Here is a 72,089-nt window from a genome sequence, read left to right on the forward strand (position 1 = left end):
TTGTTGGTGATGTGTGATTTGGCTTAGAGAAGAAGCTAAGAAAAAAAAAAGGAGAGAGAAGAGTTGTAGTATTTTTATAAAAAAAATAAAAAATAAAAATTGTGGCTGGCCACACCGTGTGGCCAGCCACATACAAAAATTTGTGATTCTTTTTAATTATTTTTTTGTTTGAAAATATGTTAATTAAATTAGTTATGAACTGGTAATTTATTTATTTATTTTTTTCAATCTATTGTACATTTGTACATGTTTAAAATTCAGTTTTCATCTTGGCTCGTGTTGGATGAGATCAACTCGAACAAAAAAATTGAGTTTACATGTTACTCCTACAGTCTTAATATACATACAAAACTTAAATGTAGTATAAAGATAAAAAAAACAATAAAAAGAAATTCAGGGGACTAATTCTTCACCATAACAAAAAATGAGTAGGGATGACAAACTGGCACTTTATGTGTCGCGTTTTGTTGTAATCCTTGAGTTCATGAAGTAATCATCATAAACACGAACTAACAACTTTCCAAACCTCTTAAGATCCAATCTCACGTTTTGATCATCCAAATAAACCTTCTTAGTAAACTCCCACCCCTTTTTATTCACACTATTAGGGTCACTCAAAACAGGATCATCTTTATCATACTTGTAGTACAATGAACTTTCTCTAGGATGAATTTTGTACCCTATGTACTTTAATCCCATCTTTTTCGCGGGTTCTCCATAATAATTCTCGGATGCCCAATCCGTTCCTAGAGGAATAACTTGAACTAAGACGCGATTTTTCTCTAGGAAGAGAAAATGTGTCATGGCAGCTCCATGAACTCCAATCATAACATCACTACTACTTATTTCTTTGTAAATGATACCTAATTCGGTGTTTCTATTAGGTTTCAATATATGTACGTTGAACCCGATTTTTTTTGCCAATTTTATCAATGCATGCTCGTTAGTTATGCCTCTAGACCCACTTCTAGACAATAAGACCATTCTCGGCTTCTTCTTGAGGTTTACAACTCTTTTTGGGGCATGAAAAGCTCGACTTAGAAGGTTTCGAAAGCCTAAGGTGTTTGCTTTGCTCATTGATGAGTCGATTGTGAGCTCATTGTGGATTTTTAGCCCAACGACGGCTTCTTGAAAGCAATGTGTCTTGGAATTGGAATTGAATATGATAGGAGGATAGTTTGAAAGTTGTGATATAATTTGACTATACTTTGTGTACCACCAAGTATGGTATTCTAGGATAACAAAGACTACTTCTTTGTTGAAATGTTGTGATGTGATGTACAAAGGGATTATACCGTCGTTGAATTCATGGTACACATTGCCTGTATAGCCTCCCGTTGAGAAGAAAATGGCAGGGACGTGGTGTGTGACGTTGCATTTGTGACCGGAGTTAGCCAAGGGTTTGTGTTTTGAGATTAGGTGCAATTGATCAATTGTGTTCATTACACTAGTCTCCCATTTTCGGGTATATGGCTTGATGGTTTCATGTTGTAACTCGTGTTCATCATAATTTGTAGGGATGTCAAGTAGAGGGGCTTTCGGGGTTGTAGATGAGTATAGGAAGATTGAAGAGGATGAAGAGTTTGTTCTAATATCTCCTTTCATGAAACATACATCTGTACGAAAATGGCTTCGATCACAATAAATTGTTCCTGCATTCAAACAAACAACCATATGACTAAACATTAAATTAGAAGTAAAAATTATGAACATATATATGCACCTTATACGTCGAGTAATCCTAACCACTTGTACGATACTTTTTAAACATATACCTATATGCAATATGCACGCACAAGGCTATGCTCTCTAATGAAGCCAAAAAATAGAGGAAATAAACTTACCATTTGATGCAGAAGAAGCAATTGGAGGATCCGAACCCGATATTTCGTACGACAATTTATCTCGTCCTTCTGATTAATCAACAAGAGTGAATAAGAGAAAGGGTCAATTTATCATGCATGAAACATATTAAAAACAGAGCTAATATTCAACATAAAGCTTGGGCACAAACTATTAAAACATAACATCAACTTAATAAAAATAAGCAAATACTTCATACTAGGAAAAAACACTTTATAAATTCCTAGTTGTTCTCGAGTAGTAGAGTACAGTTTTATTTTTACTCTCCAAACTACCACAAATTAAATTTAGGTGTATTCGGGAATCTTATGGACATGCTAACAAAATTTAACTGATATAAATGACTATGATACTATGATACTGAAATAGTAACAAAACATTTGATATGGACTTACGATGTGTACAAGATAACGAAAACGGAAACCCGAAAATCTGAGACACCCAAATGAGGCTGCAAGAGAGGAAAGAGAGGCAGAGTAGTGAATATAGCTTAGACTTTTTTCTCTTGGATGACCTTAATTCTTCCTTCATAATCTTACTTCTAATTGTTTCATCAACTTTCCTTACATTATGAAGATGATCAATATAGTACTTTTGAAAATACACCATCTTATATAAAAAGCAAAATAAAGTGATATTCTGTTTTACTTCTTTCTTATTAAGGAAAACCAAACATCCAGCTCTATAATTCTATGGGTATAAATTAAAGTTATAAGAATCTCCCTCTTTTGAACTCTCAAGAAATGTAATAAAGATAAAACATGTCAAGAACACGATGAGGGTTCATACACGTATCTTTAAATCTCTTTGTAACATCTTAGCTATTTAATTTTAAGGGTACTGAGGTTTAGAAAAGCTCCGAAAAATAAAGGGTATCATAGGAAGAAAATTAAAGATTGCGACGAGGTATAACAATTGTGAAGGGAAGAAAGATATTTAATAGAAAAATGAGAAGTTGCACGAAGTTATAGTAAACCTTGTAATTAAGGAAAGAAAAAAAATTAATGTGTCAAACTTCAACAAAAGGAGGCGTTGGGTAAGAGCGTGTGCTAGTTTTTGCTCTTGTTTGTATTGGTCAAATAGGGGAATTAGGAAGAAGAGTTCTTATCTTGTGGATTTAAAATGCATGGAATTTTTTATTTATTTAATTAATTGTATTAGTTTTTTTTTTTTTTTTTTTTTTTTTTTTTTTTAATAATTTTTTGAAAGAATTTTGTATAATAATTTTGTTAAACATAGCTTTTAGCTAGCTATGTTTCCCAAGGTTACAAGCAAAGGGGATATAGATTTATTGATACTTGTTAAGTTGTTAAAGGAAGAGATCCTCAAAAGTTGTTAAAAAAAGGTGGAGAGAGAAGATGAGAATAAGAGAATGTTAAGTTACTTATAAGTTATAACGTACCTTTACATCATTCTACCTTATCAAGAAAATAGTATGTTTTTTTAATTGAAATATGAAATATATAAGAGGAGAGATAGAAAATGTAATAAAAAAAGAATGTGATTTGTGTCATTGGATTGATGCTAGAGTCTTCTTATTGGTTTTGTGCTCTTATACTACTAGACTATTTCATTATTTTGATAATGTTTATATATCTTTTGTCCAACTTTTCACCCCTAGCCCCCATTTTATCTTGAATTTAAAGTTTGAATTTTTCCGTAAGCCTTATGGGGTCTTTTGTATTCTTATAGATATGTAGAGCCTATTCTCTTTAGCTTAACTTCGGCTAAGTTAATTTCTAATTTCCTTCTCTTATATATAAATAATTTAGTTTAGCTCAGTTTAGTTTAGTTCAGTTCAACTCAGTTTAATGTAGTAAATCAGAACAGACTTGTAGTTCAAAAGTTGTTCTCTTTTATTTGTTAAATGAAAACACTAACGGAAAAGGTTACAAGTAGTGTACATCAAGTAAAATATGAATTTGTTGTCTAATTTGTGTAGAAAATGAACTATAAAGTAAAATATGCAATAGAAATGACATTATTGTCTAATTTATATAATTACCTAAAATCTAACTTACATTCGGGTGTATATAAAATAAGGTAGTCATGCATTATCTGGATCTTAATTACATGGATAGGCTAGAGATTTTACCAAATTGATAAAAAGAGTGTATATATAATAGGTAAACTTTTCTAGTCATTTTTAAAATTTTGGAAGGAGGAATAAAAAAGGGGAAAAAAAAGAGCAGACTTTTTTATCTTATGAACTCATAATTAGGTGGCAGTTGCATGGTCAAATGGATCAATCAATCTAATAATAATATCCTCAACTATACGGCTCTACTTGTACTTGCAAAAATGCAATTGAATGATCAAATGAATTTCATTTCATGTAATAAACTTGTACTTTCACTTTTTTTTTTTTTTTTTTTTTTATTAAACTTGTACTTTCACTTACAATATACGAACGTTGTTCAAAAGCCGAGAGAAAAGGAGGCGGCTAATGTAGAACACTTGATTACAAAGTTAATTTCTTTATCAATCTTTGACTTGCTTAAGCAAGTATTAGCAGTAATCTTAATTAATTAGCTGAAGCAACAACATTAGACGATCAACTAAATTACATTAATAGTGAATAAAGGCCTGTTCACTTCAGCTTAATTTCAGTTCAATTCAGCTCCAATCAGTTTAGTTCAGATCCTAATTTCCTTCTCTCATAAAATATTTATTTCAGCTCTATTCAATCCAATTCAGCTCCAATCAGTTCAGTTCAGCTCAGTTAATATGAACATACCCTAATAAGTTTGGATTCACAATGATTACCAAATAAATGAATCAATAAGGAAAGTTGTGATGCTACTACAGTTATCAACCAGATTACCACATAACAATGTCCTCAGGTATTTCTTTAATTGTTTGTTTTTCATATGTCAAATAAAACGTCCTAAAGGTTTCCGACAAACCACTAGTCTCTTAGGAATTAAATAATTAAGATTAACTTATCATGTAAATAATATGATACCATTTAATGGAGAAAGAAACAATGTAGTTAGCAAACTGATTTTCTTTTGTCAACCGAGTATGTGTTTGAGATATCCTGTCATAAGAATCAGTGGACTAAATGCTTTTATTTTCAAAAATTCAAGTATTAAATTATACTTTTATATAAATACATTAAAATGAATCTTGCTAACGAGCAATCCTGAAATGGTTCAATATATGAGGTGTTGATAAAATGTACCGATTAATTTCAGAGGGAAGGTGATTAATTAAAAATTTATCAAAGTAATACCCTTGAATAACCCCCTAAAGTAAAGGTTTTAACACTGAAATTTAGATTGAGGGAGTACGCCATAATATAACTATATAAGCAACCAAGAAAAAGGGCTCATAGTACAAGTTTATGTTCTCAAAGAGGATAAAGTGATGCTGTACCTGCAAATCAGGTACAAATACCTTTATTCCATATGACTCAGATCAAAATAGTTCCAAGCTTAGTGTGAGGATAGTAATACCATCATATAGATGCTTCAATTCTACAATTGATCATGCCATGTCATTAAAGGCGCATTCCATTAGACTCTCTGTACTTTTATAAACTAACCATTCGAAATTGCAGAAATATGCAGTTTCCAGAACTTCACAAAAGCACTTGAGCTAAGGATCGCTGGATCGGGCATGATCTGTGCTGATTTCCACAATTAATTATTTTTCTTCCTGCCTCTTCCGCTCATTTTGCCTCCGATCTCCATGCTCCATATTGATCCTGAATGTTCTAACCTTGCTACTGCCTGGCTACTTATCCTCTTTACATGTTCAAGTACTTTACCTCACACTCATCACCATTCACCAAGAAGTATATGCATGTGCACAAAAAAATCATGTGTGTATCATGAAAGACAATTGACACTATACTTCCAGCGTTTACAGTTCTGATGTTCCTTTCAAAGTTAAAGCAGTCCAATTACCTATTTGATCATGCTTGCATCCAGATTTCCAGACAGCTGAAATAGGAAGTGTTACTACATAAAAGCAATAGTCCACAACTATGTAGTATTAGAGATGATGAATGGTTCGATCTGCATTTTGGGGAGATTGTCAAACTGATACTGTCTTCAAGTAGTCCAACCACATTTAAATTCTGCTTGTAGTGAGGCTGATAACAATGAAATTAGTCTGCATGAAACTGATATGAAGACTGGTGCAAAAATCATGCATGCTTGAAGAGTTTCATGCTGAGCCAATGGAAGTAGACAGCAACCACAAGGATTGGAAGCGACAATGGGACCAAGAAGCAATAATATCTGTAAAGAAAAGCCAAAAGAATCAGCAATCCAATATTAACAGCACAAACATTATGGAAGACTAAAAAACAAGAGTAAGCATAAAGTAATGAAACAAAAGAAGCATCTAGGCGGGCGAATGCATTGTATTCAGTACACCCCTTAGGTACAGAGTGAGGTATTTGGTGAACCATATGAAATAAAAATTGCATCACAGAGATAAAAGGTGAACCAAAACTGTAAAGAACACTTCTCAGCTACTTGCACCTCGCAATGCCTTTAATTATCTGGATCATGAGACCAGCCACAATTCCATACTGACTTGACATGAAATTTACTCCCAATAAAAGGATGAAGTACTCCATTCATCTCAATAAAAATCACTTCTCACACTATCTTTAGCCAAATGCATTTTTGTCCAGTTAATATAAATTGCTATTCAAACCAAAAGGCTAAAATATACGAGGAATATCTATATATTTCAAATCCATGAACGTAGAGATCTTGCAGGAGATGTGTAACAGAAATTACTTTGTTGATCACATTTGACCCAACCCCCCATCTTACTCTTATAAAAATGGACCATTATCCTCTTTATTAGCATAGCTAGATGAATCAAAGCATGTACAAAAAAATAAAAAATTACCAACCACCAACTCGGGCTTCTTAATAAATGAATGTACCCCCCCCCCCCCCCACACCCCCCCTAATAACCGAGGCCTCTATGATATACAGGGTAACAATGAAGGGACACAAAGAAACTGCCAAAATCACACTTCAATAATAAATTAATCCTCAAGCAGAAGAACCACGAGCAATAATTCAATAGAACTGCTTTCACAGCAGCCGCTTGTATGTAATTAGGGAGAAACCCCTGAAGAAGTAGCCTACTAGCCTTCACCCCCTCCAGCATTTATATTTTCTTATGACCAATAGTGGAAGAATTCCTACTTTCAAGACAACTAAACAAAACACCCTCCTTTTGGTTCATTTATCCTCACTTCAAACAGTACCTCCATGATATTGATGTAACTCAAAATCATCAATTTTGTAACATGAATGACATCTGATTCAAGCAAAGTCGTATTAGATCCTTAATCAATTAATGCAATGTGGTAAAAACCATTGCTAGAACCTACCTCCCCTCTTTGTATCTTCAGTCCACCTACATTTTCGTTTATATATTACGCATTCGTACCTAGCCAATTCAGCCTAAACTAAGATCCCAACTATCAAATTGAATAGTATCAGTTTAAGTACTGCAGAAAACATTGGATATATAGTTCTAATTTAGGAAATTCATAATCATTCTAGATAGATACATTAGTACATAATTTTTTTATTTTTTTTTTTAAAGATTTTTACTACTTAACCACTATATCAAAATACCAATCATGTGCTTTATCAACCAACTTTCCACATTCTAATACCAAAAATCTTCAACGCTTATAAAACATGATTCACAATTTGTGCATAACCCATTATTCAAATTAATCTTCCAACAGTCCCCTTATTCTTGTAATCATATAATTCATAAAATTAAATATATAGTTGAATAAGGTTCAACTTAAACAACATGTAATACACTGAAAACAATCCTAAAATACAAGATGTATAATCATATGCAAATAAATTTAAATAAAAAAAATATTGTAGAAAATAACCTGTCTCTCTGTATAGCAAATATTAAGGGGTTTTGTGATGGCGGCATGAGCTTGGAAATGACAGCACAATAAAGAAAACCCAGAAACGAAATCACGCCAAATGTAAGAAAAAAAGAGCCCCAAATCAACTGAGAATTTGTTAAATTTTTCATAAATCTCAAATCTTTGATTTGATTCTTCATTGATGTGTTCTCCTGAATTAGTATTAAAGATCAAATTGATGGTTTAAGGGATTAATTTCTAATATCGTTGATCAACATTGAATTTTAGGGTTTATTTGGGGATTTATCATGGATAGTTTTTTTTTTTTTGGTGGTGAAATGGGATTCATAATTTTTTTTAGGGAAATTATCAATGATACCCTTGTCGTTTTGACTTTTATTAATGATACCCTTGTCGTTTTGACTTTTATTATCAGTGGTACCTCTATAATTTTACCTTAATTGCTACAATAATCATGACGTTAAACAAACGTTAAGTTTGGCCATTTAACAGGTTTAATGGGGTGGGGAATGTGAAAATACTTAAATGCCCCTATCATTTAATCTCCCTCCAAAAATCTCAAAAGTTTTCCTTCCTTTTATTTCTTTACTAGATTAAATCCCGTGCCATGCACGATCATAATTAAACTTTACGACAAAATTTATAAAGAATGGTGTTAATTCAACAAATTTATCCAAAAAAAAATATTTGTAACAAAATAATAGTCTCTAATTAAAGATATTGATGGTCAAAGTTGTGTCGCAACAAATGTGCAAATTCAACCATAACTCATAAAAAAACGGAGGAGCATAATATAATAAAATGATTTTGTTCGGTTGTTCTTATAAACGTTATGTATATTTGTAAGATTTATACAAAGTATCATACCAAAATTATTATTCCTATTTTTAATTAAAATAAATTTTAAGTCGGAGGAAAAAAAAATTATAATAATATTATGATAATCTTGGATGATGATATATGTCAATACCTTAATTTTAAACTGTGTTAGTATAGTTGTAACTAAAAGATTTATAGTATATAAAATATATGTTAAAAAATAATTAAAAATAAAATAAAATTGAGTATGATTGGATTAAATGTGTTGTCAAAATGGAAATAAGTATTATGGTAGGTTATAAAATGGAAGTTATTAAAATTTGAAAAAAAAAAAAAAAAAAAAAAGGAAAGATAAAAAGGTGGGAAATTTTTTTATAACATCGTGACAAGTGTCACTTTAGGTTCGCTTTTAGTATAGGTTAATTGATTTCCCTCTTTCCTATATAACCTTCACCCCTCTTTTTGTTTTCATCCCTTTCTGATTTTTTATTTCTATTTTAATATATGAAAAGATTAAAAATTTAGCAAGCTAACATGATCATATGTATTTAGCATAATTCAGAGCTAAATCCAATAGCACTTGTAAATTGTACACAAAATCAAACAAATTCCACAAAGGTGCATACATTACCTTAAACCTAACAATTTAAACCAAAATTCTCAAAATTCACTAGAGAAGTAAGCATTAACCTTTAGAATTGCAAAGAACCGCTAAATCTTCAAGGATCTTGCTTCACTCTAGCCTTAGTTAGGGTTCCTCAGAAGAAGAAGAACAGGGGAGCAATTTCAAAGAAGACGAACGATCAAATTTGAAGTATTAAATGGTGTTGGTTGGGCTTGGGGGGTGTTAATGAGTGGGGGGGCATTTTTGTCAATCCAAGTCAGCCCATTAAATCTATCAAATGACCAAACTTAACGTTTGTTTAACGTCATGATTACTGCAGCAATTAAGGTAAAATTATAGGGGTATCACTGATAATGAAAGTTTAATGAAGGGTATCATTGATAAAAGTCAAAACTACGAGTGTATCATTGATAATTTCCCTTATTTTTATTTATTTTTTAAATTAATTATTATTATTATTATTATTATTATTATTATTATTATTATTATTATTATTATTATTATTATTATTATTATTATTATTATTATTATTATTATTATTATTATTATTATTATTATTATTATTATTATTATTATTATTATTATTATTATTATTATTATTATTATTATTATTATTATTAACCATTTTAAAAAAATTGTCAATGTGTATAATTACAACATAGTAAAAAATTTAATTACGTATGAGTTAATGTGAGGAAAAAAAATGTCAACTTAAAAAACAGAGAAAACATTAAGAGCAACATGAATTGAATGAAGCAGAAGTTTTGATTTTGGTTGTCTAAAATCAAGTATTTGATAGGGCAATTTTCCATTTTGCGTTCAAGGATGCTCTCATTACCACAACCTTACAATTACTTGTACTTGTTAGGGAATGTGATGAACCGAGCTTCATCAATTATGGGATTCCATAAACACAAATCACTAGTACACATGTTGATACCACGCACGATAAATGCAAACTATGCCGTTACATGATCCAACGAAATTATTGGAATTGTACATGTTGAACTTGAAATATTTTGATGACATTGGTACCAATTTTAAATTTTATTTTGTGTATAATTTGTTCCTTAGATCAAGATGCAAGATCATATCGCTTTTTTTGAAAAACTTGATTGGATTTTGGTGAATTTAGGGTTTATGATTATATTTCTAATTTTTGCATACTGATTTGAATTTCAAAAGGTATTTCACAGGTAACCGTAATAGTCTTTCAAAGTGATATTATCAATTTATCATAGTGCGTTATAGCCTTATAGGAGTAACATGTAAATTTAAAATGTACATATACTACCTCCATTAATTGTTTTGTGCAACTTTGAAGAGGTTCACAGTTGCCAATGCAAAAAATGGAGGGCATTGATTAAGAGAGAGTAACATGCAATTAATTAAAGGTAGAGGAGAGAGAGAGAGAGAGAATGGTCCCCCCATGTGCTTTGGTGGGGAAATCAGATTTCTTTGGTAGGAAATATGATTCCTTTCCATTTTTTCACCAAAATTTCAAACAATTTGAATTTTAAGGTAGGATTAAAATTCCCTCCACCTTTTTTTTTAAAAAAAAAGCATGCATTCAATTTTTGTCCACCATTTAAACAACCACCATACATCATTTATGAGGTTTATAAAAGAAAGCCCCCATTGTCAAAAAGCTTTGAAAGTTCAAAGCATTAATTACACCAACCAAATGTTTAACCAAATCCATGAAATGTTTACCCCAAAAGTTAGCACCTAATTCCTGAAATTAGCCCATATTAACCCAAAAAATTACAACCTAGATTACATTAGTGCTGCACAAGGATATCCACCATCTTCAAGACTGCTTTGGTTCGTTTTTTTATGTACACAAAAGAGTAGGGCAACTTCATCTTCACAAAAACCTTCATCTGCCACCCCTACAGCATCATCGACAACCTGAAAAAAAAAGGGACCCCACAATGGCAGATTTCGATGAATCTCAGTACTATGATGTTGATGAATTACAGACAGAGGAACACATGGCAGAATTGTACTTTGAAGAGGAAGAACAAATTCAAGACCAAGACACAGAATACTATGACTCTGAAAATGAAAACATGCAGCAAGAAGAAGGGTCTGAAGAAGGGACACTAGAAACGGTTGGGGCAGGTAATGAAGAGACCATCCATCAAGAAACAGAACATGCAACAAACACAATCAACAGAAAACAGCTTACCATGTACCAGAGAAGAGAGATTATTGATGCAATGTTGATGAAGATGCAAGATGGTGCTTTGCCAAGAGGATACAAAATGCAACTTTCAACACAATTCAGAGTGCACAAATCAACAATAACCAGAATATTCACAGACATAAAAAAAACAGATGGCTGAAGGCAATATGATTGATGTCAGGACTAAGAAGTATGGCAGTATAGGTCCAAAGCCAAGGGAATTTACAGATGAATTCCTACAACCAGTCCCTCTTTATTTAAGGCAGACAGAAAGGTCATATGCAGCAGCACTCAAAATTTCTCATGTCACTCTGCACTATTTGAAGAAAAAGGGAAGGCTAAGAAGTAAGAACACACACAACAAGAATTGCAAACCAGCACTGACAGCAGATCACAAGATAAGTAGAATGAAGTGGGTTCTAAGTCATATAAACCCAGTTGAAGGAAATCAGGACCCCACTTTTGAAGACATGAGTTATGCAATTCACGTAGATGAGAAATGGTTCTACTTGAACCCTGACAAAAGGAGATTTTATCTCCTTCCAAGTGAAGAAGATCCATACATGGCACAACAGTCAAGAAGATTCAAGTGAAAGGCTATGTTCATGGCAATTATTGGAAAGCCATTATATGGCATTAATGGGGAACTACTCCATGATGGAAAGTATGGGATTTTCCCATTCACAGTCAAAGACAGAGCAAAGAAATCAAGCAAGAACAGAGCAGCAGACACAATGGTTACAAGGGCACTCCAGAATGTGAACAGGGAGGTCATCAGAGATATGTTTCTTAACAAAGTAATTCCATCAATTATGGATAAATGGCCCTGAAATTCTGCTTAAGAATGTTGTCATCTAATGGGACAATGCAAGGCCACATCAAATACCAAGAGATGAAGAGTTTGTTACAACAACAACATCCAATGGATTTAATATTCAATTTGTGTTCCAACCAGCTCAATCTTCTGATCTAAATGTGTTGGATTTAGGTCTGTTTAGGTCTATCCAGTCCCCTACAATATCAATCTTTCCCTAAAAATCTTGATGAGCTAGTTGAGAAGGTGATTGACTCTTACAATACATTCAAACCAGAAGTCAATAAGTACATATGGGTCACTCTACAGAGATGCATGATCAAAATACTCAAGGCACAAGGTGGGAATAGGTAAAAAATTCCACACATGAACAAGAAAAAACTTGAAAATCTAGGTGTTCATCCAGATCAAGTGCATGTTCAGAAGGACATAGTGCTAGAGGCTGTAGAGTACTTGAACACAATGTTCAGGCTAGCACCAGAAGGGACTCAAGAAGCAGCAGAGGACATGGAGGTGGATGCAGATTAGACCAGAGTACACAGCAAATTAGGACATCAGCATATACTGCCACACATAACCATCTATAGTGTGTTTTTTATTTTTTTAATTTTATTTATTTATTTATTTTTTAAATATTTTGAAATGGTAATGAATAGGTGGTTAGATGTATTTTGTGTTTTAGGTTGTCATATCCCAGTAAGGCAGTGATGTGTAAGTTCTAGTGCTTATGTAATAGGCTTTTTGTAGCCACATTTTGATTGGAATGAACAAGGAATTATGGTGAAATCAAAATAACCCATTAGAGGAATAATAGTGTGTTGAATACAACAACTCAAACAAGTTTACCTCAGCAACAATCACTTCATTGTGATTGATGGAGCAACATACTTGTTCAAATTGTAATTCATTGGAGTCCCTTCATCATATAGATTACATAATAACATGATACTCAGAAAAAAAAGGGACTCTCTACTGAAAACTACACAGGCAACAATCAAGGACTCACATTAAGTGCTTCTACAATAAGGAATTCACAGTGTTCTCTAGAAAGAAAATCATTGAGAACATTATATGCAACACACAAGCCAAAATAGCCTCATCATTCACCAATCATATTCCCTTAAATGCCATAACTAATTCAAACACAATAATCCAATAACAACCACAATATAGGCCATTAACACACAACATAACCCAACATTCTATCCATAATCCATTAAACCACAATAATCAATCAACCAACAAAACCACAAACAGAATCAAGCCAAAAATACACCAGATCCAACAGATTATCCACCATCCAAAAGAATCATATTCCATACTCCAACAACAATAATCAATCAACCAACAAAACCCACAAACAGAATCATTCAACAGCCAAAATGAAGCATTAAATAGGGACTTATCAACCAACAAATAACTAGCACACAATCAAGAGGGACTCAAATAATTAAAGGAATAAGTTAGGGTTAGGAATCGTTACGAGAGCAGTCACTTAGAGGGTTGAACACTAGGGTTCATCCGCCTCACATAGCACTTCACAACAGGGACAAAACAAGAGGCTGCTTCTGGTTTCTTGGAGGGTGGTTCCTCATCAGATGAAAGCACGATGAACTCGTGGTCCGGAAGCCCATGCATCCTTCTCAAAGCAACACGCGCCGCCTTCCTCGAAGAACGAACCTTGGGTGGTGGCCTTTCCCTCTTAAATCTGGGCTTAGTTGGAGCCACAACAATCCCCTCGCCATTCTCAGCAACCAGGTCTACAGGAGCCTCGGAGAAATTGAGTGACTTCCTACGGGACTCACCCCGACCTTCCTCCCTCTTCTGTCTTTCTTCCTTCTCCACACTTTTAAGGACTTGACCCAGAGCTCTGTAAGTATACAAGGTACAGTAGGGACCCATTTTGCTGGACTCATAAAATTGACGAGGGAAGGGAGAACGAGTCTCAAAGCAGTGGATGAGATTCTGGATCAGATTCTCCTCTCCTTTGTCGTTGGTAGCCATGTAAACATCCTTCAAAGGATCCAAGTTAACCAGTGTTGGGAGATGACTTTTTTTTTTAGAAAGATCGAAGGAGAGAAGATTAGATCTGGAGAAAGGAAGTGGGAAATCGCAGAAGAAGAGGAGAGAGAAAACCCCAGATGATGAACTAGGGTTCATTTGGAGAAAACTCCAGAAGAAATAGAGGAGCCCAACCATCGAAATTAATTTTTGGTGGTTGGGGATGTGAGTAAATGAAGAGAGTTGGGGGGAATTGGGGTAATAAATGGAGAGAGTCATTAGATTTAGGTAATGTAATTAGATTAGGTTAATGTAATTAGATTAGAATAAGGGCAAAGATTAAAAAAAAAGGGTTTAGTAATAAGGGTAAATTCGTAATTTTAGGCTTTTTTATTAGCTAAAAATAGAATGAAATCAGAAAGTTGCACTTAACACAAAGCATCCCGAAATGGCAAAAGTAGCACAAAACAATTAACGGAGGTAGAATTTTTTTTTTATTGAAAATAAATAAAGGTAATCTATAAAACAAAGTAATACCTTAAATAAATGTATGCATTGTCGGAGGCATTGGCGCGACCAAACTGAGCTGACCCCAAATACCATCTATAGGGGTGTAAATGAGCCGATACATTTATTCGCGAACAAGTTCGGTCAAAGCTTGTTTGTTAAGCTAACAAACGAGTTTGAACAAAAATCTTAAACTCGTCAAATAGATGAACAATGCTCGAACAACATCATGTTCGACTCAATAATGTTCATGAACAACTCGTTTAAGTCCATTTATAAGTTTTTTCACGTCCAATTAAAATTCGTAAAATTTATATATCTTTTATTCATACATATTTGTAAAAATTACTAATTATTTCATCATGTAAAAGTATGAAAACTCCTTCATTATCTTTTTTTATAGAAAGAATATAAACATCTTATATAAAATTAAATGGATGTGTTAAAATTTGAAAGAAACCATTTTTTTTAATGATAAATTAAGGCTCGTTTATTTATTTATTTATTTTTTTTGACAAGAAATAGGATTTCATTGATAAAATAGAGCCAAATGGCACTACTTTACAATGCAAATAATTCTTAAGAAATCTTAACTCCCAACACAAAAATATATCACCATAAAGCAAAATATATTGTACATTCGATCAACAATAGCCTTTATAAAAAACTTCTTTCGAAGCAATACAATCTGTGAGTTAGCACTAATTCGGCTTAAGATCCACTGATGCATAGTCGTCGTATGGATGAAAAAAACCCGTGTGGTACTCTAGATACTTAGAGAAATTATGAAACCCTAAATCTTCATTCTTTGCCGGACGAATAATCACTAAAATTAATCTTCCAAGCAAACTGCAACTAACCATTTCAAATCTTCCATAAGAGAAGAAAAGAAAATCATACACCAAACTCCCACAAACGGAGAGAACAAACCCAAAAATTGGGAATAAAACTCTCATAATGAGAGAGAAAGGAGGATTATCAACAATTAAACAATTAAAAACTAAGGAAACATAGGAAAATTTGGGGCTTACCATCATCAAAGAGATGATGGCAGCCCCTTGCGGCTAGAGAGAAGATGAGGGGTTTTAGGGTTTTTTTTTTTTTAGAGAAGATTAAGGCTCGTTTATTTAATCATGCCCGATTTAGACCCGTTCAAGCTCGAACTTAAAGTCGAAATGCAAACGAATACGTTCGTGAACAAAGGTCGAACAAGCCAAATTCTTAACAAGCCCAACTCGAACAAGATTTTTGAAAGTTTATTCAAGCTCGAGATAGTTCGAACACGAATAGTTATTATCAAGCTTAGCTCGAACAAACTAAAACTCGGCTCTGCCCGGATTGTTTGTAGCCCTAACCAGCCACAAAAGGCAATAAAATCAAATTAACAACACCACAATAACTTTTCAAAAGAAAAAAAAAGGTTAATGAAATTTCTGTATAATTCTTATATGTGACTAGTCACGTAGCCACTTTACATTTAACCTAATTGATTATAGGTGTTATACTAATGAGAAAATGAGGTTATATTTGACCTTCACGTATGTGGTTACTTCAATAAAAAAAAAATTATAAAAATAAAATAAAAAAATAAAAAAAATCGGGTTATACTCATTAATAAGTGGAGTACTTGAACAAATGAGGTTACTTAATTTCTAAAGAAATAAAGATAAATCTTATCATATAACTAATATATAAAGCTAAACTTTTAACTAGGCGACGAAATAGCGACACTTGGCGTTCAAACTTTTCGCCAAGTGTTGCGCCACGTAGGATAGAGTTATATAGAATTCAATTTGTAAGATAAAAAAGTTAATTTAGAATTCTATTTTCACTCAAATTTGGATAGAATTTTAGAATAAAATTATTAATTTAGAGTTTTATTTTCGATAAAGTACCAATATTTCATATGTACAAATTAAATTATAATTTTATTAAAAAATAAATAAATTATAACACTCATAAATTATCATATAAATTTATTTTTTGTATCATAGTATTTTTTTGGAGCAAAGGAATTAGCTCAAAATGCACCACATCCATTATTTATAATATATTCTAATCAATTAAAACAACATACTTTACAATCTAATATAATTTTATTACTGTGTGTATACCTGTCAATCGGGTCGGGTCACGAGTCATTTCGAATAGGGTCATTATTTCAGGTTACGGGTCAAGAAATGTTTTTCACCAATGTTATTATTATTAGTCATTACATGCCTACTATATAGTTTAAATCATCACAAAAACACATCAATTCCTAACTATTTTTGTATAAAATTTGACATATAGATTAAAAATTTATCTTAAAATTCAATAAACAACCAGAGCATCGCACGGACACAAAACTAGTAAACTAATATGGTCATACAAGACTAATCATCTAATTAGAAATGTATATCACCTATCAATAGTTTTAATGAGTAACCATTATTGAAGATAATCGATTACAATTCTATCATTATGATTCCTATCATTATGATTCCCCTTTACAATTCTATGGATTAATCATTACGACATTATGATATCATTTGTTTATTTCAGTTTTGTATTTTTTTTTTTTTTTTTTTTTTGATGTGTATCATTTCAAAATGATTATGGACCCATACATTTGTAACTTAATTTTATTATTAATTTATATACGCTAATATAATTATCCTATTCATTTCATAAAGGCTTACAATTTTTTAATTGGTCACACATCGATTAATTTCTCATTTATATATAATATATAAATAAGATAACTAAAAAATATATATCCAGACCACCTTTAAATCATACTTGTATAACCTCTATCATCTTATTATATACAACCTTATCAAAATAACATACATAGTCATCAATTCACGTACCACACTATTATAAATAGCATGAAAATGTATTCATTTTTCATATCATCTCATTAAAACCTTTTACATTTTAAGAGAAAATAAAAATGAAAACTCTTTGTGTTTTTCTTATTATTGCTTCATGCATACTAGGATTTTCTAATGCAAGACCATTAGAAAACAATAACAATGATGTCAAACCACAAGATGCCTTTGGATTTTATGATAACCCGTTTGTACCCGGAGTGATAAAGGGTCTCCTTAAACCCGTTATCCCTTACGTTCCAAACCCGCCTAATGATCCATTTTTTCCTCCTGACCCGAAGAATGACCCACCACCAAGTTCATTTCCCGGGCTTCCTCAACCATTTGTCCCTGGACCCCCTGCCCCGAAACCTCCATCTACCTCCGCCAAGGGTGGCAATTCGCCGTGAAACAGAAGATTTAGCACTTGGTCATCTAGGAAGAAGTTTGCTATTATGATTTATTTTAGGTGATTAGCATATTATTACTAGGAAATATGTTAGAAGGAATAATATGTTTTGATTTTCTAGATTAGGTTATCATGGAGTTTTTATATACTACGTATTAGTATTCATATATTTAATGAATGTTAGTTTCTATCTATTTAGTTTTGGAGAAATAATAAGCAGTTGAATTTCCTATTATTATTTACTCTATAATCAATGATTTGTATTCAATTTTGCTATTTTATATGATTTGGTTCATTTCAGCTCCATTCATTCATTCAATAACTCTGCAACAGTTTGCCTATTTTTTTTTAAATTGCCAATGATAACAAAGCTGACACAGATTGCTATTTTAATAATTTTACTAATTCACGAGCCTTATCATAATAATTCCTGTAATAGATGCATGCATGAAAAATTAACAAAAGAATACAAAATGAATACGAAAAATTAACAAAAGAATAAATAAATGAATACAAAAAATTAACAAAAGAATACATAAATGAATATAATTTATTTGGTAATTATGCTTTTTTTACTTCAGATGAAAATGAAAATTATGAATTAAGAAATATAATATCACCAAAAAAAAAAAAAAATGTAGAATACTCCATAACACACATTGATGTTAGTCATAACTTTTATCTTCAACATCTATGATATTACTCTACTTGATGATATCTTCAACATCTCCTAATCTTCCAATGAAAATATTGATGTATGAAATCACACATTGACAAACAAAACATGCATGCTTAGAGAAATTTGTATTCGAGACTATTTTAACACATTTGCTCAGTATATACCCTACACAGAAGCACTGCTGACTTTGTCCTCAATTCCAGACTTTCAATGTTATGTTGTGGCTTGTCCAGCATAGTCTTGGATTCCAAGAAGTGTCACTTATGCTTCTGCCTAGCTCGTGTACATTCTGCCTCACACTGAGCTATCTGCACTTCTCTGCGGATAACTGCTTAACACACCCAACTGCCTTGGATTTGTTGTTCGGACTTGGTTCCCAACTAGTGAAATTACTAATTGGCATCTGCAGTTGCATACACCTTTGATTATAGCTTGACTGATGTTAGCCACTTAGCCATACCGCACCAGGAATTGTGTGTGTGTTTTTCTCCTAAAGCTGATCATGTATCAGTAAATTTACAAAATTGCAAGTGTAGTGAAAAACTACAGCAGTACACAGAGAACAGCGTAAATTGAATCTAAAAGAAGTTAACAGCCCTAGGAAGAAGCTAAATTCTGTTTCTTTCAGCAACAAGTAAAACAAGAGTAATTCTTTGTTCTTGCTGCTCTAAAAGAAAAACACAAAAACCTATGACAACGCTGCTATGACTGAAAATTGCAGCCTAACAGGGATCCAACGTCGACAATCGGAGTCTATATGCTCAGTTTTTACCTGCAAAGGAAGGAAAAAAAAAAATCATAATTAAGCATCTAAAGCTGATAAAAATCATTAGAGAAATGCATCAGAAATCAAAATGAGATAGTAAGGGCCTTTTCTGATTTACTGATTTACTGAATTGAGCAAAACTGAACTGAATAGAGCTAAAATGAATTGTTTATGAAAGAAGGAAATTAGGAGCTGAACTAAAGTGAGCTGAAATTAAGCCGAAGAGAACAGGCCCTAAGTGCAAAAGAGGGTGGGGAAGTTCCCAAATTTCTGAACAAGGGCAACAGCCCTATGACAGGTAATGCAAGAGTAAGGGATATATAAGAGGTCAAATGAGCAATTTGAGTCTCGCCAAAATTTGCTATTGGGTTAGGAATCCAATAAAATGGCACTTTGCTAACCAAAAATTTTCACAGCTATCAAGTCAATTTGAGATGCAATAGAAGAGGCACATCTACTTTCTTATTGTACGTGCAACAACTGCACTTGCAATCTTACTAAGAAAATCCATCAGAGATTAGGGAAAAAAAAATGGTATACTCAGGAAGCAGAATTTTCTTAAGAGTAACAGAGGTCTCTGTGCTATTTGTTCAAAAAGGGAGACAAGGAAATTTCTCAGGCATTGAATCAGATGGAGTCAATGGCTTTTGTTACATACAAAAGGAGATACAATGAACATTCAGCTAGCTAAGACACAATCCTTCTAATCAATCATCAAAAACCAGCTTACAGCAATATGTTAGTGTTTGGCCAAGCTATTTCTGAGCGTGAAAAACTGAAATTTGGCCAAACAAGGGGTCTTACAAAAATAGAAACGCTCAATGAGAAAGTGGATCAGATTTAGTAGGCCAAATGACTCAAAAATAAATTCTAGAGGGTGTAGAAGGAGAAGCTTGGAGCTTCTAGGAACTTAAATACTCAATTAATGAATTTTTTTATCAGACCATCATCATACCCTTCAATTATTAGAAAATACCCACATGCCCCATCTAAAAGAAATATATAATAACACTCTCCTCCCCTTTTCTCTCAATGCTATAGCTGATACTCTCTTCTAAGTCTATGAGTCTTCCTGCTTTCCTAATTCCCTGTCCATTCAGCCCCACATCCTCCATCAATAAATTATCATTTAAAAAAAAATAAATAAATAAAAAATCAAAAAAATTAAAATAAAAAATTGGGGAAAAAATTATAAGATAAAGGAAACTTAATGAATAACTAGGTGTTTCTGGAGAACTACTGATTAGAAACATAATTCTAAGATACATAAAGTGGTATTCAGAAGCTTGGCCAAATAGACTGTAATAATAGTGCTCTCAAGCAAGTAGGTTGGCTCAAAAGGTTTAATTGACCAGGCTCCAACTATACCGCACACATTCTGAAGTTTCAATGCTTTAAGATACATGGATATCCAGGTTTCAAAGATTTCATGGACAATAGAGTAGCTGCTATGTCCTACAATGAAGTAGATACTAGTAACACCATACCATTGCAAATGGAACACTGCAACAATTTATATGGCAGTACAATCTAGGATTTTTTTTATTTGTTAAACTAGAATAGATTGGTATGAAATCTCATACACGAGGTATAAATTCTACATCCCATGATAGTTTAAAGTTGTTTGATTTGTAATAGTTGAAATGGTATCTACATTTCATTAATGAAATGGTTTGTGAATCTTAGGGGTATGGGATTCAGAGAGAGAAGGGGGGGGGGGGGGGGGGGGGTAGAGTTAAAACCTTGCTGGTATGTAGTTCCATTGGTAAAAAGCCTAACCAAACAATAAAATGATTGTGGGTAAATTTTCCCTCCTATCTTGCACTAAATTCTAAATGGTTACTAGATAAGTAGATAGTGCATCAATTTATTGAAATCAAACTTGTTGCTAATACTAAGAAAAACATTACCATACATGATGGGAGTAAAATTTCAGTCAAGTAGTTGGGATAAATGACGGAATAACTTTGAATAACGTGCTTCATAAGATATGAGGTGTGAACTGCACTTTACTCACTAGAAAAGCTTTGTATATTCTCATAAAGGGAAGTTCAATTCCTCTTGGTTATTCGAAAGTTGGTCTTGATAATGTGGCTGTACTAAAGATGAGTAGTTATGTATTTGATTGAAGGCATGAATGTAATAAAGTTTGTCTAGCCGTAGTAGAAGAAGCAAGATTGTGGCATCTTAGATTTTCCTATTTGTGAAATAAGGTCATGTCTAAAGAGCACAATTTGTCCTACAACAACAAACAAACTATACTTCTTTTCACTTAGTAGCATCAAAACAAAAACTCATTTTAAACTGATTCATATGGATGTTTATGGTCCTGATCCTGTAAAGACTCCTATTGGTTGTAATTAATTTTGACAATATTGGATGATTTTAGTACATTCACTTAGGGTCTGTTTTCTTCAGATTATTTTCAGTTCAGTTCATAATTTCCTTCTCACATAAAATATTCAGTTCAGTTCAGTTCTTAATTTCCTTCTCACATAAAATATTCAGCTAGTTCAATCAGAACAAACCCTTAGATACAATTGTTGAGAAATAGAAGTGAAGTTGCAATTATGGTTGGAATTTTAAATAATGGTTCATATACAAATTTATCAAAGTCTAGTTTGTTAGGTCTAAAAAAGCTAGGACATTATGTGAAGGAGGTATGAAAATGTGATAGAAACACCTATCAAGGTCTATACACGAAGAAGGAAAGTCCACCAAGGTCAAGAGGGAACAGCAGCAGGGAATACTCCTCTACCTCAAGATAATTCTAATTGAGTAGAGGACAAATCTCATTAAGAATGAAGAAAGGAAAGAAGACCAGCTAGTTTCTCTGTGCTTGTTTATGTTTTTCTAGTTTAGTCTATTATCACATGTTAGGCTCTAAGGTCATTTTGACCATGTTAGTATATGTAGTAGTTCTTGCATTTTGGAAAGGCATCCAGAAATTTGAGAGTAAACACAAGAGAGAGTGGTGGCCTAAAGCTACTTAGAGAGTCATAACCTCAAGTTATGTTTATCCCTTGTATTTCCGATTGTGTCAATTGAATATCATCAAGCTTTCAGCCCTTCTTACTTCTTGTGAGTGTTAATTAGTGATAGCCGAACCACTCAGTCCATAACAATTGGTATCAGAGCGGTTATTTCTGGGCCTTTCACTGCCGGAAAAAGCCACCTTCGAATACCTTAAAAAAAAAAAAATAAATAAATAAATAAAATGGAAACTAACATCTCACAGAGGATGGATTCCATGGAAGAAACGCTAACTGATTTGAAAACTCAGATGGCGGCCCAGATGGCGACGATAGTGGAAAAATTACAGACGCCCGATGACAATATATCACGAGTGGTGGCTGCGGCGGTAAAGGTGGCCATGGAGGAGGAAAGAAAGAAAACAGAGGAAGTGATGAATGCCACCGTCAAGAAAATGGAAGAACGCCTTGACCGATTTAGGGTCACGGTGGATACACAGGCCGCAATAGACCGTCAACAAATAACCAAGCTGCAGGAGGAGTTGGAAAAAACGAAGCAAAATCCACCAAACCCGCAACATAATCCGGTAGTGGAAGAAAACAGCCCCCGACTGGACATGGGGCACAATCACAACCACACGCCGATTAGAGAAGAACCATCCGGAGAACACGAGTGGCAACCGCCCAGTCAAGGCGATTGGCATGGAAGAGGCGGTGGGGGTGGTGACGGAGGTCGGTGGAAACACCGGAAGTTGGAAATGCCGATCTTTGACGGAGTAGACCCGGATAATTGGACGTCTCGAGCCGAGATGTACTTTGAGTTTTATAAGTTAACAGAGAGGGAGAGAATGGAGGCGGCGGTGGTGGCCATGGACGGCGCCGCGTTGAAGTGGTTTCAGTGGGAGCAGAAAAGACGGCCATTTTATGGGTGGCCGGACCTCAAACCGCGCGTTCTGAACGAGTTTCGCCCATCCCACTCAGGGACACTACACGAGCAGTGGCTCGCAGTGACTCAAGAAGGCACGGTGGCGGAGTACCGCCGGGGGTTCATTGAAATGGCCGCCCCTATAGAGGACGTGCCAGAAAGCATCATGCTCAGCAAATTTATTGACGGATTGAAAGGGCCGGTGAAGACAGAGCTAAGATTGCTGAATCCCTCGAGTCTAGAGAGAGCTATGGAAATAGCTGGGCGTATAGAAGAGAAGAACAAGGCGCAGCAAGGGCAAAAACCCACTGGTGGGTGGAAGGGAGGACTGAGTATCGGATCTTCGAGTACGGGCCCAACTCAAACTGGATCCGCCTTCAATAAGGGTGGTCTAGTTCAAACCTTTGGGGTGCCCAATGTCGCGGGCCCAAGTAAAAGTTGGCCCAAGGCCCCAGAGTCTCAGGGATCTGTCAATTTGGGCCGATCCAATAGCACTCCAAACCGACTTAACTCGGGAGGAACTCGGCGACTCACCGAGTCGGAATACTAGGATCGTCGATCGAAGGGACTTTGTTTCCGATGCGACGAAAGGTGGAGTGTAGGCCACCAGTGCCGGCGCAAGGAGCTCAGTGTGTTGGTAGTAATCGGCGACGAGGCCAGCGAAGAGTTAGACAACATCGGCGAGTATGGGGAAGACGGGAATGGTCAGGAAAACGCGGCGGTAGAGGTGTCGCTATGTTCGGTGGTTGGGCTTTCCAACCCCAAAACAATGAAACTCAGAGGGCAAGTGCGAGGGAGGAAGGTGGTGGTGATGATTGATCCCGGGGCAACCCACAATTTCATCTCCACCATGTTGGTGGGCGAACTCGGACTCACAGTGAACGGAGACACCGAGTTCGGGGTAGCTCTTGGAAATGGAGAGACAGTGAAGGGGAAGGGGGTCTGCGACGGCGTTAAGGTAGAGTTGGATGGTGGAATGACGGTTGTGGAGCGTTTTCTGCCTTTGAGTTTGGGTGGGGCAGACTTAATCCTTGGAGTACAGTGGCTTGAGAAATTAGGCACCGTGACTACCAATTGGCGCACGCACGTGATGAAGTTCACTCTCGCCGGAACTCCGGTGACTCTTACCGGCGATCCCACCTTGGAGAAAACACAGATCTCCTTAAAAGCCATGTTCAAGAGCTTGAGTAAGGAAAAAGGTGGGGTTTGGGTGGAGGTGAGTAAGGTGGATCGTGAAAGGGAAGAGAGTGGGCCAGCTGAAGAGGCCCAAGTTCCCTCCTATTTAAGTGGGCTGACGGATCAATATAAGAGGGTGTTTAACATGCCAGTGGGTCTGCCACCAAGCAGGAACACACCATAACGCTCCGAGAGGGTAGCAACCCGGTTAGCGTCCGGCCATACCAATACCCACAAGTTCAGAAAAACGAGATCGAGAAATTGGTTGGAGAAATGTTAGAGGCCGGTATCATCCAACCCTCCACTAGTCCGTTCTCTAGTCCGGTTCTCTTGGTGAAGAAAAAGGACGCCTCATGGCGGTTTTGCGTGGATAACCGGGCGTTGAACAAGGAGACCGTGCCGGATAATTACCCGATACCGGTTATTGATGAGCTATTGGCCGAGTTGCATGGGGCTCGGGTTTTTTCTAAACTCGATCTTAAGTCCAGTTATCATCAAATCCGGGTGAAGAAGGAGGATACACATAAAACCGCATTTAGAACGCATGAGGGTCACTACGAATTTTTGGTTATGCCCTTCGGGGCTTGGGTCTTGGGGTAATTGAAATTTATGAGCTAGCTTATCTTATTAATCAACAACCTTTAAGATCTTTTAAAGTTTTAATCATAATACGCATTTTGTCAAATTACACATATTCAATCCCAACCTTTCTTATCAAAAAAAATTTGGTTGTTTTTGTTATGTCACGGCTTGATGAAAGAGCCAAAACTTAGTTTTTCTAGGTTACTCAATTATTAATAACAAGATGAGATGACAATTTAAAATATATTTTATTTCATGAAAAGCATTTCCCACATCATCTTTACCCCACACACACACACAAAAACTCAAAGTTAATATATTCTTTAAGCTGTTATATACAAGTACAAAAATAAGGCAAAGCTAACATGTGAATAGTGCAAAAATTCAAAGTGTCACCTTAAAATCGGCGGGAGTAATTTTTATGTTAAGATAAATATAAACCCCCCCCCCCTCGATCCCCATTTCTAAATGCTAGCAACACTTGCATTTGCACACAAAATTAAAAACATGTAGTACATGGAAAGAGATAATTTAATATGCAAGTGGGGCTTATAGGATATTTTAATATTTTGTAAGGAAGAGAAACAAAAAAAAAAAAAAAAAAAAAAAAAAAAAAAAAAAAAAAAAAAAAAAAAAAAAAAACACTCAATTACCAGAGTTCAAACAATGAAAAAAATTAGTGTTGTGGGTTAAAGCGAAAGAAACATTAAAACAAGTGATCCCATGTTAAGAAAGGGAATGTTGTAAGTAATTAGAAATGGTTAAAAGAGACAACAGTTGTATTTAGAGGCCAAAAGAGAAAGAGTTGCAAGTATTTAAGAATGGAAAAATAATGGCCAAGTCACATACTGCATAAAAAGGGAAAACTAAAGTCACTTGATCGTGACGCATTGCATCTAATGAGTTGTATCACCGATATTTTCTGTATTTCATTGATTTGTAATGTAGATCGGGTTTTAGAGCAAGGTAAGCCAAAAACCTATGGAAGTGGCTGAAATTTAACACTAGCACTCCAAAACCTAGTTATTCAAACAATTAATCAAAGTTTATCTGTGACACCAAGATAACATGACCTTTAATGTGATTGCGACTATTATCGCATGTTCAAACCATTGTTAAGGGAAAAATTACACCAAAAGAGGAATGGTTTACTTTATGTTCTTCCTCTTCTGAAGCTTCAACAAGAAATTAGCTCAATTAATGGAAATATGAACAAGGTATGTTTCTTCTGATTTACATTCTAAAATAGTACTTCCTTCGTTTTTTTATTAGATGCATCACTTTATAAAAGGAAGTTTCAATTTAAATGTATCACTTTTTCCCTTTTAGTTAATAATTATCTCTCTCTCGCCTTTTACATGGGCTCTCTTTATTTTCTCTCTCTCTCACTACTCCAAAAATTGCACAAGAGTCCACAATTATAAAAATAATGCAATAAAAAAAAAGGGATTAAGTACTTCCAATGTTCTTTTTAACTTTATCTAGTATGATTTTTGTACTATTTAGTAGTCACACACTCATCTTTGACCATTTTGAGTGATTTACTGGAAAAAAAAGGGGGGGGGGGGGGAACATGGGATCTTGTTTTAAAACGTATCAAAAAAATCCTATCATATTAGCTTTTTATTAAAACTTTTACTTAATAAGAGTTAAAGATATTGATGGTCATGTAAGAGGAAGCATGTAACAGTAGTTTATTTATTTATTTATTATTTTTAGGCCACGTAATAAGAGTTAAGTAAAACATATTTTTATAGACCTAATGGTGCACCAATACAAAAAGCGGAAAAGTTGGATCATAGCCAGATTAAACGAAATAGAGGGAGACCAAAAATGACTTGGTTGGAAAAAGTTAGGAAGGATATGAAACATATGATTTTGAATGAAAATGAGGTATTTGATTGTAAGGGATGGAGGAGGAACTGAGGAATATTATTGTGGATGACCATATTGAATAATCATATTTGATTCATGCAACCAACCCCACTTATGGAATTAAAGCTTTCATTGATTGATTGATATAATAGTACTTTATAAGAGAAATAAAAAGTGCAACAAAACTAAACTCTTACCATTTGGTTACAAACAAATAAAATACTATATTTTCTTTTATATGCAACACTTTTCATTACACGTTTTAGTGCGTTATTTAAATCATTAATATATATTTTATTAGTAATATGTAAAAAATATAAATACTTAATATTACTCTCTCCGTTTCAAAATGATCTTCTCACTAAAAATCTTTTGTGTGAATTAAGGTAAAGGAAAAATCTAGAAATAAAGTACATTTGGACCATTCACATACAATAAGACCATCCTTATTTTGGAATAAACTACTCCCTCCGTTCCCTAATGTATTTTACGTTTGGAATTATGCGCGGTAATTAAGAAATTGTGTAAAGTTAAGGTATATTGGAATATTTCAATTATTAAAAGTACAATTTTATTGAAAAATACAATGTTGAGCATGTGGGGTAAATAAATTAGAGGAGAGGAGAGAGAAAGTAAAAATAAGTGTTGAAAAACTATTAAAATAGTACAAAAAGTACAATAGCACATGAAAAAGTAAAGACTTTTGAGAAAAAAAAATTATAAAATAAGGGTAATTTTGTCCAAAATTTATGACTAAAATAGGAAAGATACTAAATGTAAAGAATAAAAAGGAACACCCAAAATGGAAACGTAAAAAACATTTAGGAACGGAGGGAGTACCTTGTAAAACTTATTATTTTGGAATATAACACATTGGTTTGAATTGGGACCATTAAAATGAGGGTAATATGGGAAATTAATAAGGATAAGTGAATAACCAAAATAAAGAGTGGAAAGATCATCTTAAAACACACAATGGAAATTTGAGAAGATCATTTTGAACGGTGGGAGTAACAAAGTATAAAACTAGTCGAATCTAACAAGATCCCACATGATTATATTTTTTCCTTGACTAATCACCAAAACTAGTCAAAGTGGAGTATTTGAATAGTGTAAAAGTCAAAGTTTTGCATTTTAAAAAAAAAACAAAAGAAGTACTAAAATAGGCCAAATTGTCTTAATTTACCTATATCTTTCTTCAAATAAAATCATAATGTTACTATTTGCTTGTCCAATTCTCAAATTTCAATATCATTTTTTATTAACCAAATTAGCAAGAAGATTGATTGAAGATACCAAATTGGCTATAAAATCATAATGTCTTCTTTTTTTTTGTTTTTTTTTTTTTTTTTATAAACTATATAGGCTAATTGGATGTTTCCTGATTTTGTACTCCAAACAACTTTGACCTACCTCATATACATATATTGTATTAACATACTTAACGTCCATAAAGAAAAGAGTAAAAAAAATACTCCATTTGTCCCATTTTTCTTCCATTAATGGTAGCCCCAAATTACTATATTGAACTCTATTCCCTTATTAACATTAACTCAACCACTAAAATAACTCCCTTTGTCCTTTTATTATAAGCCTATTTAGGTTTGTTCACTGAAATTAAGAAAATTGCATGTTGCTTAAAACTAATTATTGAGAGTACATATGTGCATGTCGGATTAGAAAGAGAATAAAAAAAAATTAAAAAAAATGGTTGGGAATTATTAAAGAGGGGAAAAAGAAAGTGTTGGAAATTGAAGCAAAAGTCATCATTCATTTAAAAAAAAAAAAAATCATCAAAAAGTGGGGAATATTATCATGAAGTATAACCTTTAGATAGAAGTAGACTCTTAATTTAGATTACACCACAATGGAGTAATAAACATAATACTGAATAGAAGTAGACTCTTAATAAACTCATCGAACGAAGGGAGTAATAAACATAATTAATACAAGTTTTCATAATTACTTTCTTGAAACATGTTATAATATTGAATAACCACTTTAGGTTCATGAAGTTGATCCCACTTATGAGATTAGGGCTTTGGTTGATTGATTAAAACATGTTATAACAACTATGATTTAAAAAGTTGTCTTATTAAACTTATTAATGTGATATTATAATTAAAACGAGGGTACATAGAGGTTCCATAGAGATTGTTTGCTTCGACACGACCATTTAGTAAGTATGGAGTACATACCAAATTCGGAGGACAATCCAATGTCGCAATCATAAAGAAATAAGCCTTAAGCATCATGATAGACATATACTGTGTACAACTAACTAGACAAGGACACAAACCAAACATGAAAAAAACTGGATAACGTCAAGTAGGGTAGTTTAAATAACGGTACCCAATCAGCCTCAGTTGTAAGTAAACCAACCCATGACTCGACTCGGTAAAACAAGGTACCCGTTTCTAGCCTTATTGAGTTGGGTCATAAGGTACTCGATTTAATTTGATTTTCTTAAAATTTATTTTTTAGCAAAAAAACCTATCATCTTAATTGTGGACAAATAAATCTATTTTAATAAAGAGCTCTGCCAACCATGCTGTAATATGTTCACCATAACAAAGGTTGCAAAGTTGCATCCATCTTTAGTTCTTCATAAAGACATTTACCATTGATGAAATGAAAGCTGTTTTCAAGGGGGCTATGATGAAGGTGAGACGACATTAGGGGTGAGCAAAAATTCCGGGTTGAAATGGAAGTTGTTTTCAAGGGGGCTATGATGAAGGTGAAACGGCATTAGGGGTGAGCAAAAATTCCGAAACCCAAAATTGGAATCGCCGAACTGGAACCGGTTAGGAACTGGTGATTCCAATTAGGTAATAAGTTAAGGACCTGGTTACAACCACTTCCAATTCCAATTCTCAACTTTTCAAAACCGAAACCGATTGGGTACCCGGTTACCCAATATATGCGAAACTAAATAAATTTTAAATAATAAAATTATGTTGAATGTATCTAGTTAGTAAATTAAAAAAAGTATTATTAATACATAATATAAATACGAATAGCTTAATACATATATATATAAATATATATATATATATATATATATATATATATATATATATATATACATAATTTACATACATAAGTAGGTACTCGGAACCGGTACCTGGTGATTCTAATCCCAATTTCTAAATTTTAGGACTCGGTTGAACCAATTTCAATTTTGGTTCCGAATTCGAGGACCCAGTCCCAACCAATTTCGGATTCGATTCATAGAATTTTGACCGAGTACCCGGTAAGGTATGGTGAAGAAATCAATGTGGGCGAGGAGAGAGAGAAAGATGGTGGTGGTAGTATTGCAGCGGTGGGAAGGTGGTGTGGCAGTCAAGGGAAGAGATTGGGGCGGTAAAGGTGATACTGGTTGCGGGTGAGGTATGGTTGTGATTTTCTCATGCTCTATTAGTGTCATGACGGTTATTATAAAACACTATAAAAACCTAGCTAAGGCCCAAAGAAACTAATAACTAAGCTGGCAATATTATTATTTTGTGGTTTTCGAGTACCCAACCTATGAAATTTTGGAAATGGAAAATACCCGATTAAAATAAACCAAGTCATTAGGTTGTTTTGAACACCCCTAGTGTCAAGGGTTAAACGAGTCAAAGACAACATGACATGACACTACACATTTAATTGTACAATACCACGAGAGTAATAAATAACCAATATGTTATTGAATTGATGACTTTTCTTTTGAACAAGGCAAAAAAAATTTTAATATAGCTTAATAACACGACATGAACTAAACATGAAAAAGGTGGGTTTGGGCCAAGGATTACTACATTTGAATCAAGATTTGTTCTTTGATTTTTTTTTTTTAATTTCAAGCACGAGCACAAGAACAAAACAACGTATTGACCATCTCTCACTACAACAGTAATGCTATAATAATTTTTTTTCCATATTTAAATTCAATTGTTCATCTTTCACACCCGTAATTTATCATAACACTTTATCTTTATATAATTATATATTGTCTTCAATTTTTATGTGATAGATTTTCTTATCTTTCTTTGTTTTTCCATTTCATTTCATTATTTTTTTTTTTGGGAAAAACTTTATTTCTTATTAATTTATTCTATTTGTTCGAGAGGATTAGGTCTCATGTCTTAAAATTTCAGACTTTCTGAATCGACACTTGGATACGAGTCCTATACCCGAGCCCTAGTAACATAGCACTAGTAATCATCTTATATATAAAAGATCAACTTAATAAGCATTAATTTCAAATTGTAAGAATACTTACAGTGTCGAGGCAAGTTGAAGGAGCTCATCAATACATCCGACCACTGCACTCCATTGAGCCACAATAGCAACTCTTTTTCTTAATATTTCCCTTGGAGTCCAAAACCTGATCTATAATATAATTGTAATGATAAGCAAGCTCTTGTAGAGGAGGAATGTTTTCTGCTGCAAACAACATTATGTGGGGAATTCTCTTGTCCTCGTGGTCGTAAAGGACATTCTGTGCATATAGGTTAGGAGTACAACTATGATTGATAAACCTCCCAACGTTCCCATAACTCACCGCATCAATGGTAAAACCGACATTTTCTATCACATCAACACTAATTGATGGCTTATCAGGCAAGAGATCTGAAAGTCCTTCCCAAAGAGTAGAATCATTATAATTTTGCCCAATATCAAATAGATATTCATCATTGCTAGTTCTTTGGTCAGCTTCCTTGTCATCCAGCAATTCCCCTATATATTCACATATGAAGCTACCTGACGGAATTGCAGATAGACATCTTACACCCCAACCCCTAGAGTTGGTCTTGAAGATCTCAAGAGGAAGTTTGATACCATGTTGGCTGACTCTATTGTGACAAGATGGAGGGCACTTGCACAACGGCCCACATTCATATACAAGGGACTTGGCTTGAACAATAGCTCCACTGTAATTGTATGGTATGTCCCCTCCATTCTTAAAGGCACAAGCACAATGCTCAGAATCTGAACATCCATTCTTACAATCACAGCCCTTAGGGGGTATAGGCCGGCACCAATCAGGGTACATCATGCTTGTAATATATGTAAATGGTGGCAGTTTCTCATCATCAATGGTATTGACTGCACCTATTGGGACATCCTCTTTTCCATCAGAAATATCAGCTATACAACGACCCTCACGTGCTTTAAATTTCTTGGACTGTTTCATTTCCTTCCAAGCAAGCTCTGGCTGACCTGGAACCCTTCTCAGCTCGAATTTGAAGACCAACTTTCCATGGGACCCAAGATCGTGCCAGTATTTTTCAACAGTGTATAGCCCATCATAAGTGTACGTTGCAATTGTTTTTGATCTTCCATTATTGGGTCTTCCATCAGAACTCTCCACAGCCTTTGTCTCTTTAAAACCACGAATAACCCTAACCAGAGTCTTTTTATCTATGCAATTCTTCAGCCCTAAATTTCCTCGTTCAAGTTTCTGATCTTCAGGCTGCTTATCTCCACCAGTAGCGTTTCCTCCCTGACCAGTATAAATCAGTACATGGGGATTATCCACATCATTAGCATAACCTCCAGAAGCCACAATACTGATCGCAATCGGTTGTTTATTGACCTTGATTATATCTATACCACCTTGCAGGGGTGTATGAAGCCCAATTATAGCGAGTTCTATGCGATAGTTAAATATATCACCTACTTCTACTCCAGGAACAGGCCCTATTCCTTTCACTGTGTTAAGATATCTTCCAGCCTCCTTGAGCGTCTTTGCAGCACGTATATCAGCCCTCTTACTGGCGTTGTCTTGATCTTTCGATTTGGTTTCTTCTGCTTGCAAATACCTTCTATGAACAATCTGGAATAAGCGCAATGTATCACGTACCTTAGCACGCATACCTCTCTCACTTGAAGAGCTAGAAACACGAGGGGTGAGATAGACATCTACATCATCTCTTGGAAGCAGCTGATAATCATCAAGTTCATCATTCTCAGAAGAGTCGCTATCATTTATGACATCCAGTGGCCTAGAAATCTCATCTATGCCCTCCTCATGATAAGGTATCACCATCATACCTCTTTCTGCCAAGACCTTGCTATCCAATTTGTTTTCATTGGGTGATCCCTTGCGTGTACCCTGGCTAGAAAAGTCACACTTCCCTTTTTTTCTCTTAGCCACAGTTGGTGTTGATTTAACTGCTCCTTTCCCCACCCTCCATGGGCAGTGGTCTGCAGCCATAAGACCTTGTACGATAACCAGCTCTGACCCACTTCCTGCGCCTACAATTTTACAGGGAGCACCAATTGATTTTTTCTTCTTGTTTTTATCCTTAACATAAACCATTATCTCTTTGTCTAGTCCATCAGGTAAATTTCTTGTATCTCCCTCACATTTTCCATAAAATTCTGATAGTTCAATCTCTTTTTCAATTTTCTCACCATTTTTATCTTCAGAAATTTCCTCTTGTCCCCTTGTGTCATAAGATTTTCTGAACAAAGGAGTTCTATCAGAATCACAATTAAGTACAAGTGTATCCCCACCTTTTACAGTAGCAAGACCTTGTTCCTTGTCCTTGACAACATTGTCAGCTTCATGCTCTACTCCAACTAGATTTGCATTATATAGTACAATAGCTTTCTCCATTTTGGAATCTGGCTCCCTTTGATCAATATGTTGGTCTTTAGTATCACAGAGCTTTGGCACAATATGCCCACAGCCAACAGGGAAATCACGAACAGCAGAAACTTTTCTTCGAGGAGGATATTTAGGTTCCTTCCAAACAAGATTTGGAGGGACAGGATAATGTGGTAGTGAACAATGTTGTACACTAGCTCCCTTATCCAAAGCTATGTCATCAACAGCAAGATCAAGATTGCCAGTATCCTTTCTTGCACTGGGCGACTCTACAATTCGTTCAATTAACTCATTTAACGTATCACGAATTTCATTTTCTGACTTAGAATCCTCATCAATGTTTGACAAGACTTCAAATGATTTAGGATTGTCCTCTGGCAGCTTCAAATTCTCTTCATTTTCCTGTTCTACCTCATCGCATTTATTCAATTTAGGTTTCTTTTGCTCATTCCCATTTGAGCATGATGGAGCATCATGACTTTGTGACTCAACTTTTTCTTCTGGAAGTAATTTTTCCATCACTGCACAAACATCGCTACCCTTTTCCCTACTAAAATCTACATTTATTAAAGCACCACACTCTTTTTTCCCAATACTTCCCACTTCCTTCAATTGTGGGCTAATTCCTGCAGCATTTGGCCCACATCCATCAGGAAAATCACGGATTGCAGAGACTTTCCGCCGTGTATATCTTGGTGGGGAGACTAGCAAAGAACAATCCCCGTTTTCCAATGCCCTCTTATCAGCAACTATTGAACCCATTTCCCTATGATTGCTCTCTAACACCCGGACGGAAGGTTGGTTCGAGAGAACCGCTACGGTCTGCTTGAGGCCCCCTAGTATAAACCTATAGCAAGAATGGATTCTAATTAATACTACATCAATTCACTTTTGTCCCAATCAAAATTCTAAAAAAAAAAACCCAAATAATTCAACCAAAAATGTAAAACTGAGCGCAGGCATCTAGTAAATCCTAAATTAATTAACCAATTAATCACTTGCCCTAATCAAAATTCAGGCAATTTCTTACGAAAAAGCTGAATTTCAAAATCGTTACGCTTAATCCATCTAACATTCAGCGAGGCAACTCAAAACCCTTAATTGGCAGTTACTTTTCTAAATCCACAACAACAATCAAAGAAAATTAAAACTGTTATACAACAAAATTCATCAAATCATCAATGTCATCCAAATCAACCCACAATATTTTCACTAATCAAACCAATAATCTCCGAAAGAAATCCATATTCAAGAAAATGAAGAATTCCAGAAAATAATAAATTGAGACATTAATAAATTGAAGATTATCAAGAAACTAACCTTGAGAAATGCGGAAAGAAAAGACGATTGAAGAGAGAGAAAAGCGTCAGCCGCCGGCGACGGCGAGCATGGAGGAGAGATGATGCTTACGACAAGTCGACAACCACACTGTACTTAAATAACCACCTTTGTCCTTTGTTTTATGCTAAATTGCTTTCAAATGGTGCTTAGGAAATACATTTCCATAGGGGAGTACATTGTACATATATACTCGATGTAGACGAGCAAATGTATTTTCAAGGGCATTTTGGTAAATTTGCGCTCTGGTGGACTTTTCCATGAGGGAAAATGTTTACCATTTTTAGGTAAAATAAACCCAAAATTCAAGTTTATCACAGTGTAGTTGATGAAAAATGGATAAAATTGTTACTTTATTTTCAAAAATATAGCTTACAACAAATGAGAAGTGGAGAGTCAAGATTTTGAAACCCTAATTTATGATGATGATAACTAGTAGTAATTGAATCCCTCAAAAAAAAAACTAGTAGTAATTGAAATCAAGAGTGTGGAAATTCACAACCATAAAATAAAATAAAATAAAAATAAAAATAAAAAAACATCAATTATTATTGTACATCTGTTGTAAAATTGTCCTAAAATGATCGGCAATTACCTTTAAAATAAATAAAAGTTATCCTAATGTGTTTAAAATTTTCCAAATACACATAAAAGTTATCTATGTTTAGCATAATAACATTCTTTAATTGAGAAAAAATCAAATCGTAGTAAATAAAAGTAATAATATTACCCTTATATAAATTATCTCGTTCTCAATTTACATTAGAATCACATTAGGTTTAAGCCTATAAGGTTACTCAATAATAAAGGCAAAAGTTACCCGAATTAGCTAAAACCTACCATATTATTGTTCAATTTACATTAATATTATTGTAAATAAGGTGTACACAAAAGCTTTTTTTTTTTGGTGGAAATTAGTTAGAGAAAGATTTATATTGCAACTTTAGATGATAATTTTCTTTTTACCACTAATTTAGGAGAGGGGAGCAATTTGTCAATACTAGGTAGATAATCTTTTAAAAATAAGTGCATATCTCTCAATAAGATAGCAACAAAAAGAATAAAGAAATAAATAGAAATAAATAATCTCACATTTGTGTGGTCTGATAATAACAATCTGGTCTTTTGGTTATTACGAGGCAATCCCACCTCTGTATGTCATCTTCTTTTAACAGACCATTTTACCTACAACCTGTTAAATAGGTTAATTTTTTTTTTTAGTCACGTGTCACTCAATAATTGGTCAAAATAAATAAATAAAAATATAAACAGGTTAAAAAAAGAAAATAAAAAGCCATCAACCACCCCACCCATTGTAAAACCCTAACCCTTACCCTAGCCCCAGCGAAAACCGGTCGGCCGCCACCCTAAACCCCCGAAAATAGTCGGTCGGAACCCCTCAATACCAGAAGCGGCCACCCCCGAAATTACCCCTCTAACACAAAGCCCATCCCCGAAACCACCACAACCACCACCCTCCAAACCACCACAATCGCTGAAAAACCCCCTCTAACCGCCGAAAACCCCCAAAACCTCCATCCCATCACCAAAAAACTCCTCCCAACCTCCCTAATAACCACCCCAAAAATCCCAATCTCAGTCCTGATAACCCCCCTTAAACAACCTAAAAACCGCCAAACCCCATGACACTCCATCGTTTCCCTGGTAGGTGGCTACCAACCGGGCATTTTCAGAGGATAAGGAGGGCAGTCGGCCGGTTTTGGTGGTGGCTGGGGCAAGGGCTAAGCTAGGGTTTCACAGTGTTGGGTTGGTGGTGCAACATCCAGACTAAGCCATTTAATCACCACGGAAACGGTGGAATGTCTTTAAATATTAACAGTTGCACAATTTCAAAAGTAGTAATCTGGTACAACATCTGGACTACTCACTAGTATAAAATATAAAAAAAGGTCTAAGATCAATTTAAATTACATATGAATATATAATTACCCTCGCTTTCAAACATAAAAAAAGGAATATATAATTACCCTCCATAATTTCATGATGAATAAAACTAGTTTAACCCATACTTCCCCGAGTCCTCTATAAATTTTTTTTTTTTTTTTTTTTTTTTTGAAGAACTCTATAAAATGAATTGAGAACATTAATTTAATCTCTTTGTCTAATCTTTGTCGATCTCCATATGAAAAATGAAAACTACCAATACTCCAATAGTATCTGCGATTTGATTACTTGTATTTATAAATTGGACTAAACCATCTAACCGCCAGCTAGTAGCATTGATTAGCATGTCTACTACACGTAGTCTACGTACTACACATGTAACAAACCTTCTAAATTGGTACTATAAATCTTTAATTAGAACTTAAAATCAAATTAGAAATCAAAAATAGAATATTACAATTAAAATAGAATTAGAATTGCCTAATAATAATAAATTAAATATGCTCTCTTTTCCCTCCTATTTGTTAGGAATTCAGTTTGTAGTATGTGTCACTAATTATTGAACTCATACACGTACAACTAAAAATGCGAATTATAATAGGAACCACAAATTCTCACAAATTTTGCTTGCTTATTAGTTAGTTCATTGATTTTTCAAAAGTTAATTATGCTCAACATCTATCATAATCGAAAAAAAATCTCCTTTAAAAGTCACCCAACATATAATTACGTGAGATAATCTAAGTTTGAACTAATCGAAAGACTTAGGTCAAAATGGTGATGAAACAAACATTATTTTGTGCATTTCTTCTTTGTGCTTCATGGAACTTCTTATCTTTTGCTAGACCCGTGCTAGAGGTGATGGATGTAGATCCACAAGATGATATAGGGCTCGATGACGCCCCGTTAAGGAAAACCGACGATCTGACTTTCATGCCGGAGGTCAAGATGGATCCACCACCATCCTCATCATTATCTCGAATCCCCGACTTCTCTAATGATTTTGGGCCAACCATACCAACCAAGATTAATGGTGAGAAATCCTCATCTAATGTGCCTATAGTGTCTCAAGGAGAAGGGAAAAAGACCTACAATGGTCACTCAAATGATTGGTGGTATAAAGTAGATGCCAATGGCAAAGTTGAGGCATCTCCCAACTTCTCAAATGATAAGGGTGTACCACAAGAGGTTAAGCAACAAGTTCAAAGCGTGTCAGGTCAATTGAAGCATCATGGTCATCGTTAATTACTCATTTGATCTATCCGAAAATAACAGTCACATATATGTATGAGATGCTATATTAGTGCGTTCAGAAAAGTGTACGTTGTCATCTTTCTTAGAATAGTATTGGTTTGTGATTGATTTTCCTACTATCCTTTCTAAGATCGAGTAATAAGGGGTGTTGGAAAGATCGTCCAACCATTAGATTAGTTGTAGGAGTGTATTTTTAAAGACAAAAACTAAAAATTATGCCAAATTCTAAATATAAGGGTTAAAACAATTTGAGTTATTTCAAGATCAAGGGAACTATTTAGGGAATATGTTTATTGTAAGAAGCACATCGTTACATTTTGTGAATAAAGAATATAGAAATCTGTTTGCTTCTCTCAATAAATTCTCTCTTGATTTCTTAAGTTCCTTTGATGACAACTCGGATTTAATTGAGTTGTTATAATACATAATACATATACAATCTTGTAGGGGTGGAACTAATTAAAAAAAAAAAAAAAAGTTAAAATAGAACTAGATTTTCTTAACGACAATGATTATTAAATACTACCTCCGTTAACTATTATGTGCAACAAAAGGGTATTATTTGTAAAACATAAAATATTTTTTTGTTGCACATAATAATTAACGGAGGTAGTAAATAAGTCATGATGAAGAATTCTACACTCTAGCTATTCGCTTCTTTTGGTGTTCTTGTTTAGAATTTTCAAAGATTTCAATATAACTTAATAAAAGTTTAATACATGTGAGATATTGTTTAATTCATCTCTTCAATATGTACTTAAAGATACTTAAGTATGCGTGTGTGCATTCCCTTGAGAAAAATTTATACATGTGTGCACTAGTGCATAAAGGGTGGCCGTAGGTCAGCTAAATGCGTCAAGTTTGAAAATTAAACTTTGCAAAACATGAAACCGAAACAAAAATATTGAGAAAATCGTCATAGTAAAAAAAAACGTTTATCGAAAGACATTTTTGTAAATAAATCAACGTCTTTTATTATATATGGGCCCAGTAATGTTGATTTATTTACAGAAATGTCATGGTAACTAGAAATGTCATAGTAACTGTGATTTTATGTTTATTTATTTACAGAAATACTATTAGATAAACGTTTTTTGTTTATCACAAAGATAAACTGCTCTCACTCAATTATATTAAACCGAGGAAGTAGCTTGTAGCTCATATTAATAAAATCCACAAAGATACATAACAATACATGGATGATGAACAAAAGCATCACAACACATTCATGATTCATGCATAACATAAGTTGTAATAACATATGGAGTATTGAAATACAGAGTAAATAAAAAGCGTTGCGTTATTTATTACAAGCATTGTCAGCTTGAATTAATTAATTAACCGCACGCATATTAATTAATTAGTACTTAATAATTTTGATGTAATTAAGCAATGATGAAGGGAAGAACGTTCAACAGGAACTCCTCGTAGCAGAAAGTTGCTTTGCCACACACAGCCTTAGCGTTAAATGTCTCAGTCAAACCCTGCAATTTAAAATAGATTAACAATTAATTATAGTCATTAACAATAGTTATTAACTTATTATATGTAAAATTGAAACATGTAGTTACCTTAATAGTGAGGCAGCACCTGCATTAAGAAAAGGGAAAACAAAAAGAAGGTTCATTAATATATATGATTACAGAAATACAACCGGAAAATACTGCATACAAAAGTAATATGATATACTCTCTTCGTCCTCAATTAATTTGTAATTTTCAATAAGGAATTCAATATTTTGAAACAAATTATTTGACAATGGAGTGAGTGTGTGTATTAATGTATAAGTATACACGAGTACATATTTTTTGGTAGGTAAGGCGGTAAGAGGACAACAATCTTACCATCAGACCAAGTACTACTTTGCATATACACGAAATGTATGTCATATATAAAGTATACATGAAATTAAAGAGATCGAAGTAGAGAAGGACGTACTCAATGAAGGCATCATATTGAAGAGAGCATCTTCCAGATTTGCTAAATTTAGCAACAAGCAGATTCACAATAATTGGAGAAACACAAAAACCCAAGCTGCTCATTGCTTGGTTCATCTCAGATGAATCAATGCTTCCATTCCTGTCCCTATCAAACCTTTGGAACATTGCCTGTAAATTTTTAATGGATATATATAAGATACAGAATTATAAATTATATAAATTGCGTATTTACAATAAAATTTTCTCTCCTAAAATCCCTTTTATTATTTTGACTTACCCTCCAGGTTTGGAGGCACTTGAGCAATGGGACGAATTCCTTAGGACCTGTTCAAAATGGTAAATATTAACACTCGAACAAATATTTCAATCTTAAAACTCTAACCATCAGCTTAATCTTTGGTTGAATTGTTCATTTGTCTGTTACATGTCAATATATTTTGTAATAAAAAAGTGTCACTAATATCGTTGTGTGTTTTACAGTAAGTTATTGTGAGATTGTTTTAACCTACGTGACAAGTACAAAAGCGTTTAAGGTGTACTTACCAATCATCCTCTTGTTAGAGTGGGTGAACTCATACATGAGAAGGTGGACGGTTCTAAGGTTAAAGTTATGGTTACAGTTGGTGAGCACAGACTGCAGCTCCCTGTCGTCGATGATTCCATTACCATCCCTATCGATCCTGTTGAAGCACTCAATGACCTTAGGGTCAGTACCAGGTGGGAAGGCCGATGGCATGATCTCACAGAACGCGTCCTGCCCAAACACAGTCATTGCTTGGGAGGAAGAATACTGAGACTTCATGGAGGAACTGTGCTGCATCATGCCACCTGCTGAATGCTGTGACTGCTGCACCAGGCCTCCCCCGTGCTGCGACTGCTGCATCAGGCCGCCGTGCTGGGACTGCTGCATCATGCCCTGGCGCATGCCGTACTGCTGGTGCTGCATCCCGCCGTGTGATGAAGAGTGATGAGCCTGAGATGATAACATCGACGATGGACGATGCATTTGTTGTTGTGATCCATCATCACAGTAGCTGCTCTGACGATAAGCTTGCATATTTGCTCTGTTTTTTTTTTTTAGGGAATTCCCTCTTAATTTAAATGAGGGATTGAGTTAGCTTAAGATGTTTGTGATTGATGTTTGCAAATGAAGATTATGCAGTCTTTTTATAACACAAGAAAAATTCACTATTATGGTCCCTAAATTCCTTTTTCTTTTTTTTTTATACTTTTATTTTATACTTTTATTAATGGAGGAATTTTAAAGTGGTGGAATCCAATTACACCACTTGAGCATTTTTATTTCAAATGGTGAAGTTTGCTAAGCATCGTTTTTCTTCTCATTAATGCATATTAAAACTTGCTCATTTTTAGTAATTAATCACCAAATACATCATACATCGATACATGTATACATCTTGTATTTTTTTTATTTTATTTTTTTAATAAGGTAAGAAAAAGAGGGAATAAAAAAATATTGTACTATACATCTTGTATGTTCGACACTATTAGTAGCTGTAGACTTGTAGTAGCGAGTATAGTCTCTTGCATCACATTAGTTTATAGTCTATATTCGTCAATAAACAGGAGAAAATATACTACCTCCGTTACATATTATTTGCAACGATTTGACATAAAGTAGAGAAAAAAAAATGTCTAATCGTTGCAAATAATATGTAACGGAGGTAGTAATTACCTTGATGCCCTTGAGTATAGTCTCTTGCTACCAACATTAGTTTATAGGGACAAGAATTTTTTAACAAACGTATAAATTGGTGTATGGAAAGCCATAAAAGACAATAATATGTATACATGATTTGTTTTATGTATTATTTGTTGTACACCATATGTATGCTCATAAATGAACCCAACATGCATGACAATTCACTTACTTCCTAGATTAATATAGATAATCATAGCAAGATTTATATTGTAATAATTAAATTTGAGATAAAATTTTCTAATTCAGATAAAACAAATTAAGAAGAATCAACCTATCAACGACATATGAACTCGTTGATTTTTTTTAATGTACAACCGGTTGTGACATTCCTTTCTCATAAAGTTTTACGCAACATATTTAGAAATGCATTCGATAGTGGACAGATGCTACGACCAACCTAATTGATACTATCATAATATTCTCCATACAAGGCCATAACCGAGGATTCTGTTTTCATCATATCATGATATAAAATACAGAAAGTTTAATTGTTCCATCAACTTTTTTAGGATTCTGACCTATTCTTATCTGGAATATTTACATATTTAAATTCATGATTGACCACAAATTGCAATTACTTTCGAATTTTTTAATTTTTATATTGCATGGCAATATGGCATGTTTTCATATGAATTGTTTTCTAATTTTGAGATGAAAAGGGGACTTGCCATAGTAGTACGAATATTTTGGAGGACCCATGGCAAATTGGCAATGTTATCATATGACATGAATATCGTATAAAGACATGACTATCGGTATGAGAAATAATTACCAATGTAACCTAATGCGACTAATAAAGTATTGACTGACTTATTAAGGTTATTACCAAATTTTAGAGGTATGGAATTCGGATCCTATCAAGTAAGGGTATTTGGGTGTAAATATTATGTTACCCTTTAGCCCGCAAATACTAGATGAAAAAACTGTGAAGGTTGAAGTTTGATTAAGATCCACCTTACCAATTAAAAATTAAAAAATTAACCGCAGATTATCAACACTTTAATCATCAACTTTTTTTAATGAATTACCAACAACAATCCAACCATAATTATCGAATCCTGTTCTCGTAACGTCTTTGATTTGTGTGCTGATATTGAGATAGTGTTGTATGGAATAATCAAATATGATTGTTCTTTCTAACGTATAAATAATCAAATATGATCGATAAAAACGGCAGGATAAAAAGGAAGGGTAACTTTAAGCAATCCCTTATCATAGTGTTACAATAATTATTAATTGCAATATATAGCCAATAAAGAATTAAGAGATTAGAACAGGCTACACAGTTTTCTGTATGGCTTTCTTCACTCTGAAACCCCATATTTTAATAAGTCAAGTACCAAGACGGTGCAAAATTGTGAAATAACAGGCGGTAAATACCGTAAATTGCAAGTGCAAAATTCCAGTAAGCATTTTACAATAACCAAAAGAGATTATCTGAACAAAATCAAACTTTCCCGCAAAATTTTCGATTCTCTAAGTTTAAGCAGGTTCGCTAAGATGGAAGTCAAATGCAAAAAAAATTATGAGATCTACACAAACTCTTTGGCCTGAATTAATCAAGGGTCTCAATAAAACTACACGGTAGAAACACTCGTAGCAGCACCCCCGTTGAAAACTACCTTGCTGGTTTGCCTGTCCTTAACTACCTTGCTGGTTGTGCCTGTCCCTGCTCAAGAAGTTGGCCAACTAATTTGTATGTACGCCCTGACAATGCCTTGGTGTGATCAATGAGCTGCTCATACCTGGAAAGACAAGAAGCATAAATCAACTTGCAAAACTACATAATCATCATAAACAAAAAGAAAAGAAAAATGTGTGACGAGGAATTGCTTTTCTTACACATTAGGGTAATTAGGCTCCATCACAATGGTGCCCAACTTAGAGTCGATCTTGGCATCAAGCTTAGAAGTGCGTATGAGGGTCATAATCCACCTCTCTGCTTCCTCATAACTCAAATTCAATTTCTCAGCTAGGACCCTGACCAATACAAATTTGATCAGAAGAAAGAACTTTCAATTTTATATACAGTAATAAAAATTCACAGTGAGTAGTTCATATACCCTGTATAAATTATACTACACAAGCCAAAGCGCTGATTAAACAAAATTCTCAGCATGAATATCAGATAATCACTTGACAGTTGCTCATCAAATTCAAATCATACAACTCTTACCAAGTATTGCCCCAATATTTAGGAGCCAAAAACACTCTTTTCACCAAATTACTCAAAAAGACATACAGGGGAGAAAATCTAGAGAAAGATATCATAATCCCTTAGTCATGTAATTACAACTCAGGTTGACAGAGTCGTTTACCATAAGATAACTCAAAATGACAGTATTTTATATTCCATGAAACAAGATAGATTAGAGAGCAAGAACATACCCCAATTCAATGCGCTGATGTATCCTACAATAGGTTTCACAGATGAAAAGACGGGCATTTTCAAGAAACTCATCCCTTAGTGGAACAGTGGTATAACTTCCCTCCTCAACTCGTTTACCAAGGAATGGATCATTTAGTATGACCTAGAAAAAAAAAAAAAAAAAAAAAAAACATTTGCATAAAATGAGAAGTGCAAGCATTAAGAATAATAGGTAGTCCAAAAAGAAGTTAAAATTCCAAATAATGCTTGAATGATAAAATGTCAAAGCAATGTTCTGAATTTGCTATATTAAACTACAATGAATATGAACACCTGTCTCACAAGAAGTTAAAATCCAAAATTATGCTTTAATGAAAAAACTTAACAATGTTAATTATAAAACAAAAATTTTGAAGCTGTGTATCGAGCCCATGCAATGAACAAAACCCATAACTTGGCAACGAGACTATTTCAAACTCACTCTGCCCCATTGAGTTTGTCCACTTCTCCCTACATACAAAATTTTCACTAATTTTTTAGACTCCATAATATTTGTGAAGAGTCACCCTGGACATCCATATTCCATAGGACATTTTTATACTTGATAGCATAATTAAGGGGAGAATAACCTAGTATCACAACAAAAATAAAAAATAACAAGACTATGGCCAAAAGCATCAATGAACATGCACAGTTTATTCATACAATTCATTCTTCTGAATTTTATGCCTAAACATAAAAAGGGGGGGGGGGGGGGGGGGGGGGGGGGGTAAGGGAATTGAACAAAAGAAACTACAGAAAACCCACAAAGGAATATGCAGTATACTAGCAAGAGGTTCAGTCCAAGAGGATGAAAATTCTTACTTCTTCACATTCCCTCAACTTTTGTTGTGCCCCGTCAAAGTCATAGTTGACATAAACACATGCCAAAAACTCAGTGATGGGGTCTTTGTAAGAACATTGCTCCGGCTGAATGACCTTAACAAAATCTTTAAACTGAGGCCTTCTCCTCTTGTTGACAATGAATGCAGTAGCAAGATAACGCAGAAGATGAGGAGCATTTGTTTGGATAGCATTAAGATACCTGCAAGGTGAAATAATTTGTTCAATTAAGCTATAGAGCTGCCATATTTTAGGGCAAAAGAGCTTTGGTACCATATTCAAAGAGCACAAAGTAAAACCACAAGTACCACAGATTCAATAGCTACAGATAACTTTTTCTTACAGAAGTATAAGTGAAATTCAGTTAGCAACCAGGCTTCCCAAACTGAAAAGAGAGCTTGGAAACAAAGAAAAACAAAGGAATAGAGATAAGTACAAATTGCAAGACTTACTTGTCCTGATTGAACAGGTCAATTATCTGGGTCCTGCCATTGTCATGGTTAAAAAAGATAAATAAGCTCCAGTGCATCAGCCATATTCTATTTTGCACTTGATTCAAAGGTGATGTGAAAGCCTGCAGCACAAATTGGTCATCAGCAAACACATAACACAACGATGGAAATTATTTTTCACAAAACAATCAAAAAGAACAAAGAAACAGACCTTAGAATCAATTATCTCTTTCAAACGGTTAAGTTCCTCAAGGGCAATGTCCCAGTTTTGCATTAAAATTTCAGCAGCGAGCTTTCCCCACAATGCACTCAGACTTCTTTCACTGTTGGTGCACAGAGCTCTGTACTGATAGAGAAAATCAGCTGCGCCAGAATAGTTACCACATTCAAATTGGAATTTAGCATACTGATACAATGCCTCAATCTGCTCTGGACCAATCTGAACAGAACCAACAATGAGATTTAAGAATATTCCCAGAAAGAGAATTTACATAAATTAAAATCACATGGCACAAGAGCCAATGATAAACAAATAAACAGCTACTGTATGACAAACAATGAAGCTGGTGAGTGGTGACTGCTCTGTCAGCCAATTACATAAAGTTTGCCACACTAGACTAGGCGAATTACATGTTTAACCACCTAGAAAACTAACTTGAACTTGTAATGTCATTCTAGATCAGTTGTAAATTTCCAGATATTTATCAGATATGTTGCTAAATTCCACCCTTAAGAGAAGGGTCTACTAAACTTGCCTTGCACCTCTCCCAAATAAAAAAATGCAGTGTTGCTACATAGGCTTAACTACTCAGATGATTGCTTTACCATAAGCTAGAGTAAACCCACAACCAAAAGAATCTTTGGGCATCAGCCACCAAAAAAAGGCATGGCAGTAAATCAATGCACTTGATAGCATTGAACATAATATATTTGACTCATGACGAAATGAATGAATGAAAAGCTCAAACAAGCTATGAACTTCCAAAGTACCGCAGAAACATTATCACCAGCTAATTATTGAGCTAAACCATTAGGAAGAATACTAGAAAAAGGAACTTATTTTGTAAAATCATTGAAAGCATAGTTTATTGAAGGGCACTAATTTCTCTTTCTAACCAAGCAAATTATCTCAGTGTTTATTACTTTTCATGTGGAAAAGAGTTGTGCAACCATTTCCAAACCAACACAAAAAAAAAAATTTGTTAAAAAGTAAATATAAATCAAAAGTGACCAGAAGATTTTAAATAAATTAGTTTTAATCCACTAGAGAATAATTTAAGGCAGTCTGGATTTGACCATGATTGAGTAACACGAAAATCATCCAGGATTCCAGGCTGCCCCAACAAACAGTTCACTTCTAGGCCGGGTGAAATAGAGTCCTCATTTGAATGAAAGAAATGTAGCTGAGAACCCATTGGATCGGCCATTAGAAAATCAGTCAACAAAGGAGATATTATTGTTTCAAGAGCATTGATAAAAATAAATGATTTATGGAAGAATTATGCAATAAAGTTTCTGATGCAAGGATGTAAAATCAAAGGAGCTTCAACATTTGTCCCTTGTTTGCAATGGAACAAACAGAGTGCTCACTATGTTCTCTCAAAGGCAATAGAGTTAGTGTCTAAGACAAAAGAAGAAAGCATAACGATGTAACCCTTGCTAAAAGTTAAAGCTAATGTTTAAAGTTCAATCCCACACATAATATGCCATTAGACTTTCAGAGTGACTTCATCAAACACCACTGATATTGACCTTCACCTTAATAAAATAATTTTAAGCATATATGAAAGATACGATAATCAAATGTAGAAAAGTAAAAATAAAGCAGCCGTAGGAGTTGCGCAAAATAAATTTTACACACATGAACAAATAAACCCCATCACTGAATAACCATCCAAACCCATAAATACTACTCATTACAATCTAACTATCTAGCATGAGTAGCAAAATAAAACAAACTGAATAACCTAACTGTGACCACTCTTTCGAATTAGCCAACATGTCCACTAGAAATTCAATATCTTAACAACCACAGCTCCAGCAACACAAAACATAGAGCAATCATAGAAATTTTTCATCCTAACCGCCGCAGCATACCCCCCTCTCTGACCACAGATAACAAAGATATACGCTATAATTGACAGTAAGCCCTTGCAGAATACACCACATCCTAACAGTGAGGCAGATTATAACGAAACAAGCCATAAAGAAGCCGAAATTACATTCAAGATAAGATATATGGCATTCAGGTCAATTAATCTTTCAATTACAAGTAATTAAAAAATTATATAAATTAAATTTCTTACAAAAATCAAATTTTTATAATGTTTACTAATACGAAAATAGAACAGGTAGAACTTTTAGAGACGAAGGAAAAATAAAAACCTGATAACGCTCATTGAGCATCTGAAGATTATACTGTTTATCAGCACGCAATTCCTGAACTTTATCCTCATTCTGAAGAAACGAAACCAAAGGAGCCGCACCTTCTTCCAACGACTTCAATCTCGCAACAACCTCAACTCTCCTATCCATCATCTCTACAATCAAATCAAATCCAATCAAAATTAATCATAAACTCAAACCCTAATCCAAAAAATCAGGAAAAAAAACCCTAGGAGAGAGAAAATCAAAATTGACATTAAAAATAATACCTTGAGGAACATCATCGGTGTGGTAGAGACTCTTATGGATATCCATGGCGTAATCAACCATGTTAGTTTGATTGAGAAGCTCGATCTTATTCCTGAGAAGCTGATCTTCTGGGTACATTTCACGTTCTTGGAGGAATTCGAGAAGAGGGAAGACGAGATGACGGTCTAAGTGGGGCGCGATTTTCGGGGTGAGGTCGTAGCTCGCCATTGTTGCTGCTGCTGCTGTCGTCAAGGGTTTTGAGCGGCGGCAACAAGAGAGAAGGGGAAAAAGAGGTGAGTGTTTGATTTGAGTTTAATGTTGATAAAACTTGGATGTGTTTGGTACTTTGGTTGATTCCCCTTTTTTATTTTAGGGAAGAAGTGTTTGGTTGAAAATAGGTATTGGTAAGGTAATGTTTTATGTTTATTTCACCGATTTATTTTAAGACTAGTTTTGTACCCGAACATCATGGTTGATAAAAAAATTAAGATAACATTTTTACTTGAATGTTAGATACTACAATTTTGTGTAGTTTTGTTTGTAAATAGATATCTATGTTATTATTGACTTTTACTTTTTTTTTTTTTATTGAACTTAAATTATTTTCACTGAATTGAAAGTATTTTTATCAATCTAAAATTATTTTTACTGATTGAAACTTATTTTACTTATTCTCTAATATATTTTAAATAACAATGCATTTTGAATGCGGATAACCTCACCATCTTGTCGGACAAAGTAACCCCTATAAAACTGATCGATTAAACCATGTAATATTACCCTATCCGCAACACTGATTGAGTAACCACTATAACAGTGACCAGGTAACCCATATAACACTAACGAAGTAACTCTGATTTTGTAATAGTTGGTGACACGGTTTAGCAAACTACATATAAAAGTTTATGTGTAAATATATTATAAATGAATCTTTTTTTAAAGAAATTTTTAAAACAAATTTGATGATGGAAATAGAATTGAGTTTAAGTAAATATAAAGTTTTGTAGTTTAGGATAAAATTTTTGAATTCAATGTTAAATACGATCATATAATCCCTTTTGATAATGCAGGATATTTAGACAAAATGAACTGCAATTATTCTAAAAGTACTTTTACCAAAACAAAAATTATTTTTCATGATTAAAACTTATTTTCACTAAATAGTACTGAATGATAATATATTTATTAAAAGTTATAAATAATTTTGTATATATGAAATATTAGAAGTATATCGATAATAAATTCTATACAACATTTTTATCTTTAAAAATCTATCTAAATTTCGCTTACTTAGCATTATATGTGTCACAATAATACCTATTTGTCGCCTACGTGACGTGACAATTGGCGAAAAACTAGAATGCCTAATGTCGATGTCTCATGACTGGTTGCGAGACCGGCTTTATTTATTAGTAATATGATATGATATGATTTGTTTGTAAATAACCACCTTTAAAACACTCCTTGTTAAACAAACTGTCTATTTTTTTTGAAATTAAAAAATATTACCCCTAAAACACAATGGCAATAGGTATCAATAAGTGGTGAAATCTAAATTTTTTGTCTTTTTTTGAGTGGTATTTTAAAACAATTATTTAGGTGGTAATATTTATAAATGAGTTATCTATTGTTACTAAAATACAAAATTTCCTTATATATAGTTGTCTTTTTTTTAATTTTGGAAGTGCTTAAGGGTGCCGACGAGATAGAGGATGGTGCTGCTACAAGATCCTTGAAGTGCTTCTTTTAAGATTCCGCAAGGTGTAGTTGGGTCTAGTTCTTTGGTCTTGTTTTTGTTGGTTTTATGCTTTAGGTTGTTTTTGTTTGATTTTATGCTTTAGGCATGCTATTTTATCTTTATTTTGATTTTTAATTTGATTTAGGTTGTTATCTTCTTTTGGGGCTTGCCCCTCATGTTCACTATAGCTGATCAAAGTAAGTCTGGCCCGCTAGCTCAACCTAATTTTGGGCGGGTTTTGTACAAATTTTCCGGCCCATAATTGGGTGGGGAAATTTTTTTAAAATTTTGGACAGGCTTGGGGATGCGATTTTATATTTTTATGTAATTTTAGTTGATTTTATTTTGCCCGCCCGACTAGTTTGGGCGGATTTGTGCACATAATTTCCAGGCCAAAGCTTGGTCCGACATGGCCTGAGGAATGGGCTACTTTTTTTGCCTCAGGCCGACCCATATGATCACCTCTAGTGTTGAATAAAAAAAAACAAAACAATTGAAAGTCCTTAAAATAATTTTTATTAACTAAATTTAACTTATAAATACATTGAAATAATTTCAAATATGGGGATTACAACTTACAAATATGGGTATGTAGTTCTCATGTACATTTAAGTTAAGTCATCATTAGTTCAAAGATGACATGTGAGGTTGTGTAAAAGTCATTTCTCACACCTAATTATTTTTTTTTTTCTGGAATGGAATAGGGAGGGGTGATTTCATTAAATAATAATAGTCATTCGACACTTATAATCATTCCTTAATATATCTAAATTCTCAATACAAGAATTAAACACCCCTAAATTAATGGCATTGCTTCTGAATTGCTCCCAGATAATTTTAGATATCTTTACATCGTTCTTAATGAAGAACCATTGATGTATATATAGTCGCAAAAGTGATAAAACTTGATTAGTCATCAAGATCTGCAAATTTGCAAGACGAATTTTCTAAATCTGCACCCTTATACCAATAGACTCGCAATTCCACAATTTTCAAGACGTGTCTTTTAAATTTGTATCCTTATACACACTAAAAACAAACAAATAATACTAAATCCTACATGGAGGGATTGACTATAATAATCACCATACTGATGGTGATCTTCATTGGTAAAAGCATTAAATTATGGAAGAATTTGGGGTTTACCATCGATGACAGCCCCTAGGTTTTAATATGGTGGATAGGTTTGAAGAGAGAGAACAGAGAAAATTTTAGGGTTTTTGAAGAGAGGAATACCAATACCCAATTAAAAAAAATAGAAGAAATCAATTTAAAACATTATGAAATGTAGAAATAAGAATTAGCAAACAAAATTGATTCATGTAATTCGTTGCTTAGTTTTTTTTTTTTTTTTTTTTTTTTTTTTTTTTTTTCTCTCAATAATATAGTATATATGTATATGAGAATAGATCTTATTTTGTTATGATTTGAACTTAAACATTTTAGGCAAAATCTCATGAAAAGATAGATGAATACATGAATGAACCAGATCACTTTGGAATATGTACAAAATAAATCCAAATTGATACAATGATAACAATAGATAGATTATCGTATAAAAAGTTAGATTATTTGTCATAAAGTAAACCAATTATTTTTATGAAGTCTAATTAACAAATCATGATAGATGCGACCCTGATAACAACTATTGTTTTGGGTTTATAATTTAAATCAAAATCTTACTTTTCATTTTAAATATATCGTATCACGTCAGATTTTTATTCTCAAGATTATCTTGATTTTGTGCTTGACCTTTTTTTAAGTATAAAAAGCAAGAATAAGATCAAGTATCAAAGTATGCTTCAATTCATCGACAAAAAGGTAATTTTAATTACTTTTCTTCAAAAAAAAAAAAAAATTATAATATGCTTTTATACAATTTTTGGGAGGAAATTAGCAAGAGTTGATCTCTAATCAAATTTCATTTTTATTGACCTACGATAATTATAATTATAATTTAATACAAGAAAGAATATTGGCTAGCAATGCATGTGTTTAGCCTAGAATTGAATTTTTTATATTGATCATTTTCATGAAATAAAATGTATTATTCTTAATAGGTTAGCTTTTCTTCTATACTTATTTTGTTGTTGTTATTGATATTATAGTATGTGTTTTTTATAGACATGTCTAACATGGTTGTAGATAGTAGCATGAGCGATGAGAAGAAATTTACAGCATTAATTGTAGACGATAACATTGCCGTTCAAAATGTTGAACAAATGTTGCTCCATAAGAAAGGATTCGAAACTAAGGTTGTGGCAAGTGGCCAAGAGGCTTTTAACATTTTCAGTGAAGGCAAATCTTTTGATGTTGTTTTCATGGAAATGAAATTACCAATCATGGATGGGATTCAAGTAATCTTTTGTGCGTGATCTATTGATGTCTTTCTTAGTGCTATAAACATTGATGTTAACTACATCATTGTTAATGATCTAAGGCTATTAATATAAATATTTAAAAGTACAATTAATAAATCAATAATAATAAAATATTAATTGGGTGATAATACGAATAGGATAATAAAAATTGAACCATTCAAGATAAATTATATGAATTCCCTAATATTACATAAAATTTGAGTATGTATAATTAAATTGCCAATATATATATATATGAAGAAAAAAAACTCTTTTGTATTCACGATCTTGTTCATTCTCGATTTCCCCGACTAACAAAAATAAATTTAATGTTGGTAGTAGTATTCCAATAAAACTAATGCATAATTAAATGGAGAAATGTATCACCCTCCATTCTTAAATTATAATTTTAATACTTATATATCTTATATATTTATATATGTATATTGATTTTGAATTTAATTCTTTTATATAAAGGCAACTAAAGAGCTGCAAGCTATGGGTGTTAAGTGCTTAATCTTTGGCATGATAACTTCTAAATCCAAGTTTGACATTCAAGCATTCTTAGAAGCCGATTTAGATGGATGTATTCTGAAACCTCTGTATTTTGTGAAGATTGATAATGCACTCAAAAGCATCGAAAAGTGATACTGAAAAATTATTGGCACAACAAATGAAATATGTAAAATATGCTTGATAAAATATATTTAGTATCTGGTACTTAAATGGTGTAATCCTGGTTTCAATATTTTTTCATTTTGTTTTTCACAATTTTCATTCAACACATTTATGATTAAACTATATAATATTTCATAGGGAAATTCTACGTAATAATCCTTTACTATTGCGTTTTTCACGTTGTGCCTCTTCATTTTAGAAGCTACACATAGTAACCCACACTTTAAATCCACACACACTTTAAATCCATTAAAATGTCAAATACTTCTATAGATGTTTAAATCAAATTCATACAAACAAAACTTATTAAACACTAATCAAAATTCTCATAACCATAAATTGATACGTCTTATATGAAGCATCAAATTACAAGTTACTGATTGACTATAGTTTTTAAATTGGCTTTATTAATAAAGATATTTGACAACAAAATTAAAAAAAAAGGCATTATGAACCCAAAAAATCCAACAATAAGCAAATTGTAACAAATTAATAATAAAGAATAAAATAATAATAAATAAAAAACCGAATGATGATTGATTATATTTCAAAATGCAATATAAATTAATTGATAAGTAAACCAAAACTTTTAAAAATATGGAACTTTCAACAACGGTATGTAAAATACTTGAATAAAAGAATCCATTTTAGCATAAAATATAATTTATTGAACATCATATCCATCCGAAAGTATGATTAATACTGCATACAAAATTATCCATTAAAAAAGTATGAGTACACTAAGTGATGACCACAAATTAAATCTTCACTGCAACAATAACATTTGTAAAGACCCAAACTTAAACCAACAAATTTGGCTGATTCAACCATATAATTAGTACCTGAATTGCAATTTGAGAAATCATATAACAACGACATCAAAGAAATTAACCTTTATCTTGACAAATAAGTTGAATAGGAAATTTGTTGCAAGTGCTTTATGAAACTAAGGAGTCGTCTTAGCCACTTTGCAAGGAATAATACTTTAAACTGTATCATGTAGTTTAATCGAAATTATAGAATTATTGAATAGAAAGAGAAATAAGAGGGGAAGAAGCAAGAGGGAAAGAAAGAGATTTCTAAATTGAAAAATGGGATTTTTTTTGTTTGGAATGGAAATTGGAAATAAAAAAGAAACTTCCTCAAAAAAAAAAAAAAAAAAAAAAAAAGAAAAGAAAAAGGTAGTTATGTATTTTTCAAAAAAAGATTTTAATTTTTTTTTAAGAAATAAAATTTTTAGGGAAAAGACCACGTGACACTCTAGATTTCTTGTAAATGTTCCTGTTTTAAAATAGTATATAGATATAGATATTAACAAGTGAATATTGGGCCCCACTAACGGTGATTGAATCAACATAACAAAATATGTTAATATCAGGGCAACAACAAGGTCACAACATGATTTATATCTGAAGGTTACAATGTGTAACTTCCAATAAGAGGGGGCACAATGTGAAAAACGCAATACTAGAGGGTGATAATGTAGAATTTTCCTATTTCATTTATTAAGAGTCCACATTATTATTAAATCAAAGTTACACACACACACACAAACATTCTTATATATTGGTTAGTATATTTAATCAAACATCAAAGTTTTTGGTCCATTACAATAAGTTTTTAAAGAAACACATAAATAAAAGAACATACTGGCCAAGAGAGTATTTACCTTCTCAACAATACAGAATAGGCTGGAGTTTATAAAGGTGTAAGCATTAACATATCTTTTGGAAGACTATTTTACATTTTCAGGTTTTCATTCTATGCTCCCCCCCCCCCAAAAAAAAAGGGTTTTCATTCTAGTAAAAGTTGTTAGGAATATTATGACCTTTCAGCGGTCTGCTTAAAATATAACGATCTTTGAATTTTCTCGGAATATTACGACCTTTGACCCTGATCTTCCATAAATGGAGCGCAATTGGTTGGTGACCTGTTTAACAGTGACACTTGTCACTTTGTAATAGGGTTTTTTTTAAAAAAAAAAAAAAATTAAACCCACAACCACCACCTTTTGCCAGCGCCACCCTCCCTACCCCCACCCCCGTTAGCCCGATCACCCTAAAACCCCATGCCAGCGCCACCCGACCCCTACCCTTGAACCGCCCCCTCCTCCTTTCCTTTAACCGCAATCTGCAACCTCCTAACCTTCATTCTACACCTGAAAAAACCCAACACCGATCAAATTAAGGACATGACCTTAGGGGCTTTGAGGTGGGGCATGGTTTCGATGAGGGGGTCATGAAAAGGTACGACGTAGGAGGAGGAAGCGCTGGAAAAGGGTTGTTGCTCGATGTCGTGGGAGGGTGCTGACAGGGTAAAGTCGTATCCCCTAATCAAAAATAATTCCTAAGTCCTCTAACTAAAGTAGATAGGGAAGTAGGGTCGATCTCCACAGGGAAACAAGTCTTTTTATTCCTAATTAATTATTATAATCTAAATTATTTAAGTAACCAATATTTATAATTAAGTATGAGACTAAACTACAAAGAATAAGAGTAGGGAGAAAACGATATATAAAGGGATCTAGGGCATAGGTTCACCAATAAATAATACTCCAGGGTAAAACATAGTAATCAATCATTGACATTGCATAAATAACATGATTAACAGGCTCTCGCAATTTATTAATCAACATAGATCTAACAGGCTCTCGCAATTTACTAGATCTAAGTCCTTATTGAAAATAGCCTTTAATATCAAATTAATATCTGCTCGATTCATCAATTTAATATTGCTATACTTTTACAAGCCGCAATTGTAAAACATTAAAACAATCCAATAAGAAATTATCATGCAATACCAATAATCTATAATAGTCAATCATCAATGCATCAATTAACCAGATTGTAAAGGGCTCTCGCTACGTATTACAATCACACAATTAATTTACCGGTATTAAATCTCATCTCTCGAATCTTGACTTAACCATTTATAAATTAACTTGCCTATTGAAACTAGACCTAAACATTAATTCTCATCTCTCAATTCTTGAATCAATATTGTCAAACTCATGCATAAAAGATAGGCCTAATCTAGTCACAGAGCATTAAATCTATCAATAGGAAATTAATCTAGCATTGATAATCAAAAACAATAATTTACCCCTTCATATTATTTATTAGATTCCCATAAACCCTAGAAATTAAACTACTCACACATATTAAAAGCTAAACTAATCAAAGTAATAAAATAAATCATGATGAAAGGAATAAAATAAATAACTAAGATTAAGGGAAGAGAAATCATTACCAAAATAAATCTGGAATTAAGAACAAAAGTTTAGAGAGAGATTAAGAGAGAGAAAACTAAGTAGAGAGAGAAAGTCTAAAGGAAAGAAGATAAGTCCTAATAATCGTCCTAAAAACGTACTTAAAACAAAACTAAAACAACTCCTAATTAGAAACTAATTGCTCGTCAAAAGAGCCTTTCCAGAAACACGCGCCCGATCGGGCTAGAGGCCGCCCGATCGGGCGCGCCTTTTCTCTCGCACTGTTCTTCTCACTGCACCGCCCGATCGTGCTAAGCCTCGCACGATCGGGCGCGCCTTGGCTTGCTGCGCATCTTGCCCTTGAGTGCATCTGCCCGATCGGGCATATTCTTGCCCGATCAGGCCCGGTCTTCTTCTTCGAGTCTTGGACTTCGATTGGGCTAGATTTCTCGGCCCAATCCGGATCTCCTCTTCGGGTCTTGAATACTCGGTCCAAACCTCGGTATTCCAAATACCGAGCCCTTAATCACCGGCTCGATGGCTCTAGCCGGCCTTGGGCTTCAACGACGGTCGTGCTCCTCCAATGCTCGTAGTTGCTTCATAAAAATCCCGGGAAAAATGCTCCAAAGGTGCAATTCCCTGCAAAACTCAACCAAAACTACGAAAACACTAGAAAACACATATTAGTAATAAAAGTGGCCCTAAAGAGCCAAAAACACTACTAATTATGACCAAGGGACGGGGGTAAAATACTATATAAAATAGACATATCAAACTCCCCCAAGCCAAACCTTTGCTTGTCCCTAAGCAAAGAGCTCATCAATGAACATATAAAACATGCCTCACCCCAATATAAAATCAAGCTCAAACGATTCAAAGTAAATCAAACAAACATGCTTCAACATCAATCAATCTTATTCATCTAATCACCCTTCCTCCCCAACAATTGTCAAATAGAGCAAACCACAAGAGCATATAGAATTCAAGACTAGTGCTCACACACTCGACTCTCATTTATGTGGCGAGTAAAATATGTACTCGATCTCTCTCCAACCAACCCCTTTATGTGAACAATGCCCTCCCAAACTCACACTCTCGTGTGTATAAAAACATTGAACGCTCATCCTACTAGTCGACTCGAAATATGCCAAGTCATAACTTGCATTGTTAAACAACACTTTCACAATTACATAACTTCTATGCACAAGGTCGGAAGGTCTTTTAAGCTTGTAATGTAAGGCTAGGGTAAAGGTAGGATAAATTTGGGATCATGTGAGAGAAAGCTATGCTAAAAGGGAGCCAAATCCTAATAAACCCATGATAAAAAATAACGATCATACACATCTCCAACATAACCAACTCCAACAACAATCCACCAAATATACTCCAAACAATAAAAACAATCCCAATACTTACAAAATTCACTCACAAAAATATGACAATATGGAACAAGAGTGAATAACAAACCTTGAACTCATAACTTGAAATATTTACATTGAAACTCAACTCCTTTTTTTTCTTTCTTTTCTTTTGATTAACCTTCACTTAGAACATTTGAACATCAAACATTTTTCTTTTTTTCTTAGAAGTTCACTTTCTTTTTTTTTTTCAAAATTTTCACTTTTTTTTTTCATCACACTTTTATTTTTTCTCAAATATATACAATTTTCAAACTCATAAAAAACAAAAATATGATCAAGAACAAATTACTTCTCAAAACCCACCCAAATTGTGCAAATAGTGTGCACACTACAAACTCCCTCACCTCACTCACTAATAGCTCCCCCAAGCCAAGCTTGGGACTAGTAACCAATGGGGCAATTAAGGCTTGTAATGTGGCTATAAACAATAAAAGGGTACAAGCAACAACATGGGTGACAAGAAGGGAACAAATATATCTAAATACTCTGAAGGCTACCTAAAAGAATGAACGCCTTCGTCCTCCTCATGTGCATAATAAAAAGTCACGAAATACTACTCATAGTTGCAAATCAATACTCAAATTTATTGACATACCAGGAATTATGGAACTATCACAAATTTCCTAACCAAATCAACTAGTCAAGCACTATATTCACAAGTAGTTGGGCAAAATTGACGCAAGTTTAGGAATCCAAACAATTAGACTTCAAATCATGACCAACAAATCCACAATATTCATCCTCAAATACCAAGAATCAAAACAAATTTTCTCAAGTATGGGGCACAGGGAAGCATGATTTACAATTCATTGGAACATATTTTTGAATTTTTTATTTTTTCAAATTTTTTTGTATTTTTGTATATAAAGAAAGCAATAAAAACTACACTAGGAAAGCAAGAAATCTAACCTAGAAAGCAAGAAAATCTATACTATGAAAGCAAATAAAGAGAGAAAAGGAAGAGAATTTTCAAGTGAAAGAACACCCCCCCAAGCCAAATCAAGCAATGCCCTCATTGACTTGGGAGAGTAGCCTACTCCTCATCCTCATCCATCCTGGTATAGCCCCCGCCATGGCTAGAACCGGCTCCTCCATGGCTAGAGCCACCACCACCATACCCCGAACCACCCGCAAAATAGTTAGGGTCTACATTCCCCCCAAGCCCACCAAAAGGAGCATCGGTCCCATATCCATGGACCGATGAATAGTCCACATAGGTACCGTAGGCACTTGGGTCCGTGTATCCCCCTTGGGGGTATTGGAACCAATCGGGGACAAGTGATTCGGGGAGAATAGCCCCCCGACGGGCATAATCATCATACATGGGGTATAAACCCCGCCCTAAGTTCCTCTCCACAACCCCAACCCTAGCATCTAGGGCTCCTACCCTAGTGTCCAAATTCCTAACCATACCCTCCATCCTCCCTTGCCCACTCTCTATCCGATCCAATTGGCTTCTAAAAGCCGAAAAGTCATATGGGGCGTTAGGGTTGATGTTGTAGTTGGTTGAGGAAGTGGGAATGTTATGTGTGTAGTGTTGGGGTGATGGTTGGTGGAAATGTTGTGGTGGTGAGGGAGGTGCTTGGTGGTGTGCTTGGGCCTCCCCTTGGTCTCCTAATTCAAAGGTATAAGAGGGAAGACCCTTCCCAAATTTGGTCAAGGCCGGGTTAGGCAAGGTGAAAGCGTTGTCTTTCCTACCCGACTCCCTATGAATCACCCACCAAGTCTCACCCCCTATCACATTTATCCAATTAAGGCCTCCTAAGTAGGGTGCGTCCATTAAGGTTGGTCCGGCTACCTTACCATCATCGCTAGGGGTCCAACTAAGGTATTTGACCGCAATGTGGGTTACTAACCCACCAAAGTAAATTGGGACCCTAGACCTACCCGATTCGGCCGCATTGGCCACCCTCTGAAAGTGTTGGGCCATCCTATGAATTATGTTAAGCTTGTCACTCTTAGGAATCATGTATGATCCTAATAGCTCTAGTTCATCTCTCCTCACATTAGCCGGTTCATGCCTCCCAAAGATGGTAAGGCCAACAAACCGTTGCCAAAGTTTTGGCACGGGATGTTGAATCCAAGTTCCCTTGGCATGTTGGAGGTTCAAGTTAGGATTCCCTGTTAGAGCACGGTAGACAAAAGTAATGTTGTCTTGGGGTGGTTCAATTGGTCTATCGGCTTTCAATTCAAACAATTTTCCAAAATCTTTCAAGGACAATCTAATATCATTATTAAACAATCGAAATTGAACATGAGAGATTAAAGCATTTGATTTTATGACATTAAAACTAGAAATGAATTCTAAAGTCAAATAATCATAAGTATCATAGTGTAAATTGAACAGACCACTCATGCCAATTCCTTTGAACAGTTTTTCAACATGTTTATCAATTCCTAGTCTAGAAAGCGTAGGATGATGAATAAAACGGGTAGGAATTACCTGTCGTGTGATGAGGTTGAGCATCCTTTGCTGTTGCTCTTGGGTGGTGATGACCACCCTCTCCCACCCCGGAATTTGCAACTCCGAGTCAATGCTAGGTGCTTGTTGCCTCGATCCTTCACCCCTAACAGTTCTAGACCTCTTGAAAGCCATTTTAATGTGAAAATAGTAGGAATTGAAGCTTTCTCTCTCTTAGGGTTTGAGAAAAAAATTGAGAGAAAGTGTTGAAAATTTAGTGTAGATTGTAGAGGAAAATGAGAGAAGTTGGAAAATGTAAGAATTTTTAAGTTTGGATGGAAGAATTGGAGGAGATCTTGGAATGAAGTGTGAGTTGAAGGTTTGAAAATGGAGGTTTTAGAGAGAGAAAGTGAAGTGAAGAAGATGAAATAAGGAGAAAGTGAGGGAAGAAAGAAGAGGAAAGAAAATAAAGGGGGACGGCCTGATGGCGCGCCCGATCGGGCGAGCCTAGCCCGATCGGGCGAATGAGGAGATTTCCAGAATACAAGTTGTGCGCCCGATCGGGCGCGAACGCGAAGAGAATTTTCGCCAATTTCTCGCTCGATTGGGCGAGCTTCGCCCGAGAAATCTTTCCTTCTCACTCGATTTGCGCCCGATCGGGCGAAAAGAGAACTCGTTTCCAGGTCTCCTCTCGCGCCCGATCGGGCGAAATTAGCCAAGAAATCAGCTCTGCTTGCGTGCCCGATCGGGCGAATTTTTTCCCGATTTTTGCCTCACTTGCGCGCCCGATCGGGCGAGCCTCGCCCGATCGGGCCCGTACCAAGCCCTGGAGTTTCTCCGATTTCTTTTCTTCTTCAAATTTTTCTAAGTCTTTTTACCTGTCAAATTCATACCTGTACAACAACACTTAAAAATGGTAAAAAATCACTCTCCTCACCTCTCTAAAATAAAAATAAAAATAAGAGAAAAGGAAAACTAATCTCGAAAGCTTGAAATACGGGTTGCCTCCCGCAAAGCGCTGGTTTATCTAGGTCCCGCACGACCTTCTTACCAAGTACAATTCCTAGGACCCTTGACCTAACGCTTGATCGGGTGGTTTCTCACCCGGTCTAGCGATGTTTAGGCTGCGATGCGGCTTCCTGACATAACCTGTGGGACGCCAAGTCGCCTTATCTGGTGGATCCTCCTTGACTTGGACTGGGGGATCTTCAATGCTACGCACTAAAAACCCTCCTTTGATCGAATGTTGCTTCAAATTGTCATTGCGTTCAACACTTGCAACTCGATCTGGCGGAACACTTACCGTAGGCTCGATTCGCACAACTTGTTCGATCGGTTCCACTTGTTCATCCTCGAAACCAAGACCAACATTGTAGAGTGCTCTTTCTATTGCATCGACTTCCTTCTGCCATTTGTCTATCTCATTTGAAAAGGATGCAACACAAGATACCGCCTCCAAGGGATCTTTTTCAAGAGCTTGGGGCTTGTTAGAATAATTTACAACCACATTAACACTGAAACATTTCTCCTCAGTCATGGAGCTTTTTGGGGCATTATTCAGATTAAAAACCACTTTATCGTCCCCTACTGATAGTGTTAGCTTACCACTTCTTACATCTATGACTGCTCCTGCAGTGTTAAGGAATGGTCTACCCAAAATAATTGGGGTTTTCATATCCTCAGCCATATCAAGAACAACAAAATCTACAGGTATATAAAACTTACCTACTCTAACGGGGACATCCTCTAAAACACCTAAGGGGTATTTAAAAGAACGGTCGGCCATTTGTAGAGTTATATTGGTAGCTTTTAATTTACCCATATTCAACTTAGAACACACAGATAATGGCATGACGCTAACACTAGCACCCAAATCACATAATGCATTATCAATCAAGAGATTGCCAATATGACAAGGGATAGAAAAACTACCCGGATCTTTTAATTTAGGTGGAGACTTATTTTGAAGTACGGCACTACATTCAGCAGTGAAAGCTACTGTCTCTACCTCACTAATAGACCTTTTTCTCGTCAAAATTTCTTTCATAAATTTTGCATATGAGGGGATTTGTGTGATCAATTCAGTAAAGGGAATTGGTACCTTCAGATCTTTAACCACCTCCAGGAACTTACCAAACTGCTTGTCCAAGTTTGTCTTCAATTGACGATTGAGGAAAGGAAGTTTGATGATTGGCTTTTGAGCATTTTTATCTTTGTCTGGAGTAGCCACCTTCTCTGGAGTTGTACCCTGCAATGTAGAATTAAATATGTTAGTATTATCTTTTAGCCCTACAGGGCTATCAACTACATTGTTTGGTTTAATGGAATCAAGATTAGCATTATTTAATAAAATAGGTTCATCAACTCTAGGCATAGAGGGCCCTTCATAGTTTGAACCACTCCTTAGAGTAATTGCAAATGCTTGATCCGTAGGCCCAGTCGGCTGTGCCAGCAGGGCTCCCTGTTGGCGTGCTTGTAGAGTAGCGGAGAGTTGCGCAATTTGATTATCTACAATTTTATTATGCGCTAGAATTTGATCAATTGTCGCATCCCTGCTCTCCATGTGCTTTTGCATATTGACCAACATTGCTCTAATTTCCCCCAAAGAAGGGTCGGAAGATGAGTGGGGTTGTTGTGGTTGATTCTTCTGGCTAGCATTGGGATGATAATATTTCTGCTGTTGTTGCTGTGGCACCTGTGGTTCTTGTGGTGGTGGATTTTGAACATTAGTGCTCCGGTAGGAAAGGTATGGATGATTCCGATACCCAGGATTGTAAGTGTTGGAGTATGGGTTATTCTGCCTATAAGCTTGGAAGGCATTAACTTGCTCCACGGAACTCCTGCAATCCTGCTCCCAATGACCTACAATACCACAATTTTCACAGAAAGCCTCATTAGAATTATTATTAATTGCAGCAACATTAGCTACATTAGCAGTGCTCAGATTATCTAATTTTTGGCAAATAGAGGTCAGTTGAGCTTGCAAAAAGGATACAGAGTCGACACTATGTTTCCCCTTGTTAGAAAATCCTCTGGGATTCCCATATTGGGAATTGTGTATCGCCATATCTTCAATAACCTGACCTGCATCATCAACATTAAGATTCATAAATCTCCCACTAGCTGCAGAGTCTAAAATTATTCTCGAAGAATTTCCAATGCCGTTATAAAAGGCTTGGATTAACTGCCATTGTGCTAAATTATGGTGAGGGCATTCTCTTTGTAAGTCCTTAAACCTCTCCCAAGCCTCATATAAAGACTCATCGGCTTCTTGGGCAAAGTTCTGAATCGCACTTCGTAGTACTGTTGTTCTCTCTGCAGGATAATACTTGTTATAAAAATTCAAAACAAGAGTTTCCCAGTCAGTTATACCAAGTGTAGTTCTATTTAAGCCATTGAACCATAATTTAGCTTTTCCAGTTAAAGAAAAGGGAAAGAGAATCTCCCTGATTTGGTCTTGAGTGACCCCGGCTTGCCTGATGGTGTTGCAATATTGAAAATAGTCGGCAATGTGAAGATTCGGGTCTTCACCCTTGGCTCCACTGAATTGCTTCCTCTCTATCATCGTTATAAATTGGGGCTTGATCTCAAATTAAACCCCATCAAGAGCTGGAGTAGGGGTGAGATGTGGAAAATCCGTAAGCTTTGGTTGTGAATAATCACTAAGCTTTTTTGGAGCCGCCATCTTTGATTCTGTGTCTGATGATGTCTCTGAATTGCTAGAATCAGTTGGAGGATCGCGGTGATTATTGTTATTATCACCAGAATCCGCCAGGATTTGCTTGTAGAAGTTTTTCTGTCTATGGAAGGAACGTTCGATCTTAGGATCGAAAGGGATGTAACCTGATCTGGAACACCTGGGCATAAACAAAAACTAGAAGCAAATATGAGATTTGTCTCAGAGAACTAACGCTCTCTGAGACAAAAGAGAAATAATCTAGACTACAAAAACAATCAGAAATAAAAATAAAACCGTTTCCCCGGCAACGACGCCAAATTTTGACAGGGTAAAGTCGTATCCCCTAATCAAAAATAATTCCTAAGTCCTCTAACTAAAGTAGATAGGGAAGTAGGGTCGATCTCCACAGGGAAACAAGTCTTTTTATTCCTAATTAATTATTATAATCTAAATTATTTAAGTAACCAATATTTATAATTAAGTATGAGACTAAACTACAAAGAATAAGAGTAGGGAGAAAACGATATATAAAGGGATCTAGGGCATAGGTTCACCAATAAATAATACTCCAGGGTAAAACATAGTAATCAATCATTGACATTGCATAAATAACATGATTAACAGGCTCTCGCAATTTATTAATCAACATAGATCTAACAGGCTCTCGCAATTTACTAGATCTAAGTCCTTATTGAAAATAGCCTTTAATATCAAATTAATATCTGCTCGATTCATCAATTTAATATTGCTATACTTTTACAAGCCGCAATTGTAAAACATTAAAACAATCCAATAAGAAATTATCATGCAATACCAATAATCTATAATAGTCAATCATCAATGCATCAATTAACCAGATTGTAAAGGGCTCTCGCTACGTATTACAATCACACAATTAATTTACCGGTATTAAATCTCATCTCTCGAATCTTGACTTAACCATTTATAAATTAACTTGCCTATTGAAACTAGACCTAAACATTAATTCTCATCTCTCAATTCTTGAATCAATATTGTCAAACTCATGCATAAAAGATAGGCCTAATCTAGTCACAGAGCATTAAATCTATCAATAGGAAATTAATCTAGCATTGATAATCAAAAACAATAATTTACCCCTTCATATTATTTATTAGATTCCCATAAACCCTAGAAATTAAACTACTCACACATATTAAAAGCTAAACTAATCAAAGTAATAAAATAAATCATGATGAAAGGAATAAAATAAATAACTAAGATTAAGGGAAGAGAAATCATTACCAAAATAAATCTGGAATTAAGAACAAAAGTTTAGAGAGAGATTAAGAGAGAAAAAACTAAGTAGAGAGAGAAAGTCTAAAGGAAAGAAGATAAGTCCTAATAATCGTCCTAAAAACGTACTTAAAACAAAACTAAAACAACTCCTAATTAGAAACTAATTGCTCGTCAAAAGAGCCTTTCCAGAAACACGCGCCCGATCGGGCTAGAGGCCGCCCGATCGGGCGCGCCTTTTCTCTCGCACTGTTCTTCTCACTGCACCGCCCGATCGTGCTAAGCCTCGCACGATCGGGCGCGCCTTGGCTTGCTGCGCATCTTGCCCTTGAGTGCATCTGCCCGATCGGGCATATTCTTGCCCGATCAGGCCCGGTCTTCTTCTTCGAGTCTTGGACTTCGATTGGGCTAGATTTCTCGGCCCAATCCGGATCTCCTCTTCGGGTCTTGAATACTCGGTCCAAACCTCGGTATTCCAAATACCGAGCCCTTAATCACCGGCTCGATGGCTCTAGCCGGCCTTGGGCTTCAACGACGGTCGTGCTCCTCCAATGCTCGTAGTTGCTTCATAAAAATCCTGGGAAAAATGTTCCAAAGGTGCAATTCCCTGCAAAACTCAACCAAAACTACGAAAACACTAGAAAACACATATTAGTAATAAAAGTGGCCCTAAAGAGCCAAAAACACTACTAATTATGACCAAGGGACGGGGGTAAAATACTATATAAAATAGACATATCAAACTCCCCCAAGCCAAACCTTTGCTTGTCCCTAAGCAAAGAGCTCATCAATGAACATATAAAACATGCCTCACCCCAATATAAAATCAAGCTCAAACGATTCAAAGTAAATCAAACAAACATGCTTCAACATCAATCAATCTTATTCATCTAATCACCCTTCCTCCCCAACAATTGTCAAATAGAGCAAACCACAAGAGCATATAGAATTCAAGACTAGTGCTCACACACTCGACTCTCATTTATGTGGCGAGTAAAATATGTACTCGATCTCTCTCCAACCAACCCCTTTATGTGAACAATGCCCTCCCAAACTCACACTCTCGTGTGTATAAAAACATTGAACGCTCATCCTACTAGTCGACTCGAAATATGCCAAGTCATAACTTGCATTGATAAACAACACTTTCACAATTACATAACTTCTATGCACAAGGTCGGAAGGTCTTTTAAGCTTGTAATGTAAGGCTAGGGTAAAGGTAGGATAAATTTGGGATCATGTGAGAGAAAGCTATGCTAAAAGGGAGCCAAATCCTAATAAACCCATGATAAAAAATAACGATCATACACATCTCCAACATAACCAACTCCAACAACAATCCACCAAATATACTCCAAACAATAAAAACAATCCCAATACTTACAAAATTCACTCACAAAAATATGACAATATGGAACAAGAGTGAATAACAAACCTTGAACTCATAACTTGAAATATTTACATTGAAACTCAACTCCTTTTTTTTCTTTCTTTTCTTTTGATTAACCTTCACTTAGAACATTTGAACATCAAACATTTTTCTTTTTTTCTTAGAAGTTCACTTTCTTTTTTTTTTTCAAAATTTTCACTTTTTTTTTTCATCACACTTTTATTTTTTCTCAAATATATACAATTTTCAAACTCATAAAAAACAAAAATATGATCAAGAACAAATTACTTCTCAAAACCCACCCAAATTGTGCAAATAGTGTGCACACTACAAACTCCCTCACCTCACTCACTAATAGCTCCCCCAAGCCAAGCTTGGGACTAGTAACCAATGGGGCAATTAAGGCTTGTAATGTGGCTATAAACAATAAAAGGGTACAAGCAACAACATGGGTGACAAGAAGGGAACAAATATATCTAAATACTCTGAAGGCTACCTAAAAGAATGAACGCCTTCGTCCTCCTCATGTGCATAATAAAAAGTCACGAAACACTACTCATAGTTGCAAATCAATACTCAAATTTATTGACATACCAGGAATTATGGAACTATCACAAATTTCCTAACCAAATCAACTAGTCAAGCACTATATTCACAAGTAGTTGGGCAAAATTGACGCAAGTTTAGGAATCCAAACAATTAGACTTCAAATCATGACCAACAAATCCACAATATTCATCCTCAAATACCAAGAATCAAAACAAATTTTCTCAAGTATGGGGCACAGGGAAGCATGATTTACAATTCATTGGAACATATTTTTGAATTTTTTATTTTTTCAAATTTTTTTGTATTTTTGTATATAAAGAAAGCAATAAAAACTACACTAGGAAAGCAAGAAATCTAACCTAGAAAGCAAGAAAATCTATACTATGAAAGCAAATAAAGAGAGAAAAGGAAGAGAATTTTCAAGTGAAAGAACACCCCCCCAAGCCAAATCAAGCAATGCCCTCATTGACTTGGGAGAGTAGCCTACTCCTCATCCTCATCCATCCTGGTATAGCCCCCGCCATGGCTAGAACCGGCTCCTCCATGGCTAGAGCCACCACCACCATACCCCGAACCACCCGCAAAATAGTTAGGGTCTACATTCCCCCCAAGCCCACCAAAAGGAGCATCGGTCCCATATCCATGGACCGATGAATAGTCCACATAGGTACCGTAGGCACTTGGGTTCGTGTATCCCCCTTGGGGGTATTGGAACCAATCGGGGACAAGTGATTCGGGGGGAATAGCCCCCCGACGGGCATAATCATCATACATGGGGTATAAACCCCGCCCTAAGTTCCTCTCCACAACCCCAACCCTAGCATCTAGGGCTCCTACCCTAGTGTCCAAATTCCTAACCATACCCTCCATCCTCCCTTGCCCACTCTCTATCCGATCCAATTGGCTTCTAAAAGCCGAAAAGTCATATGGGGCGTTAGGGTTGATGTTGTAGTTGGTTGAGGAAGTGGGAATGTTATGTGTGTAGTGTTGGGGTGATGGTTGGTGGAAATGTTGTGGTGGTGAGGGAGGTGCTTGGTGGTGTGCTTGGGCCTCCCCTTGGTCTCCTAATTCAAAGGTATAAGAGGGAAGACCCTTCCCAAATTTGGTCAAGGCCGGGTTAGGCAAGGTGAAAGCGTTGTCTTTCCTACCCGACTCCCTATGAATCACCCACCAAGTCTCACCCCCTATCACATTTATCCAATTAAGGCCTCCTAAGTAGGGTGCGTCCATTAAGGTTGGTCCGGCTACCTTACCATCATCGCTAGGGGTCCAACTAAGGTATTTGACCGCAATGTGGGTTACTAACCCACCAAAGTAAATTGGGACCCTAGACCTACCCGATTCGGCCGCATTGGCCACCCTCTGAAAGTGTTGGGCCATCCTATGAATTATGTTAAGCTTGTCACTCTTAGGAATCATGTATGATCCTAATAGCTCTAGTTCATCTCTCCTCACATTAGCCGGTTCATGCCTCCCAAAGATGGTAAGGCCAACAAACCGTTGCCAAAGTTTTGGCACGGGATGTTGAATCCAAGTTCCCTTGGCATGTTGGAGGTTCAAGTTAGGATTCCCTGTTAGAGCACGGTAGACAAAAGTAATGTTGTCTTGGGGTGGTTCAATTGGTCTATCGGCTTTCAATTCAAACAATTTTCCAAAATCTTTCAAGGACAATCTAATATCATTATTAAACAATCGAAATTGAACATGAGAGATTAAAGCATTTGATTTTATGACATTAAAACTAGAAATGAATTCTAAAGTCAAATAATCATAAGTATCATAGTGTAAATTGAACAGACCACTCATGCCAATTCCTTTGAACAGTTTTTCAACATGTTTATCAATTCCTAGTCTAGAAAGCGTAGGATGATGAATAAAACGGGTAGGAATTACCTGTCGTGTGATGAGGTTGAGCATCCTTTGCTGTTGCTCTTGGGTGGTGATGACCACCCTCTCCCACCCCGGAATTTGCAACTCCGAGTCAATGCTAGGTGCTTGTTGCCTCGATCCTTCACCCCTAACAGTTCTAGACCTCTTGAAAGCCATTTTAATGTGAAAATAGTAGGAATTGAAGCTTTCTCTCTCTTAGGGTTTGAGAAAAAATTGATAGAAAGTGTTGAAAATTTAGTGTAGATTGTAGAGGAAAATGAGAGAAGTTGGAAAATGTAAGAATTTTTAAGTTTGGATGGAAGAATTGGAGGAGATCTTGGAATGAAGTGTGAGTTGAAGGTTTGAAAATGGAGGTTTTAGAGAGAGAAAGTGAAGTGAAGAAGATGAAATAAGGAGAAAGTGAGGGAAGAAAGAAGAGGAAAGAAAATAAAGGGGGACGGCCTGATGGCGCGCCCGATCGGGCGAGCCTAGCCCGATCGGGCGAATGAGGAGATTTCCAGAATACAAGTTGTGCGCCCGATCGGGCGCGAACGCGAAGAGAATTTTCGCCAATTTCTCGCTCGATTGGGCGAGCTTCGCCCGAGAAATCTTTCCTTCTCACTCGATTTGCGCCCGATCGGGCGAAAAGAGAACTCGTTTCCAGGTCTCCTCTCGCGCCCGATCGGGCGAAATTAGCCAAGAAATCAGCTCTGCTTGCGTGCCCGATCGGGCAAATTCGCCCGATCGGGCGAATTTTTTCCCGATTTTTGCCTCACTTGCGCGCCCGATCGGGCGAGCCGCGCCCGATCGGGCGAGCCTCGCCCGATCGGGCCCGTACCAAGCCCTGGAGTTTCTCCGATTTCTTTTCTTCTTCAAATTTTTCTAAGTCTTTTTACCTGTCAAATTCATACCTGTACAACAACACTTAAAAATGGTAAAAAATCACTCTCCTCACCTCTCTAAAATAAAAATAAAAATAAGAGAAAAGGAAAACTAATCTCGAAAGCTTGAAATACGGGTTGCCTCCCGCAAAGCGCTGGTTTATCTAGGTCCCGCACGACCTTCTTACCAAGTACAATTCCTAGGACCCTTGACCTAACGCTTGATCGGGTGGTTTCTCACCCGGTCTAGCGATGTTTAGGCTGCGATGCGGCTTCCTGACATAACCTGTGGGACGCCAAGTCGCCTTATCTGGTGGATCCTCCTTGACTTGGACTGGGGGATCTTCAATGCTACGCACTAAAAACCCTCCTTTGATCGAATGTTGCTTCAAATTGTCATTGCGTTCAACACTTGCAACTCGATCTGGCGGAACACTTACCGTAGGCTCGATTCGCACAACTTGTTCGATCGGTTCCACTTGTTCATCCTCGAAACCAAGACCAACATTGTAGAGTGCTCTTTCTATTGCATCGACTTCCTTCTGCCATTTGTCTATCTCATTTGAAAAGGATGCAACACAAGATACCGCCTCCAAGGGATCTTTTTCAAGAGCTTGGGGCTTGTTAGAATAATTTACAACCACATTAACACTGAAACATTTCTCCTCAGTCATGGAGCTTTTTGGGGCATTATTCAGATTAAAAACCACTTTATCGTCCCCTACTGATAGTGTTAGCTTACCACTTCTTACATCTATGACTGCTCCTGCAGTGTTAAGGAATGGTCTACCCAAAATAATTGGGGTTTTCATATCCTCAGCCATATCAAGAACAACAAAATCTACAGGTATATAAAACTTACCTACTCTAACGGGGACATCCTCTAAAACACCTAAGGGGTATTTAAAAGAACGGTCGGCCATTTGTAGAGTTATATTGGTAGCTTTTAATTTACCCATATTCAACTTAGAACACACAGATAATGGCATGACGCTAACACTAGCACCCAAATCACATAATGCATTATCAATCAAGAGATTGCCAATATGACAAGGGATAGAAAAACTACCCGGATCTTTTAATTTAGGTGGAGACTTATTTTGAAGTACGGCACTACATTCAGCAGTGAAAGCTACTGTCTCTACCTCACTAATAGACCTTTTTCTCGTCAAAATTTCTTTCATAAATTTTGCATATGAGGGGATTTGTGTGATCAATTCAGTAAAGGGAATTGGTACCTTCAGATCTTTAACCACCTCCAGGAACTTACCAAACTGCTTGTCCAAGTTTGTCTTCAATTGACGATTGAGGAAAGGAAGTTTGATGATTGGCTTTTGAGCATTTTTATCTTTGTCTGGAGTAGCCACCTTCTCTGGAGTTGTACCCTGCAATGTAGAATTAAATATGTTAGTATTATCTTTTAGCCCTACAGGGCTATCAACTACATTGTTTGGTTTAATGGAATCAAGATTAGCATTATTTAATAAAATAGGTTCATCAACTCTAGGCATAGAGGGCCCTTCATAGTTTGAACCACTCCTTAGAGTAATTGCAAATGCTTGATCCGTAGGCCCAGTCGGCTGTGCCAGCAGGGCTCCCTGTTGGCGTGCTTGTAGAGTAGCGGAGAGTTGCGCAATTTGATTATCTACAATTTTATTATGCGCTAGAATTTGATCAATTGTCGCATCCCTGCTCTCCATGTGCTTTTGCATATTGACCAACATTGCTCTAATTTCCCCCAAAGAAGGGTCGGAAGATGAGTGGGGTTGTTGTGGTTGATTCTTCTGGCTAGCATTGGGATGATAATATTTCTGCTGTTGTTGCTGTGGCACCTGTGGTTCTTGTGGTGGTGGATTTTGAACATTAGTGCTCCGGTAGGAAAGGTATGGATGATTCCGATACCCAGGATTGTAAGTGTTGGAGTATGGGTTATTCTGCCTATAAGCTTGGAAGGCATTAACTTGCTCCACGGAACTCCTGCAATCCTGCTCCCAATGACCTACAATACCACAATTTTCACAGAAAGCCTCATTAGAATTATTATTAATTGCAGCAACATTAGCTACATTAGCAGTGCTCAGATTATCTAATTTTTGGCAAATAGAGGTCAGTTGAGCTTGCAAAAAGGATACAGAGTCGACACTATGTTTCCCCTTGTTAGAAAATCCTCTGGGATTCCCATATTGGGAATTGTGTATCGCCATATCTTCAATAACCTGACCTGCATCATCAACATTAAGATTCATAAATCTCCCACTAGCTGCAGAGTCTAAAATTATTCTCGAAGAATTTCCAATGCCGTTATAAAAGGCTTGGATTAACTGCCATTGTGCTAAATTATGGTGAGGGCATTCTCTTTGTAAGTCCTTAAACCTCTCCCAAGCCTCATATAAAGACTCATCGGCTTCTTGGGCAAAGTTCTGAATCGCACTTCGTAGTACTGTTGTTCTCTCTGCAGGATAATACTTGTTATAAAAATTCAAAACAAGAGTTTCCCAGTCAGTTATACCAAGTGTAGTTCTATTTAAGCCATTGAACCATAATTTAGCTTTTCCAGTTAAAGAAAAGGGAAAGAGAATCTCCCTGATTTGGTCTTGAGTGACCCCGGCTTGCCTGATGGT

At 35.2% G+C, this 72,089-nt stretch overlaps 3 protein-coding genes, 2 non-coding genes and 2 pseudogenes across 6 annotated transcripts; 3 read left to right on the top strand and 4 right to left on the bottom strand.

Annotated features, from left to right (window-relative positions):
- Window positions 1-211: 211 nt before the first annotated feature.
- Window positions 212-2,472, bottom strand: LOC145631038 (xylan glycosyltransferase MUCI21-like). Its single transcript, XM_081683144.1, has 3 exons — window positions 2,259-2,472; window positions 1,845-1,913; window positions 212-1,652 (listed from the first exon to the last, which is right to left on the bottom strand). Exons 1-3 carry the CDS (start codon window positions 2,470-2,472, stop codon window positions 451-453), a joined length of 1,485 nt encoding a protein of 494 aa, XP_081539270.1. The 3' UTR covers window positions 212-450.
- Window positions 2,473-18,352: 15,880 nt separating this feature from the next.
- Window positions 18,353-35,329, bottom strand: LOC145632282 (histone-lysine N-methyltransferase, H3 lysine-9 specific SUVH6 pseudogene; annotated as a pseudogene). Its single transcript, XR_014112547.1, has 3 exons — window positions 34,865-35,329; window positions 31,211-34,391; window positions 18,353-19,422 (listed from the first exon to the last, which is right to left on the bottom strand). The product of XR_014112547.1 is annotated as a histone-lysine N-methyltransferase, H3 lysine-9 specific SUVH6 pseudogene (transcript).
- A 3,944-nt stretch (window positions 35,330-39,273) lies between these two features.
- On the bottom strand, window positions 39,274-41,130 carry LOC145632284 (calcium-binding protein CBP-like). Its single transcript, XM_081684615.1, has 5 exons — window positions 40,525-41,130; window positions 40,259-40,305; window positions 39,980-40,149; window positions 39,613-39,631; window positions 39,274-39,525 (listed from the first exon to the last, which is right to left on the bottom strand). Exons 1-5 carry the CDS (start codon window positions 41,036-41,038, stop codon window positions 39,427-39,429), a joined length of 849 nt encoding a protein of 282 aa, XP_081540741.1. The 5' UTR covers window positions 41,039-41,130; the 3' UTR covers window positions 39,274-39,426.
- A 1,929-nt stretch (window positions 41,131-43,059) lies between these two features.
- On the bottom strand, window positions 43,060-48,371 carry LOC145632285 (eukaryotic translation initiation factor 3 subunit E-like). Its single transcript, XM_081684616.1, has 8 exons — window positions 48,061-48,371; window positions 47,792-47,946; window positions 45,618-45,845; window positions 45,407-45,528; window positions 44,937-45,156; window positions 44,093-44,235; window positions 43,547-43,684; window positions 43,060-43,449 (listed from the first exon to the last, which is right to left on the bottom strand). Exons 1-8 carry the CDS (start codon window positions 48,266-48,268, stop codon window positions 43,350-43,352), a joined length of 1,314 nt encoding a protein of 437 aa, XP_081540742.1. The 5' UTR covers window positions 48,269-48,371; the 3' UTR covers window positions 43,060-43,349.
- A 3,533-nt stretch (window positions 48,372-51,904) lies between these two features.
- Window positions 51,905-52,786, top strand: LOC145633143 (two-component response regulator 24 pseudogene; annotated as a pseudogene).
- Window positions 52,787-63,043: 10,257 nt separating this feature from the next.
- Window positions 63,044-63,150, top strand: LOC145633366 (small nucleolar RNA R71). Its single transcript, XR_014112696.1, has one exon. It is a non-coding gene; the product is annotated as a small nucleolar RNA R71 (small nucleolar RNA).
- An 8,652-nt stretch (window positions 63,151-71,802) lies between these two features.
- LOC145633367 (small nucleolar RNA R71) lies at window positions 71,803-71,909 on the top strand. Its single transcript, XR_014112697.1, has one exon. It is a non-coding gene; the product is annotated as a small nucleolar RNA R71 (small nucleolar RNA).
- The last annotated feature ends 180 nt before the right edge of the window (window positions 71,910-72,089 follow it).

The sequence above is a fragment of the Chenopodium album genome, chromosome 5, assembly GCF_948465745.1.
Source record: "Chenopodium album chromosome 5, dcCheAlbu1.1, whole genome shotgun sequence".
Classification (NCBI taxonomy): Eukaryota; Viridiplantae; Streptophyta; class Magnoliopsida; order Caryophyllales; family Amaranthaceae; genus Chenopodium; species Chenopodium album.

Bases quoted from the DNA above. Each gene is read 5' to 3' on its own strand.
- LOC145631038 (XM_081683144.1), bottom strand. From the start codon at position 2,472: ATGGTGTATTTTCAAAAGTACTATATTGATCATCTTCATAATGTAAGG. The intron at 1,914-2,258 runs GTAAGTCCATAT...TTGATTAATCAG, and splicing joins TTCGTTATCTTGTACACATC to AAGGACGAGATAAATTGTCG. The intron at 1,653-1,844 runs GTAAGTTTATTT...GTTTGAATGCAG, and splicing joins TGCTTCTTCTGCATCAAATG to GAACAATTTATTGTGATCGA.
- LOC145632284 (XM_081684615.1), bottom strand. From the start codon at position 41,038: ATGCAAGCTTATCGTCAGAGCAGCTACTGTGATGATGGATCACAACAA. The intron at 40,306-40,524 runs GTAAGTACACCT...CATTTTGAACAG, and splicing joins CTCTAACAAGAGGATGATTG to GTCCTAAGGAATTCGTCCCA. The intron at 40,150-40,258 runs GTAAGTCAAAAT...AAAAATTTACAG, and splicing joins AGTGCCTCCAAACCTGGAGG to GCAATGTTCCAAAGGTTTGA.
- LOC145632285 (XM_081684616.1), bottom strand. From the start codon at position 48,268: ATGGCGAGCTACGACCTCACCCCGAAAATCGCGCCCCACTTAGACCGT. The intron at 47,947-48,060 runs GTATTATTTTTA...ATTTGATTGTAG, and splicing joins CACCGATGATGTTCCTCAAG to AGATGATGGATAGGAGAGTT. The intron at 44,236-44,936 runs GTAAGAATTTTC...TTTTTTTTCTAG, and splicing joins AGTTGAGGGAATGTGAAGAA to GTCATACTAAATGATCCATT.